The sequence below is a fragment of the Haliotis asinina genome, chromosome 4, assembly GCF_037392515.1.
Source record: "Haliotis asinina isolate JCU_RB_2024 chromosome 4, JCU_Hal_asi_v2, whole genome shotgun sequence".
NCBI lineage: Eukaryota > Metazoa > Mollusca > Gastropoda > Lepetellida > Haliotidae > Haliotis > Haliotis asinina.
In genome coordinates this window covers 8,369,336-8,441,424 of record NC_090283.1, presented here as the reverse complement: position 1 = coordinate 8,441,424, position 72,089 = coordinate 8,369,336, and the positions used below count along the sequence as shown (strand labels likewise).

Sequence of the window (72,089 nt, the reverse complement as noted above, 5' to 3'; positions counted from 1 at the left end):
CTAGAATGGACGTTTTCAGAAACGTCCATGTCTTCAAGAGATCCATACTTATTGTACAATTGAATTCTGTGACCCTTTAGGAGCTCTGCCACTTTGTTGTTTTCAAGCATCAGGCTTTGGCTTCGGTTTACTTTTCACCGTTTGTTGACTATCAGCTGGTACAGTAGCCTGCCTTTACTGTCTTAGGAGTGTTTGGAGACGAGAAGGAAAACAGATACGTGTTTGTTTGGATAGCTTCATTATTTGTCCGGGTTGAAAAAAACGCTTGACATAAAGCACACCTTGATCTTTCATTTCGCAGGCTATGTCAAGTTCTGACATGTCAGCAAACAGTCGATCACGATCTCTGACAATACCTTCACTTGTGTTCAGGGATTTGTGAGCAGAGACCGTGACCGGAATGCCCACGAAAGATTTAATACTCATCAGATTGGTCGGTTGCTGTTTTTTCCCGCACTCAACTAGCGGAGCACCCGAACGTAAGCGTCTAATGTTTTTAACATCCCCAGCAGTACCTTGAATACCCTTAGACACTGCAAAAGGGTTCAACTGTAATGGTTTCTTGTCAGGAGTTTCAATTACAAGGAGACGTGGCCAATATTCAATCGATGCAGACTGTCTGTGCTCAGTATCAACAGGATCAATATGAAGTGGACGTTTTGTTTTTTTGGTGGGATTTCATAAGCCATGGTTAGTGTAATACGGTTCATCATCCGAGCTCCCCACCCACCACGGAGTATCACAAGGACAATGCTAAAAGCAAGTGGGTCTCCAACTTGCAGCACCTAGGATACCCGGATGATATACTCCAGCAGAAGAATTATAAATAATTAATCTACCAGATTGGCCCATGTGCCACCGCCTTCTGGGCATAAGACTCGAAGCAACGTCAAAAATGCATTTCAAAATCAGAAAATATGGATGAACAGTAAAGCTGGTTGAATCGGGCCCATTCAACCACCCGTCTAGGTGACGTAACAGCCGAAGTGGTGTGTTAGGCAAACAGAACATGGTCAAAGGCCCAGTTGCCCTCAACCACCAGGATCCCGTCCTCCACCGACACGGGACGAAACCCACCGCAAACAGGTTGCCCAATTTACTCGCCTCTTACGACAAGCAATGGGGTGCTGTGGACACATTCTGCCCCGGGTCCACACTGGAGAAGAGCACTTAGCGTTACCCAGCACCCACCACGAGGAGGTGGCTCTTCATGGGTGCCTCAGAAATGAGAAAAGAAGACACTGTTGATTGTGAGTTTGCGTCAGGCTTACGGAAACTATGGCAGGTTGTGTTGAATTGAGGAAATAATTACAAAAGATGTATTAAGATTCGCAAAAATACATTTATGTGATTTGTCTTCTGCATCCAACACCAAAACGAGGGAGGACCAGGCGCCAACAAACAAAATCTGACAATAATTCAGCAATTCAGTCCAACCCCAGTCACCAGATCAAGTGGACAGAATACATAACACTGCCATTGTCGATTCACTGATGCATGTTCATGAAGCATTAAAACTTTTTGCAGAAGAAGGGGGAAAGTCAATTGTCGGAGAGATGAGAGGTATGTAGGGCAAGTTTGTTGAGACACTTAAAGACTGTACATGGAACTTTGAAGTCAGCTCGCTACTGCACAGGAAGCCAGTGCAAAGACGGTGGGTATATGATCACATATCGAACGTAAAGATAAGATTCTAGCGCCTATATTCTGCACGTTCTTCACTGTTTATGTTCGTTGGGTAGTCATGTAGGAAGGCTATAGCAGTAGTCTATGCGGGGAGACAGGTGTGACCAGGAAATATGCACTCTCTTTAGTGATGTATTTTCGAAGGTCACCAGTGGAACGACTGTGAAGGTAGCACGTATTAGACATGCTCCAGTTGTGCTGACAAGGACAGATCAGACTGTAAATGTATCCCAAGATGTTTGTCGTGATGGGGAGATACAGGCTGATGCAGTCCACTACCTCACCGTTGTCTATGGCGTGAATTAGCCTCTGTCTTCGTGAGGAAAACGTGCTTTACTTATAACGGCGGGGTTTGTAAAGCATACACGTCAAATTGAGTCATCTTCTAGTGGTACATATATTGTCTATTGGTATTTGGTATTTTTTCTTTTGTTTGTTTGTTTGTTTTTGATGATGTTTTTGTGTTTTGTTGTTTGTTTGTTGTTTCCTTAATTTCCCGAAACTGATGCATGCCCACGTTCAATCCCGGTAGGTACATGACGAATGTTACTAATGATATTGTTACCTTGTAACCGAGGTAAAGTCTTTATCATACAGAAGTTCCGCTGTGTTCATTGTATATCCTGCAATAATACCTTGATTAGCGGAACTGGTCACGTGCTGTTGCTTTCACTTAACAGAGAAAATATCCCACCAGGGCAGACCAGTTTGAGATGTGCGGGAAGAGATTCATTCTGTGTTTCAGCGAGTCAGACCATCCCGTCCCACACGCTCAGGTTGCTGAAGATGAATTCCGATCGGTTCTGCAAGGGCGTCGATGTAAATTAACGATTTTTTTCGTCCAATACTAATCCAACATAACAGATTAAATTACAGCGTTCTTGTGTTTTACAGTGTACAGTTTAAACCTTGTCTGCATGCATTGTGTACAAACTTACTATTTTTGTGAGCGGATTTGTACGGATTGTTTGAGAAATCACAAGCATGCCAATTTATTGTCAATAATGTACACTGTTTCACATATAATAAAGTAGACGTCATCGTCAGTGGTTAAAGAGTGTTTATTGCCGATCTGGTCCGGATGCTACAGCTGTGTACTCTTCAGCAACTGTCGCGTCTATTTCCTTATTAGAACTGACATTTCGTCTCTTAAACATCGGTATACACAGAGAGAGAAGGCTTCCTATCACAAGTGTGCCCCCTGAAACAATAAAACTCTTTAGACAACTTCTAATATGAAGAAAAAACATTGCATTACCTGTAGTATTAGAGGGTGAGTGAGGATGGCTTATCAGTATTTGAGCAATATCATCAGAAATGGACTTAACACAATGTAACCACATAGGGAATCCAACCTTGGTCTTCGACGTCTCAGACGAACGCTTTAACTGTTATTGTTATTATTTATTTACATACAATAACACTTAACACATTACGCTCACAAATCCCCCGTTTGTATCCGCGTTATCTAACACTAATCTAACACTATATCTAAAATATAGATATTTTACGTTCATTAATGTCAGTTGTAGAGTCGAGAATTATACCACTCTCACAAATAATACGTTATGGACGCTGTACCTCGTTATTATTTACTTAAACGAAACTACGTTAGAGTGTATTTGCTATTATATCTTAAGGTTGGCCTTAAGTATGAAACTTTAAGACAAATATATCTATGTCAATCAAATAGCGAGTGAGAAAGTTCAGTTTTACGCCGGTTTTACCAATATTTTAGCAATATCACGCGGGGACACCTGAAATGTGATGCAGATTTTGCCCATGTGAAGAATCAAACCCTGGTCTTAGTCGTGACAAGTGAACGCCTTACCCACTAGGCTATCCCACAGCTCCTCAATCAAAGAATGTATAATTTCATGTAACTGTGAGTGAGTTTGTAATTAATGTTGTCTTATTGCAGCTTAATGGACTGCATGATGCTGTTCCACCATGGTACTTACCGGAACATGCAAAGCTGACGTCGTAGCTCCCAGAGACGTCCATGATAAACCCTGCAAACAAAAACCCCTTGGTACATCCATATGATTAATCTCCTTAAAGATATTTGTCATGACTCGCCATGCCCTAGCTGCGTTACGCGGCGCTCACATACACGCACTTAGCACCCGTTACGATTATTGCGCACGTAAACTCTTGTATGAATGACGTATTTCTACATATTTTCGTAGCAGAATATCCAGAGTAACTTACGTGTACAAAAGGCCAATGTGTGCTGTTGAAATGAAATGGAATTTCAGATTCTGCATTTCGGAATTATTCATTGAACTGGTACAGGTGTGCTCTATTACGTGTATCGGGAAATTAAGGTGTTTTGAAAAATCCAATATTGTTACGAGTGTGTATTTACTGTATATTTTGTTATTCAGTAATATCTATTACTGGGTCACAACGTTTAGTGTTTTGAATGGATTACATTTCGTATAATAGATGGTCAGCATTTTTAAGATTTTGGTAACAGGTTTTCCGTTAATTATCTGCCCTTGGTTTTCTATTTGTTACTTCCGGGAGACTGCTAGAACATTTTACAGTGTTGGCGATGGTCATATATGCCCGAACGTTCGGGTAATTACTGGGTATATATACAAAGGCTAGTGTTGAGACGGGGGTCACACATATTACTGGAGTTTACATCGCCAACAAATCCGTCAACACTTGAATCTACATTAGTCGCTGTGTAACAATCTGCATGACTGTTTCTCTCTCGCACAAAGACTTTAGTGAGTTTGCTATGTTATATTTTGTGACCCATTGCCTTACATTTTGTCTCACTTGTATTGTATTTGAAATCGGTATTGTGAAATTGACTTGTGACTTCGTATACCTTGCTCTCGTTGCATAATAATACAAGATTTGACTGTTTTAGACTTTCTTACATCGTTTGTCAACCGTAATTCTTAACCGTAACAATTTTATGTTTGAATTAGAAATTTATAGAATACTCGATTTCCGCATTAAATCTGGATAATTATTTCGGATTACCGAAACGGTAATGGCCCCTAATTTGCTACATCTATGTTCACTGGTCATCTGGAATTGCCAAGATACAAACTTACTTTGTTCTTTCCAAGTGAACATTTAAAGGTGAGTTTCATCTGACATAAACTTCAGCCTGATTATAATATGTCGCTGTGGTTGAGCGGGTTGGGCGGCTGACTTTGTGTACTGGCGATTAGGTAGGTGCCTGACTCTGAGGGCCTGAGTTCGAATCCCGGATGGCATTCAACTCAAAAGAATACTAGAATTCGTACTTCACTAAGAAAGTGTAATCTCAAATATGGCATATGTTACATGTAACTGTAACATGACACGAACATAGGAACGCATAACACGCTGGATGACGGTGCATGGGAGGCAAGGCTAAACACAAACAGACGTTTAAGTTGTATTATGCCCTAGTTTATATGTTTGCAGGCAGAAATACGCCACCTTAATTGAAGTCGGACTCATTTTTAGAATTCACCTAGTCTTGTCACGAAAGGTTTATTAATAATTTGATAAGAACACTTATTATTTCTTTTAATGTGACGAGCAATGGGATGAACCTTCAAATATACCATGAATAGAGGTATTGTTGTAATTTACAAGAGATGTAAAGTATATACTAGTATTTGTAAGGTTTCAGGTTATAGCCCTTGGAAAATACACAATCATAGAAATTTCGCTTCTAATAGGTTATTCATGCACATGCACATTCCTTTCATACGTGGGACCTATTATCCGGCAACATGTAAATTATGTTCCGACTGCCTTCACTTACCTGCAAAAGGAGGTCCGAGAAGTAATCCAACACCACCAATCAGATTCACCACTCCATATCCGGTCGCCAGTTGTTTCACGCCTATTAGATCTACAATAATTGGGTTCAATAACGCCATCGGCCCACCACTGTAGATGCCGTATATGCTACAGAAGAGAAGCTGTAGTGTGTAGGAACTTGCTAAAAGTGGACACAGTATGATCAATACACCGGCTACACCTACCATACCCGTATGCAGCATGAAGACCCCTATTGCGGGATCTGTACCAGCAAACCCTGCCAACACTCGCGCTATTATGCTTGTGATTCCCATCGCTGTGAACAACATTGCTGAATTTTGTGGACTGGTTCCTTTAGACTCTGCAAAGTTAGTTAGATGCACATAGATGATTGATTCTCCAAATCCCCATAATGTATAGGACAGGACGTACAGCATAAAGCTCAAATTGGACAGGAGGGACCACGTGTCTTTAACTGTTGAACGAAAACGTTTGACATAGCTTATTCTGACTTCTGACCGTACTTCTACTTCTTGATCCACAATATTTCGGGTGACGTCTCCTGGCGTCTCCTTCGGTTTTGTTTCTATTTGCAGCTCATGCGGTGATGGTCTGAACAGCATACCACACACACATGCATTAGCTCCTATTCCACCCATTATAAGAAAGGCCCCGTTCTGTCCGAACGTGTCAATGAGGGCTCTAACTAAAGGAGCACCAATGAGCATTCCCGACCCTCCACCGGACATCTGTAGACCAGAGGCAAGAGGAAGGTATTTGTCGAAATAGTGGCCAGTGATAACAATCGCCGATGTCTCGAGGAACCCGAGTCCCAGACCTGCAAAATAATTTCTTTTAATTAATCCTCGATACAAGGATAACAATCAAAGTTCAGATACACAACCCAGGTCATTGGTCAGCTGACATTCTAATAACTCTCGGGGCTGTAGGGTTCCCCAGTGGTTAAAGACCCGGATTCAATTCCCAACATTGGTGAGTGAGTGAGTTGAAATTTGGCAATATTTCAGACATATCGTAACTAAAACAATATATAGATTGACAATAATGAAAGATAGATTATACAATCCTGGCAACGAAGGACAGTAAAATATCAAGCATAATACAGATACACGTGTGAAACTAGTAATTAAATCTAACACATTTTAGCTATAGAGGACAACACAATATACAATTAGACTATAGATCGCCAATAACTGAAGGTAGATCATCTCCAATATTGGTACAATGTGTGAAGTTCATAACTCATCTTGAGTTTCATCCACTTTTACGGTATTTTCTCTTCACGTGTACAAACCACTCTGATGAATGCAGACATGTGGTATTCATATTTTGTTTTCATTTTGTATAAATGAACATTACTGATATTTTCAACTTTTCTGCTCTGCAGTTCTTTTTCTGATATTATAGCATGCAGTGAGACGGTTACTGTAGATGTGACCCTTTACCTGCAGTAAGTCCATAGGACACAATCACCCCGTTTACCGACTTGGCGAAGAAAGCAGCAGCCATACCCACCAGAGTCAGAAGGCCCCCAAGAACGGATGCAACGCGACACCCCAAAACAGTCGTCAAAGAGCCAGTCACAGGAGCTGAAAGAACAGTAGGGTGAACAATTACAGTGACAACATGATTGCAGGTAAACTTGTCGCTGCCAGCATGAACACATTCACCACTACGACCATAACAAAAGTAAAATTAATACTAATTATAGTAAGAAGAACGCAGATAATATCAATACATGTATATTATATATATTTTAGCGTGTTCGCGTATGAGCCTTATTTGATGTCTCGGCTGCGTTTGGAGGGAACAAGGGTAGATGAGTATATGATTGGTCGACCACGTCAAACTGTGCCAGGACATTTCAACCTCTCTTTGCAACATTTTCATATATAAATTAATTTGTAATAATGAAAAAATGCATACATATAATTTTTAACAATAATAAGCATAATGTTAATAACGATGATGATGACGATGAAGATAAAAGTAAATAGAAATATAACCTTACAACTAATAAAAACAATAGGTTGCGGAGTCTCACGGTTGGGACGTAAGTGAAGCATAAAATCAGAACTTGAAATCGAACCTACAATCACGTGTGTAAGGAGCGGACGACCCCTGCCACCCCTTAGAAAATGTTAATAAACATTGTTGTTTGATATTCACAAACGCATCCCTCGTGTGCGTCAGTTCTCACCTGTAAGCATTATCGTCCCATACAGCGTGGACCCCACCCACGATGTCTTGACCACGCCCTCTTGCATATTCTCAAGGAGGACGGTGTTGACCACACCCGTTGAATAGTAGAAAATACCGGATATGACCACCTGTAGCCAGCTGAAGACCAGCACCACCCACGCATACCCTCTATCAATGTTCTTGTGGTCAGCCATCTATAGACACATCCGAATCTCCGAGAAAGAATAGGTCGATCGCTGCGTTGGATTGTGAGTATGTTGTATCGGATGGTCGGTCATAAAATCAAACACAGATTAGTCTGCTGTCCACAGATCACTTACAGACCGTTACCCACTACTCAGTGCACAGGTCATATTCACACAAATCACCAAAGCACGGCAGCCAGTTAGTTATGTGTTATCTAACGTGTGTTACATAGCTGAACTGGATGACAGGCAGGACTGACCCAAGGAAGACTCACGTCACTGGATTTTTTCATCTCTCCATTATTCTCCCAGTAATATCGTCGGCGGATGTTGTGTGAAGAGGTCAGCGTCACCGTAAACCCACTGGAAAGTATGTCAGTGCGTGAATGTACATTAACAAAATGACATTATTGTCTAGCGTGTAACAATGCATTTCACATGGATACGAGATGTGTACTTGTGCGCATGTGCGTCTTCTATGATTGGCATTTCAGAATTTGGGATGTACTATATACAACAGACTTTATGGAAAACAACATCATTTTGTTCCAGAGTGCAACATTTCAGTACAGCTTTTTGCACCGTTGTCAAGCTTAAATGGAACACGAAGCGGGGTTTATATACTGAATGTAACAATGAAACAAAGACAACAGCATAACAGTATTATGCATCCATGTGTATGAATTTGTCTCAGTCATTGCCTACGTCCACTTGTATTACTTCTGATGACCTGCGGGAAACATAACCACATAGTACCTTTGACACACAACACGGCTATTTTCATAGGGACTGACCCCACTACCAGGGTAGAGGAAGGTGTGCCGGTGAATGCAATGCATGTTTGGATGCATGACACAGTCAAAGGTTAAGTATTGCCACCATGGTTTTCTTGCTTCCCCTGGTGATACTTCAGCGAGGGAGTTTAGTTTTACGCCTCACTCAGAAATACTACAGCTCTATGACTGCAGTCTGTAAAATTAATAATCGAGTCGGGACCAGATAATTCTGGTTAGGGCATTCTGGTAACTGTACATTCTGGTAACTGTACATTCTGGTAACTGTACATTCTGGTAACTGTACATTCTGCACGCCAGTGTTGTTACGTTTGCTAACGTCAAAGTAAAGCAGTAGAGTTTAACGAAAATAAAGGAAGTCAAGTGCTGTAAAACTTAAGGGGGAGCTGGATAGAGAGAACATGACAATATGACACAAAAATTAGGATCTAGAACTGCATTTGTGTCGTTGACAGACTCCGTTAACGCCTCAAGGAACGGTTTGAGTGAAAACGGAATGCCGCTGTTCCGTTCGGCCCCATCTCTATGCTAACGCCTTCAAACTGCGATCATCAGTGCGGCTTGTAGCATTGATCTTTTAATCAGCAGATATTTAGTGTGGTGCTGATTAAAAACACATGATCAGCATTATCTGAGATCACTGCCTCCCGTGAGCCAATCAGTTTAACCAAGTTCTGTTTCACTCCAAATGGCCGGTTTGAGCAATAATATCAACTGCTAATTTCAGCAGTGGTCGGTTTCATAATGTATTCAGCCTTACTGTGTAGTTCCCCAACAGAGTATTGACTAAGCCCAAGACAGAGTCTAACATATCCACATGTAACAAACGCGATGCAAAACAGCGACAGGGTTACAGTGCGTTAACGTTAAATCACAATATGCGATACAGCACGTATATTTAAACCCTGGGTAAATATGTTTTCATACAACGAAAGCTTGCTTGTCGCCACTTCAAAGCAAAATGGTATGTGTGTGTGTGTGTGTGTGTGTGTGCGTACGTGTGTGTGTTCTTGCATGGTATGCGTGTGCTTTTGGGCGCTTGTGTGTATGTATTTCATTAGATCCTGTTGATGATCTTTTAAATTGCCCTTTCATGTCGAATACACTCACATGCACGCATGCAAGCACACACACAGATACACACACGCACACACAGACACGTACGCACACACATACTCAATGACATACATATACACTACCGTGGGCTGAATTATATGTGCTAAATGTGTTGCAAAAAATGCATATTTATTCAAATCCTAGTCAATTATGCATGCTACTATGATAATCCTTCTACTGTGACTGTAAACAAGTAAGTATAAAAATGAATATATGCTCTCATACACTATTATTATGAATAATACATCAACCTTGGCAGATGGGAAATAAACAGCAGATAAAGAGTCTTGTGTCACGTGTGATATTTAGAGTCTATCCCATCGTGTCTAAGCGGCGTATCGGTTAAATATATCGTATTTTTCTGTTTACAACAAGAGTGCTGAGTGTGTATAGAGATCCATCATGCCATCACGTTATATCGTTGTGAGAACCTACAGCGATGCCCTGGGTTTAGATTATTGAAGTTCTCTTAGCGCTAAGATAGTCGTAAGTGCCATATATTAACATTAACTTACGATTGCCTAAGCGCTAATAGAGCTTCGAAAATCTAGGCCCTGGTCAGCAAGAACACCGTCATGCTTGCGTTGTTCAGTTTAACTATATCCTCTAGGTGTCGAACAGAGCATATGTCATGTCCCTCAAGAAGTGTGATTTGACGAAAAAAGTATATATTTCCCGAGAGTCTCAACAGGATGTTGACACATGAAAAGGGGAGCTGTACAGTTTAAGCAATATTCCAGCAATCTTACACTAAAAACTAAAACACAGAAATGCAGGGATGCCCAGATAGCACAATTGAATACTACCACTACTGCTGCTGCTGCATAATGGGGATATTGGGCAATAGTTTTCTTCTCACATATACCTTACCTGGACATATGGATTTTCCATCAGCGTCTAAACGGGTTATTAAACACGGGAGTTATATAAGCTGCACGAGTCACTTTCTCTAGTGGGCGTCTCTGTTATCTCCGTTCCGCCGTCTCCGTTATACATAGAGTAGAACAACTCACCGCTCGTACTTCAGGTGGTGTAAATCATGCTGACTAGATTCAGTCGATATCAGAGCTAACCGGTCCACGTTGTGGTTGTCAGGTCAGGTATTCCGCTCACAGTGATTCTGCATGACTCTTTTTGAATATTCACCATTTGATCTGCTTCAGTTTAGTCGGTTTAACCATGATATCATGGAGACATGGAGTGTTGACACAAACAACGTGATTTCTGATTTATTTGCCTGACTGCCATTACGTCAGACGCTCATTCTGCATGGAATATTACCTCATATAATATAGAGTGGTCTTCTAACCGTGTGTATCAGTCATCATTCGTTAGCTTGCCATCCTGTTAGTTCGTTCTTAATTTTAGTAAACACTGTGAACGAAACGTGGTTGTGAGTTGCATGAGTTACCTCCCCTTATACCGGTGTTAACCCAGAATACTACTTGTGGAATTAGGGACTACGTTAATTTTGTCCATTTCCAACATATAACCCTGCCTTTAGGGATTCCGATTTCTCGTTGGTTCCGCAACGTATTAGGCATGACCGGCTCCTTTAGGGACTGACTCCACTTGGAGAGATTCTGGTGTGGTCGATCCTTCCTATCTGTTTGTTACATATTTTTGCAATCTCTGAATAAAAGTATAACCCAAAGCGTACATGTGGATTTACCTAAGTAAAGTTTATTTAAAAGTAGCCCAACCTCCTTCGTTTTTCGACTGTGTGGCGTATGTCACTGTATAACTAATATGTAATGTTTATTGTTTACATTTTTTTTCTTTAAACATGTGTAATAAATGAATATAATTAGTCTCAGATGACACTAAAAGATTTGCTTGTGCAAGTTTTGACTATTTTACATCATATGTAATGTAGATGTTTACAGTGAGTGAGTGAGTTTAGCTTTACATCGTATTAAGCAATATTCTAGCTATATGGCAGTGGTCTGGAAATAACCCAGTCTGGACCTGACAATCCAGTGATCAACAACATGAGCCAATTGTTTACGAGGTGATGCGTTTCAAAACAAATATCGTTTCAAAAAATGATTAAAAAAATAAATAAATGACACGGATGCTCTTGGAAGTAAATAATGTGCGCAGGAGCTCAATGACTACATGCATAACCGTTGTACAATTTGATCATGTTGCGACGTCCATGTTTTTACAACCTCAGTGGCTAAGTGCACGTGTGCTCGATCGCTGACTTTGAGGGGTACTTCAATCTGTCATTTACTGAGATAGTGTAATCCGAAATACAGCATATAAAAGCAACTACATTAAGGAGAGTATATATCATGTTATTAACTACTTATATAGTGCCAAGTTCCAGCTCTGCTGCTCACAGACCCGTGAAGGTCCCGGGGTAGTATGGCCTTCAGCAACCCATGCTTGCCATAAAAGGCGACTCAGCTTGTCGTAAGAGGCGACTAACGGGATCGGGTGGTCAGGCTCGCTGACTTGGTTGACACATGTCATCGGTTCCCAATTGCGCAGATCGATGCTCATGTTGTTGATCACTGGATGGTCTGGTCCAGACGCGATTATCTACAGACCGCCGCCATATAGCTGTAATATTGCTGAGTGCGGCGTAAAACTAAACTCACTCACTCACTGCTGCTCACAGGCGCTTTGTTTTCTCCTCGGTCATGGGATTTTAATCTCAAAGACACTTCGTAGTGGTTGATCTTAACTCCCGGAGGATCATGCAACTCTTGCAGCCACTAGGCGGAGTTAGTGTGGCTCTCCCAATCCTTATGAGGTACCCATTCACAGCAGGATGGACTGGGACACATAGTATCAGTAATATGTCCATGGTTACTGCACGTTGCTGTATCCGAAACTTGGTATTTGTAAGTATTCATGTGACTACCCTCTGGTCATAATTTTCTTAGTGCACAGGGTTAGGTATTGTACACGAGGGGTTCTCACACGTAAGGAATATACAAGGGTCTGAAACAGTTTCTTTCCATGTGAACGAACCCGTTGTTGTCACCAAGTGTCGTTGTTGTGTACACAGCTGATTTTACCACGTTCTGTTAAATAAGTCTCCAATGTATACGTACCTGGAGGCTATTATACCAGTATAAATTATATTATCCTGTTTATCATCGGGTGTTAACTAAATTAACAAAACAGGGCACATCACTTGCCCTAACAGCTCATACATAATGCGTGATCTGACATGCATAGAATAATATGTGAACCTAAAAATGGTATATGAGTGTAATATGCTGCTTGTTGTGATTTATATTTCTTAGACTGTAGTGAGACAATATAGTGCCCTTACCTTCAAACTATCTCGACAGGTCAACGGTAACACGCCTGTTGATAGAATAAGGATCTTATTGGTATCATGGCGTTTTTCAATTAAGTTTAGCTTCCTTTGTTACTGCAAACAACAAAATACTGCATCGTCGACAACTGAATAACTCACTTGCACAAAATAGTCTCATGATACAAGTGTAACAACAGGACATACGCAATAATGAAGACATTCAGTGGCAACAGACCTTTATCTTATTTTATAACTTTTTTGTTTGACAAATCAAAGTCATATATCACCAAACAAGAGTGAAGAACAGAACAGGCTTACATCTATGTCACAGGGACTAATTAAGACAAAAGGAAGGTATGCACCAAAAGGGATAAACATTAAAACAACAACAACAACGACTACAACAACTACAACAACTGCAGAGGTTAGTAATGCATAAACGATACAGAAAGACAGCTGTGCATGAGGCGGAGCAATATATTCACAGCAGTCTGTTCTGTGCTTGGCGCTATGTGATTACGACATTGGGTTTCCACTGTTGGTTGACAGCGGTATCATGGCGTAACGCATAATAACATACTATTAAAGCTAGCGTCCATAACGTATCATCCCATTCGTAACAAGCGTAACGGGATGTAAGCATTAATTATTTTTGTGTTTTCATTGCCTGTATTGGTGAACATGCTACTGCGGATATCTGTGTGAACTCAGTTCATTGCCTCGGATATCTGTTACTTTATCAACCCGTGCTTATATATTTGATATCAGTAGACACTTGGGTGAGATTCTCTATTTATTGAATGGTTTCCCCCGTAGCTGGGTTGTCATAACATGATCAATATTAACAATACTTGCCCTGATAACATCAATTACCACTGGCTTTTACAAAAATAACTATCAGCCACTAGTTGCCTGACACTGATGGTGTGGGGTCGAATCCCGGATGGGACTCAACTCACAAAAGTACTAGAATCTGTACTTTACTAAGAAAGTGTAATCCCAAATAGAACATATGTTGCGTATGACCACTTTCAAAATGGCACTGTGTCATCATATGTTTGGGCCCCGGGAGCCGTGTCAATTAACACTTATCAGAGGGGAACACAAAGTCCGCAGTCTGAACTACCAGTTGTCGAACCTCATTTTTGTGAAAGTCGCGGTAGATTACGCGGCTGACTTTGTATGCTGGCGATTAGTCATAAGGTTTGATTATCTATCAGAAGTACGGCAAAATGGTAAATATTGATGACTGCTGTATGACAGAAACCCCAAGACTTATATTATTCATCGTTTCAGTAGTCTAGTGTAAGAATGGAGATAGGATGTATAAGGGTTCGTCCCCGTTGGTGTTATGCCCGAATGCCTTAAACATGATCCTTGCTGTTATCGCGCCTGGGACTCTGGATCAACCAGGATACGTCAGAACAGGTCTCTTGTCGATAGGTCTAATGTATTAGATATATCATCTCATTGTGGTAGGAATATTACAACAAACATTCTCTCTCTCTCTCTCTCTCTCTCTCTCTCTCTCTCACACACACACACACACACACACACACACACACGAGCACTGTTCGGTATAAATACAATAACCTTGTACACGATGTTTATGTCAGTTTTACTTGAGTGGACAAAAGTCTGTGGAACAAGTCGAATAAGCACACACAATACTGCCACGCTGAACACAGCCAATGTGTGTTCGTTTCAGCTTTATGCACAGGTTTACAAAATTGCAACACAAACACTTCTAGGTGGTTTGTTTACAGGAGTGTGAATGTATTTTGTGCAATGATTTATGACTTTTGAAGCGTGCTTGACTTTTGAAGTGTGCTTGACTTGTTTCAGCAAACCGAACGTTTCACTATCCGAACATTTGTGATTAAGAACGGCATTATTCGGATTAACGAGGCCTGACTGTATCTTCAGCAATACGGACTTTTGCAACACCAGTAATATCTGGGGGAACTGTCAACTGTTGGATTGTCGTAACGAACATAGAGAGTTATGTATTTTGCTCGGAGGCATGGAGTTTTGCAACAGGGTGTCCATGCATTATACGTTCGTAATGCATATTACACCAATTTTTAGCCAAGCAATGTGTAAGAGTAATCGTAGCAAACGGCCATTGTGGTCTACATGTCGCCGTGTCTGTTCATTTTATCATCTGTGAAGTTATTTCCGTTTTAGTACATAATTCTTGCTATGCAGTTTTACGTCAATATACCCCAGTCAGCGTTCCGATTGCTAGTATGACATTTTGACAATATCAAATCTGAAGACATAAAAATATGGTTCACATTGTATATGGAATATGGGTTATCGACTGTCTCTTAGACACATTATTTCCCTTGTGTTACAATTTGGATTATTTAGGATTGGATTATCTCGCATATGCCAAATGATTTACTATCAAATGCTATGATTCAATGATTATTCCAACTCAATGCAGATAATCCAAAAATCATTATCTGTGTAATTTCACTATGTAATGACGCTGACTGAGGTGGTTTGGCTTAACGGCAGTCTTAAACTATATTTCAGATTTGCCAGCTTAATTTGTTGTAACGCCGCACCCGACGAATATTCCAGCTGCGTCAGAGTGTCGCAGTGTCTCCATCCAATAATCCTGTGATTGCAGTCATGCTGATGTATGCATTCGTAAGCAGGAAACACACATCTCTAACATGACAAACATGTCACTGGTGCACTGACATTCATTATGCCAATACACCCCTTGTGTTGTGACGGCTATGTCACCTGAGTCATCATCACTGTTTTTCCACAAACCATTCAAATTTCAGTTACAGAACTTAGCTGAATACTTCTGTGTGTCGATATCCCCATTCAAACATTAGTTAACTCAGATAACTGCAAGTGAAATAATTTAGAATGAACAACAACCCACACAGATATGTGTTTTCTATATTAAATTTATAGAATTAACCATACTTACAAATCAATACAAATCAGGGTAAAACAATTACAACCGCGGACCAGAGATGAGTGGCAATACATATTCAGCTACAGGACACTTACAATTGAGGTACAAACCAAATTTTTTTTAAAATGGTGAGGTAAAAAGAACAACGTCGGTGACAACAATGTTCAGCTATCAGCAACTCTAATTAGACCTTCCAGTATAGACACATGCAAGATACTCAGGCGAAAATAATGTCGCCTGTCCTCTATATGTCAAGTATAACTTGTATATTCCATTACCCCCTGGATGAAATCATTATAATATCCACATTACATTTGACTTTTTCCTTTTAATGTGACAATAGGCACATTACTGCTCTCTATGGAATTTTAAATATCAGAAAACTGAGCACAGATTAATTACAACGCAGCAATACAATAAATGTCACTGACATATCTTAAAACGGAATAAAAATACCGAACACATAATTCTGGTCTGTTCTTCAACACGTTTTGAGGTAAAACGGTGTCTGTGTTAGTCGGATTTGGGATTATGTCGGATAATGCGCCCTTCGGACATGTTTGTGATCTCCTGCCTGTCGTTCAGTAATTTACGCTGGTGTGTATTCAAGGCTTATGGCCAGTCCCGTAACGCTATTAGCTGAGGTGTTGCGGTACGTGTTCCAAACACTTTCTTCTTTCTTTTTTGCTTTGCACGCATCACCTAAAATTTCTATTTCCCTGTTTTTCACACAGATACACGAGAAAGAAAAATGCAACAAGACCTTTCGAGTGGGGAACGACTGAACACCTCCAGTGATTTTGACGCTAGTGGCCCTCTGCCTGCAGACCAGCCGGTGTTCCAGGGGGCTGCGTGAAAGGTCACATTCTCGGCATTTGTTACCAGCAGGTTATTTGTTTTATTCAGCTCTTACACCATATCACAAAAAGACCAATAACTCTACACATCCCCAAATACAATAACTGTCAAGTTATGTTTTGATACTAAATGTGCGCACGGTAAATAAGCACAGGATGTCGGTACTTTGTGTTCTGTTTGCGCCACAGTTTAAGTGGTGTTACGTCCCTGTGCAACTGATAGGTTTACTCTGTCTGTGAGAACCGCGACAAACCATACTGTTATATTTCATACATGGCCGTGTGAAAACTAGGTCGACGTCCACGTTTGCAGATACAGAAATCCTCTGTGTCCAAGAAGATATACACATGTCTTGCGCCGTCCAATGTATGAAATAAACAGCAAGAAATAAAAAAAATTATAAAAACTGCGTATTCAGTTGTTCACATGTTTGGCGAGTGAGTTGAAGCTAATGACGTCAGGGGTGAGTGGGTATTGTTCACGACGGGGAACACTAGAAAGGTTCTTTACGTATTGTAGCCATATGGGGAATCAAACCCGGGTCTTCGGTGTTACGAGCGAAGGCTTCACCCACGGGGCTATACCACCGCCCCAGTTATGTCTGAACCACTAAGTAATGCTTTCTTTACATTTCCTAAGTGAATACTTTCAGATATGTGCATGTGCATATTCACGGGAAAAGGTAACTGTGCATCATATGAATTACTTTGTGCATGTTTTTTATACCTGAAGTTTACACACCTGCAATTGAAAAGAGAAGAACGGATGATTGTTCTTTTGTTTCTGAATGTTGTGGAAAACATTGAAATTCAGCCCAAACTGCGCGTTCGTCGTGCCATGTCTTAGAGAAAATCATTGTCCCCGCCCCGTGTGTATGCTGGGAATACCACTAAATAAAGTGGCCGTATATCTTGGCGTCCATAGATCTCACACCCATGGAGATGTATTCAACACAATGGGAACATGGGAGATTTGGTGTGCACTTGTGACGTGACGTTAACCACATTCGGCTGATCTAGTGAATAAATTCCACACTGTCGTATCATTTGTGGCACCATGTAGTCAGTTCATTTGATTTGAGCTAAAATGGGACATGTGTTGGTTCAGACATGGAACAATATTCCGCATGTTCCTGGCAAATACTGTGTCGTCTATGCGTCGTCGTCAACCACACAGTTGGACGCACATGGTCGTGAATTTCTGAGCTGGCTTTCGACACCATATCTCTTAAAAAACGTTTCAAGTCATACGGATTTCGATTTTATCCAGCCAACAGTTAAACACCACAAATTAAGTTCTTATAAATTTTTGCATGAACATTGGCAAAACATCACATGATGTACAGTTACATGCAATCAACTCTTCCCAGCATTTACTGTTACATATTTCATTATATCCAGCTTGGGCGCCGAGCTCATGATTAATCCCGGGTATTGTAGTTTATTTTACTTCTATGCGTTTTGTGTAGTTGCAGCAGCATCGCGACACCTACAGAAGAGAGACTATGTAGCTCCCAGACACTGGGCCCAGTGCTTACAGCTTGAGCAGAAGGCGATAAACAACCTCACCGTTATCAGACAAATAATGCATGGGGACGGTCTCAACACTTTGGTTACTGAAAGCACCTTGAATATAGACTGCTCGTAAGTTGAAATGTTGTGACGTTGCTGTTTATTTCTTGCACCGTGGAAGTAATGAATTTGGTCGTGTGTATTCCCAAAAGGGATAAAGACTATCTTGGCTCTCTCCTAAAATTGCTACTCCTATGCGTTTTGTGTAGTTGCAGCAGCATCGCGACACCTACAGAAGAGAGACTATGTAGCTCCCAGACACTGGGCCCAGTGCTTACAGCTTGAGCAGAAGGCGATAAACAACCTCACCGTTATCAGACAAATAATGCATGGGGACGGTCTCAACACTTTGGTTACTGATGGCACCTTGAATATAGACTGCTCGTAAGTTGAAATGTTGTGACGTTGCTGTTTATTTCTTGCACCGTGGAAGTAATGAATTTGGTCGTGTGTATTCCCAAAAGGGATAAAGACTATCTTGGCTCTCTCCTAAAATTGCTACTCCTATGCGTTTTGTGTAGTTGCAGCAGCATCGCGACACCTACAGAAGAGAGACTATGTAGCTCCCAGACACTGGGCCCAGTGCTTACAGCTTGAGCAGAAGGCGATAAACAACCTCACCGTTATCAGACAAATAATGCATGGGGACGGTCTCAACACTTTGGTTACTGATGGCACCTTGAATATAGACTGCTCGTAAGTTGAAATGTTGTGACGTTGCTGTTTATTTCTTGCACCGTGGAAGTAATGAATTTGGTCGTGTGTATTCCCAAAAGGGATAAAGACTATCTTGGCTCTCTCCTAAAATTGCTACTCCTATGCGTTTTGTGTAGTTGCAGCAGCATCGCGACACCTACAGAAGAGAGACTATGTAGCTCCCAGACACTGGGCCCAGTGCTTACAGCTTGAGCAGAAGGCGATAAACAACCTCACCGTTATCAGACAAATAATGCATGGGGACGGTCTCAACACTTTGGTTACTGATGGCACCTTGAATATAGACTGCTCGTAAGTTGAAATGTTGTGACGTTGCTGTTTATTTCTTGCACCGTGGAAGTAATGAATTTGGTCGTGTGTATTCCCAAAAGGGATAGAGACTATCTTGGCTCTCTCCTAAAATTGCAATTGTTTAATTGTTTGATCTTCTGTTAATGCGGCCATTCTGCGTTTTCCACCACACAACTTACCCCCAACCGCCACCACCACTGTTATAGAATAAACCACCAATTGCAAAGAGAGTAACTTCAGCAAATACTGTTTCGTAAAGACAGATCAGTGTCTTGGTTCTATCCCATACGTATATGTTATAGAAACAATAGATATGAGACGTCTGACAGTAGCTGGCTCAGTGCAGTCTTCATCACTCAGCTTTTGATTGTGAAACGAGAATACAGGTCATAGCAAAGTGGACGGATTGCTTACTCGCAGATTCAGTTAATGTGATATATTATGTCACTGTTGCTTTGCTCTCTCACCACCAGCCCAATAACTAGGATACACCTGTCACATACTGATGACTGGCATTCTGACCGTAAAGGGTACTCAAGTTCTGAAACTTATCCATATCTGTAACTAGATTACTCCCTGCTTTTCCTACGAAAGAAAATAAAAACATTTACCAAATTAAGGTTGTTTGAAAGCCCGGTCTAAGTAAATTTAGTCTCAGTGTATTTCGTTACACTCCACCGCTGAGTCTCAGTAGTGGAGTGTAACAAAAAGTATTGAGGATAGGTTTACTTAGACTGTTTGAAAGCCCACAACACTAAGTGCTCAACAACCCTGCTGTGGCACGCTCGAGGAATTAGGCTGACTCGAAAAATGAAACACAGGACTTTCTTTACATTGCTCAGGGCTAGCCACTTCCCACCGGCGATGTTTGGTGTTTTACCAACATGTACTCATAAATTGTAAATTGGCTAGATTATGATATAATGTTCACCGTTGGCACAAACACGTTATATTAAGACACAATATGCCACTTGCCCATACACTCAGATGGTACGATTAAAAGTACTTACGTGGCCTTATTAAATAAGACAACTTTGAAATATTTCGAGATGTAATCGCATGAGCCTCAAAGAAAACGAAGAAACAGTAGTGTTAGTATTGTACATACGCTGGTAATAGTTCTTGGTGGGCACGACAATTGCGACATCAACTGCATGTGAAGTGGTCAAGAACACTGACTGGATGATGGTCCTTATCTTTCTGACTGTTCCAGGATCCCCAGAAGCCTCTGCCTCTAAGCACTCAAATTGGTACATAATAATAACGCTTTAATAAAAAAATAATATCATTTTTGTAACAATCACTATTGTCAGATCTGCAACACTGGAAGGAAACAGAGCTTTGGAAGATCGCGTTTGGTTCATGTGCGTGAGTAGAACGGACCCGGATGTGTCTATCTTCACCAGCGTCTACAGCCACATCTGCAACAACCAACAAGGTATGGAAGGTCAGGTATCACGTTACCAACGACAACAAAATACTTCCATGGATGTTCATAAATTTCAACCGACAACCCAGAAAATACAAAATATTCAATAGCACAGCAGGTTATTTTGGTAATACAAATATCTTTATGTAATCAAACGTTGTTTTCACCGATCCTTTTTAAATTTCTTACTTTTGAGTTCAGACACTCATGTGTAAATATTTGAGAAAAGGCGTCCACGGTTTGATGTCCAATACCCTTTTTGTGAATAAGGCTGTCACCACATGTGACAAGCATCCCCATACATTTTTCCTACACGTGCACTGATTCATAGTTACCGGCAGTCCCCGCACTGACACGTCATGGCACATAATCTACATGGCGATTCTTTCCTATGTTGTATTTAAGCCTTCATCCAGTCCGAGGATTGTCTCAACAGCGGTGCCGCAGTAGAGGCCAGACGCAGATGTAACATCGAGACAACAGATTATGAAAGGAGATGCCGGTAAGACGTAGTGTCACCTTGTTCTGTTCAACCCCAGACAATAAATAGTCTTGACCACCCAGCGAAACAGATATCAGATGGAATCACGCAGGCAATATGGTTTCTTGGAAGATAAACTCATTAGATGGTTTGTCTGAAAAAGGCTTTTATCTCTCCACACAGTTGTGAAAAATGATGTTTTTATGACTGTTGATCAGTTTGAGTTGGTAAGTGAGTTCGCTCGGGAAGTAAAGTGTTCCTTTTAAATTTAAAAGGAGCTCCAGTGGAATGAAAGATGCCCTGAACATGAAAACATCCAGTCTTGCTTCAAGCAGGGATTTAGAATTTTGAGGGGAGATTTCTAGGATCATAGTATCAACTACTGTGTTGTTTTAAAAAAGAAACTCGTTCACTTATCGTCCACAACTGTAAAGTTGGGATGTCATGCGACGTGAAGTAAATCAAACAATTATTCTTTTTTTCAGCGAAGAGCCTGATTGTGTTGAAAATAGTCTTCGCGGAAGAAATGGATGTTCCAAACGAATAGCGTCTGTTCTACGAGACATGGCTGCCCTCGACTTCAGCGTCACCATGGGCGAAGACTGCATTTACCGGGCGTAAGTTGCAACACTACGTCAGCAATGGGTGACGTAATTATATCTAAATCAATTAACTTGCTCAGATTGGGTTGGTCCACGTGGACAGCTGGAGACTGAAACTGCCCATCTGCGTGCGATTGGAAAGACATAGGCAATTCAAGCAATCTTACATGATGAACTGTGATGATGCGCACCACACTATAGTATCTCTGCCATATTCTACCTATGCAATCCTGAAATTTATCAATGCACAATGGAAAATGCATATTTTCACAAGTAAACCCTCTCGACTACGTAGGGTTATATTTGAATTAGAAAAGAAACTTCTGACCACGTGACTTACACAATGACAACTACATATTTTCGAACGTACATCATCCGCTCTTTGCAGAATCACACCAGAAGGAGACAAACCTAGGACACATATGTCTAGGTTTATATATGTCCAGGTTATTTTGTATGAACGTTCCTTGTTGGATGTAGTTTTTACCTCATACAGTCCAATCGTAAGACCTTGAAACTATGGAGTTGACAGAGAAACACCGATGTAATTTGTCGATAGTCTGACAATGTGTCAGTGTAATATCGAAAACGTATATTCTGCATTTATGTTGTCGTCTTTAATAATGACACCTGTTCCAAATGTACATTGTTTGGATTTGCATGTGTCATTCATGTGTTATGTGTTATTATACATGTGAAAACGTATTGCAACGTTTATCTTCATTGTAACATATTGGTCCACGAGCCAGATGAGATTTGACTGCTAAATTGAGGGGCAAACAGTCACTATGATTTTCATATAGCTTAAGGTATGTAGTTTATGAAATTACGTGATGTACACCTCCAATGTCCAGCTAACTGTGTCTGTGGTGGTCATTTTTAAAGATAGCCCCCATTTTCTTGACACGAACCAGCTGTCGATAGCTGTCGACCATTGCGTAATGCATGTGCTTTGAATGGTATGAAATGTTCCGAAGCTGGCAAGTTGTTAGACTGTTCCGATATGGTAGATTGTAATAACTGTCACAATACTGATAACGATGATGATGATGATGATGATGATGATGATGATGACAACACTGAAAATGACAACGATGATAGCCTGTACCCACCCATGACAATGAGCAAGACATCATTAAAATTAATGTGTAAGTCTCATTACATTGTAAACCTCAAGACTCATGAAGTATTTCAATACAAACATATCATCTCATTGACTGATACCACATGTTTTGATTTTGTGAATATTTGGTATTCGAGAAAGACATTTGGACGGAAGCACAATCAGTTGAACAACATGAAGATTTAAACTTGGAGACAGAATCTTGATAATGTTATTCTGATAAACTCTCTAAACATAACGTTCGAATGTAATGTACAGAAATATGTTCTAACATACATGTATGTATATAACATAACTTATTCTTATGTCTGTTAATAAACATTTATTATCAAATGCTTTACACAAATCCTTGAAGTTAGATGTATAATGTGTGAAATTCAATACTGCACGTATTTTATCCCAATATCAAAATATTTCAAGCTTACAGTTTGACATAGGTCATTGTTTTCAAAGATGATGGTCATGTTTTTGAGCGGATGGCATTTATTGAATAAACCTGATTAAATGTGTAGTTTTTTTTTAAATTTAAATTGGAATATTGCATGGAACCAACTATATATTTAGAGACGAAGGCTTTCTAAATTGTTTAAGGCCTTCTCTAAGTGGTCATTATTTTCCACAGAAAATAACAAAATATCTGCATGATTAGGGGAAAATTGTATCTTACATTTTCCCCAATTCTTCAATCACACTGAACCCTCACAAACTACATATCAAATTGTGTGAAACTGAAAATACTAAACATTTTTCAGCCCACAGATATATGTCTATTGTTTACTGTTCAGGTGTAGCAAACTTTTTGTAAACAAATTGTTGAATTCAAGAAAATGGCGCGATCTTTAAAAATGGGCGGCAAAAGCGCATTTAACTGGACATGGGAGGTGTACATCACGTGATTTCATACACTGCATAACATATGCTATATGAAAATCATAGTGACTGTTAGCCCCTCAATTTAGCAGTCAAATCTCATCTGGCTCGTGGACTAATATGTTACAATGAAGATAAACGTTGCAATGCGTTTTCACATGCATATATATAATAACACATAACACATGAATGACACATGCAAATCCGAACAATATACAGTTCGGGCAGATGTCATTATTAAAGATGACAACACAGATGCAGAATATACGTTTTCGATATTACACTGACACATTGTCAGACTACCACAAATTACATCGGTGTTCCACTTCATTTTACCCCTGATATTTTACAATGTCTATTTTATGTTTTCAGATTCTAAATTACGAGTGGTCCCTATTTTTTTCTGGAAACGTCCCGGCTGCCTTCTGTACACGCTTACCATCTCGATGAACACAGGTCAACACAGGACATTCAAAATCGGTTGCTTAACATACATTGTGACGGTATTATGTTCCTCGTTCATTAAATAAAACGATTTCATCCCCAACTATATTGATATATCCACAATGGTTGTCATTTCTCTTCATTAAGATATGACTTTTGCATTAACGCGATAGGTTTATATATATATATATATATATATATATATATATATATATATATATATATATATATATATATATATATATGTATGTATGTATGTATGTATGTATGTATGTATGTGTGTGTGTGTGTATGTATATATATATATATATATATATATATATATATATATATATATATATATATATATATATATATATATATATATATATATATAAATGAACTGGCTTTCATCATCAATCATTGGCTGTTCCTATCTTGTCGATCATTCTGAGTCCTAGTATTGCCGTTTGTGTAAATTGCATCATATGTGGTTGGGCCAGCTGTCGTGCTCAGTGCCAACAGCACGGTGATCACCATGATTATAGTGACCGTTTAAATCTGGCGTTGTGCTATGACTAGGAGGGTCCATCCCCAAATTGAGTCTTACCTGTTACTGTGTATTATTTAGACCAAACTAAACGCAGAAACACCTGCACCTTTCTGTGTAAGTGCAAGTATCGAGAAGCCAATACTATACCCTGTTTCATCAACATTCGTGTACCAACCCTTGTGGATTACCTCACATTAGTGGGTCTAATCCATTTGACGCCTCTTGTTAGTGGGCCTAATCCATTTTAACGCCTCGTGTTAGTGGGCCTAATCCATTTGACGCCTCGTGTTAGTGGGCCTAATCCATTTGACGCCTCGTGTTAGTGGGCCTAATCCATTTGACGCCTCCTGTTAGTGGGCCTAATCCATTTTGACGCCTCGTGTTAGTGGGCCTAATCTATTTGACGCCTCGTGTTAGTGGGCCTAATCCATTTGACGCCACATTAGTGGGCCTAACCGTTTATAACACTTCGCATCAGTGGGCTTATGCTTTTATGTAACTTCACACTAGTGGGTCTAACGTTTAGGAATACCTCGCATTAGGGACCAGTCCTCAAGATCTACCATATTGTCACATTAATCTACATGGTAAGCGTGGTTGCCTGGCCAGCTGTATTGCTGCGGTCTGTAAAATAATCAAATCTGGACCAGACAATACCTTGATCAACAGCAGGAGTATCGATCACGAAAGTGGGATACGATGACATGTGCCAGCCAGATCAGCAGGGTCTGATCTCTCTTACAACATGCGTATTGAAGATCAGTTATAACTCGGATTTTCACAGGTCTTTCTGTCAACTATTTGATATTTGAATAGTTTCGAGTGCTACATACATTCCACAGATGCACTTGTCTTAAACAAGGATTCGACACCAATAAAGTGAGTGAATGAGTGAGTGAGTGAGTGAGTTAATATTTAACGCTACCCCGATAAAATAAACCTTTGAAATGTGTTAAATAATAGTTTTCTTTTACATAATATCAACTTTTATGCACGCTTCAATAATGGACACCATAATCCTTTTGTTAAAAACTCGTTGGAGATAATAGTAACATGATTTGTATGAACACGAAGAGTGCACCTAAAGCTCCGTATACTATATTACTGATCCAGTTATGTTTAAGAGGGTCATAACGAAGGGCCATTATGTCAGTTGGTATATTATCTTATTATCATATAAATCCGATTTTAGTACATAATTCTTGCTGTATAATGTTAATGTCATATTAAAAGTCAACGTTCAGATTACCAGCACGATATGTTTTACATCGGAGAAGAATTATGACGAAAAAAATAGCATGGATCCCATTATACGTTTGGTACGTTTTATCGAAGGTCGAATAGCAGCTATATTATTTCCCTTGAGCCACAATCTGAACAATATATATTCCCAAAATAGGTAAAGGCATTATATTCTGAGTGAAACTAATGGTTAAATTTATGCCACGTATCATTTGAAATAAATTCAGAAAATAAATTAGCTGGAAAATTAACGATATGCTGGACGAGATTGTGCTAAATAGGTCAAGACTGTCCTAGGAATTTACATACCGCATTTGACTCCTCGCCTAAATATGGGCTGGTGGGGTGGTCAAGTGGTTAAAGCGTTCGCTCATCACGCCGAAGGCCCGGGTTCGATTCCCGATATGGTTACCACGTGTGAAACTCACTTCTGGTGTCCCCCACCGTGATGTTGCTAGAACATTGCTAAATGCGATGTAAATCCTAACTCAGACAGTCTGTCGCTTAACTATGACGGCAAGGACATCACTGCCTTGTACTTGGTTTGAACAGCAACACTGTATAGCAAAAACAAACTGTTTTGCAATGAATACGATGAATCAAGACACTGAGTGGAGTGTTGCGGTGTGTCATAACACAGTCTACATTTCTTTGCTGGTACCCACGCCTCAGCTATAATTCAAAATTAATGATTTTCACATTATGTAAAAGGCCACAGGTGACCTTTCATCCCAGCTAAATGTCATCCGACCCCGCTCCAGCTTGTGTTTCAGGACGTGTCATTACATGTCATGTCATCGGGTTTGTAACCAGCAGGGTATGTTTTATCCTGCTCCTAATTTCCAATAGGGTAATTGACACGTAGAAGTCCCACGGATACGATAACTGTTAGATTATGCTTTAATATTGACTAAAATGTGTTCATGGTACATAAATACAAGATGTCGGTACTTTGTTAACATACACGAGCGGTGTTACGTTCCTGTGTGACTGTTTTCTCTGTCTGTGAGAGCTCCGACTAACCATATTGTCATATTTCAGGCCGGGAACAAGAAGTGCTTCTGTACCAGCCATGACTCTTCCACGAGTCCTCATCCTGCTGTCTATCACGGGTAGGTTCGTTTCACTTTCTTTAGCTTTTAACATGCAGGCAAAGTCAAATCTTATGTGACTTGCTCGAGCCTTGCTATTTTTACGTGTCCATGTGAAAATCTTCGGCTAAACTGTGCAGTTTTGACAATAGTGGTAAACCATGTTCCACGCAGACAAAGACTTAAAAAAAAACACCGTTATGAATGTATATGCCCATATTTAATGGCCACTAATAAAATTTCAACCAGACATGGTTAGTATCAAATAAGGGCATCGTTATTGTGTTTTCAGTTTTTCATAGTTTGAGTCCTGCTAACGTTAGCAATGTTTTCTTCAGCTCCAATTTCCAAATGTAAGGTTACATAAAATAAAAAAATATATATTAAATGTTTCAAAAGGGTGGGACTTTTTGTAACTATTCATAGGAAAAAGAGCGACGCGGGAGGAACTCATTTTCTTTTCTCTCTCAGAAATACAGCTTGGAATTCAAAGTTTAGCACATGTTAATAAGTTGTAGATTCAGTGACACTCTTACAAACACTCATTCTTGTAGTGGATAAATGGATGATAGGGACGCGGCCAAGTCAAAAGTATTTTTTTTCAAATGGCAATACAAAAATTGCCACGCGCACACATAAAGCTGTCGCGCCGATGCTCGAAAAACATTTCACTTATTTTTGTTTAGCCTAAACGGTCAAATGTGTATATAAGTATGTACAAGCAGATCGTGCAGATCGTTTTGTACATCGTTCTCTATATTTCGTCAAGCGTGTTTCTGTGATATATACAAATATGAATGCTTTTCCCGTTTCAGGCAGTCTAGTTAATAGTATCAAAACACAACACCATTACCATAGGCTATGCATCTGAATCACACAATACAACTTCTTTGAATAGTAAATAGCGTCATTCTTCCCGGTTATCGTAGTTGTGATATGGACTTTCGAGGGTTTATAACTCCGAAGGTTGCATCACTGTAAGTCTTCCAACCACACTGAGCTGACACGCCGTGATTTGCATGTCAAACATGTTCACGTCGCTTCTCACTATTCAGGACCGTCCAGGAATATTACCCAAAGCGGTATACAACCACACAATATCTCATCCTTCAAATGTTGATCCGATGGAATTGACGCCAGTTGTTTCACTTTACAAAGTGTTGACGTATGAATGCCAACTGGCCATGTTTGCTGTGAAATGTGTAGAGTGAAGTATGTTGTTGACACCTAAGCTTGGTGTGTAGTTGCAGTAACATCGCGACACCTACAGAAAAGAGACTGGGTTCCTCCTAGAGACTGGGCTCGGTGTGCGGATCTGGAGCGGCAGGCCCTGGGCAACCTCACCGTTATGAGGGAAATTATGCGAGGCGACGGTCTCAACTCTTTGGTTACCAACGGCGCCTTGAATCTTGACTGCTCGTAAGCTGAAGTGTTGTCATGTTGCTGATAGTTTCTCTTTCCATGACGTGAATAATATTGTCACAAGAGAGAGTTCCATAGTGTTTGAAATAATCCACCATTTTGACATCACATGATCCTGGGATCGTAATTGCTGCTTTGGTTATTTGTTTGATCTTGTATTCGTTATACAGCATGTCCTGCTCCGCTATCCCAACTCAGTGTTTCACAAAATGAAACTAGTCACCAAAATGTTACCTACTGATACAACGAAATGAACCTTCATACAATACTGTTCCTTAAGGTCATGTCATTTTGTCGGGTTTTATGCAGTAATTATGGTTTGTGAAAGGCGTATTTGAAAAGTCAAGCTGGTTAAATGCAATTTCAAGAGCATTGTGATGTGGTTTGATAAAAGTAGAGTCTAGTTCTGACCTTTGTACTTATGTGTACAACCATCCCTTTGCAAACTATGGTATCGATGTTCCATATGTTTTATACACAAGCCAATCGTGATTATACTTGACCATCCAAGAATGTTAATGTTGATTTTCTGGATTGATCTGTGCTGTGGGACGGTCCAAAAATGTGCTACAAGCAAAATGTGTCATGTGAAATCAGCGGAGACTCAGGTTGCAAGTGAAGGTCCTCTGAACGTCCAAAGCAGTGTGCAAAGTTGAACTGCTGTGTCGAATTTCATCTGAAAAGTGAAAAAGAGGGCTTTCCGTTTGATGCCCAGGGCAAGTCACATAGAGATAGATAGATAGATAGATAGATAGATAGGTAGATAGATAGGTAGATTATACATCCCACGGGTGTCCCTCAAGTGTTATTTGGTCTCATATTGTAAATATGAAATGTTGATTATGTTATGATGTTGATGATGTTGATGCGACAACACATGAATAAGACAAGGGTAGTTAGTTAGCAATGATCCTGAGAACAGTTCTTGGTGGGATCGACAACGTTTCCAACTGCAGTCCCAGCTGCATGTTATGGGGACAGCGACCCTGATGTGAAGAGGAGCATCACATGTTGACCCGTCTGGGTCACAGGAAGACTTATGTGTAATATTAGAATCTGTATACAGCAATAAATAAAGACTCATTTTTTCAGATCTGCGACACTTGAAAGGAACAGACAATTGAGTATCGAGGCGTCGGACATGTGCGTCAGTAGCACGGACACTGATATCACGGTCTTTGCCAGCGCTTACAGCCGTATCTGCACCAATAAAGAAGGTAGGGTTCATAGACACATATCATTAAAACTGACCCATGTATCATGTCATCAACAAATAATCATGCAAGAGGCATTTTCACATAAACAATATTGCCAAATACATTTAAAGAAAGACACACTAATTTAGCAAGTAAGAACGTATAATATTTTTAGATTTTGTTTCGGTCCTATTTTGGAGTGAGTGAGTGAATGAGTTGATTAAGATTCAGTAATTAAGCCTACTGTCACTCTGTGCGTTGAAAGACAGGTGAACTTTGGGATGGATGTAAAATATATCAGGATGATCGACATAGGAAACAGCTGGACATTTTTAGGCTACAAAATTATGCCAGCATGTACCAAAATCGAAAGCTTTTTTGCAACAAAAAAAAACAAAACAAAAACAAACAAACAATCAAACAAACAAAAAAAAACATGTAAGAATCCAATGAGAAATCGGGACATCATAGACTGAAACCTTTAGATACTGATATCTTTCCTATCTGACGTAAAGTATGGAAAGCGATACAAGTAAGAGTAAGGCAACGGTTAATTCAACAGACTATTCCAAACATATTTGTAAATCCAAGTTATCAAAAGACAATCTGGAAAATGTGAAAATGTTGGTTTTTTTTAATTTAACGGGACATTCGCACATAAATCGTAAATCGGTAGCGCACAATTGTCAAGAAACCATGAAAAGCACATAATGTGTATTGTTGAAATTAGACAGAAACAGAAATATGGCTTAGAAATATGTCACCATAAAGTCTCAGATATACCAATTAGTTGGCACTTCGATAATGAGTTGACATGGGAATCTACCAGCACAGAAAATGCTTTTTTTTCAAATATCTACAACAAATAGATGTTCGTAACTTTCGCAAATGTCCGTTTGCATGGTCCCCGTGTTGTTGATATTGTTAATGTAATGTGACACAAAGAGATTAACATCCAGTGTTCAAAGGAACATTGCACTCCTTGCTTGGATATGTGCGCTATGTAAAGAATAATAATAATAAGAAGAATACTCATAATAACTTATATTGTTCCCACTGTTCCTTTGTCTTTCCAGTTACAATTATTTTCACCTCCACCTATATTTGTGTCCTCAGTTTGCTATTGTTCTTTGTGAATAAGTCTTCCTTACGTATGACTAACAGCACCGTTCCTACTACGGGTGTGTTGGTTAGTTTTATCAGAATTTGGATGGACACACCATGGTATGTAATCTACATTGCGATTCTTTTCCTGCATTATGTTTTAAGCCTTCATCCAGTCGGAAACCTGTCTCAGCAGCGGTGCCCCAGTGGAGGCCAGACGTAATTGTCACGTGGATACCACAGATTATGAAAGGAGATGTCGGTGAGACGGATTGTCACTTTGTTCTATTCAACCCTTAAAGATAGCTCGACTTGATCATGCAGAAAAACAAATATTAGATGGAACCAGGCAGGCGACTCACGATGTCGTTTGCTAAGGATAACATCCGCGGTAGATTTACGTTTATTCTACCTCTGTATATAATTTTGATAGGTTTAAAAGGTGTTCAAACAAGACAGAAGATTTTCTGAATGACAAAATATACGCTTGCCCCATTTAGGTCTTTAGCATTGCAGGCAATGGAATGACAGCCTTCACTTCAGGGAATGTGAGCCAGATATCCTCCACAAAAACAATGACATGACTGTGATGCGTTACTGGAGTCCCATTAAGAAGTACCTCGGCGGGTTTGTGTGGATATTTTATAACGTTGAGCACTTGAAACGTTCAATACGAAAACATTCACTTGCCATTCACTAGCCTAACCGATCATCTGGAAATGAAGAATACCTAAAACTAATTACGACAAGTGGCGAGTGAATAACTTGAAATTGAAACAAGATGACGTTAGTAGCTCGGTGGGGCTACGTCAAGTGAGAACTATCAAGGGCAGAACGAGAGTCACTGTACTTGTTGGGGTGATGGTGTAGTCCAGTGGCAAAGCTTTCACTCGTCACGTCGAAGTCCCGGGCTTGGATTCCACTCACTATTGTTCTTATCAGAAAAATGTTTGGTTTTTTTGTTGTTCTTTTTATTTGTTTGTTTGTGTGTTGTAGTTTGGGTTTGTTTGGGTTTTTTTGTTTGGTTGTTTATGTGTGCTTTTTGGCTTTTGCCAATAGGGTTTTGAATAAGATATACGCACGGTGGCGTATGCGTCACAGCATCGACTTTGATAGAGCAGAGCCCATACAGTAGTTCTTAGCAAAGGGAGCACCGGCTAGGGAATGTTCCTTGTTCGTGGAGTGAGTAAATCGAGAGTGACAACGTCTGTTAATAATCTCGTTTTCGTTATTTTCGTGCATGCTTTCATATGATTTGCTCACATCAAGGAGAAATGCGTGCATAGCCGGGTCAGAAGTGATGCATGTGATTGTAGTATAGAAGTGGATTAATACGAAATTATCTCCTTTTCAGTGAAGAACCTGTTTGTATTGAAAACAACCTCCGAGAAGGAAGTGAGTGTTCCGCCCGAATAGCATCTATTCTACGGGGCCTGGCTGCCATTGAGTTCGAACCCTTAATGGGAGACAACTGTATTTACTACGTGTAAGTTGCACGACGGCACTGGAAGTAGTCAAGTGTACAAAAGTTTGCTTCACAGGACAGAAATGACAAACTTGGGCACGTTACTTTGACAATAAGAGTCACTGTGTGGGTTCATACGTAACGTCACATCGGCAGTATTGCAGCTATGTCGTGAAGAGAACATACTTGACGCAGAAAAGGAAATGTATGCATATTAAAAACAAAAAAAACCCAAAAAACATGTCGACGACGGACAGTAAAACAACTAGAATATCAAAGTTAGAATTTAAAACTAGCATTGAAAGTTAAAACTAGTAGCACTAATTGGACAGTACAATGTACAAGTCTGGCTATAAATCGCCATCAACTGAAGGTAGATCACCATACTAGGGACACTTGGACAATAGGAAATACAGGTACATGTTTTCACTAGACTAGCAAACTCTAATTTTTTGTTGCATCGTCATGTGTTCGTTTCAAGCCGTGGTATGTGTACCTTATTCAGGCCTAATTCTGTTGGTTTGTGTGCTATGAGACGCTGAAATGAATTTCATTGACATGCTTCTCGAAGTTGGGAAGTGCAATATTTTTCTTGACAAAACTACAAGAACGTGAATTCAGACGTCGTTTTTTAAAAGACGGGTCACTAAGAGACGATCCACTTGATTTTGAATGGCATCAGTGTTCCATTTTAATGTTCATTTACGCCTGATATTTCAGTGAGTGTTTTTGTTTGTTTTTTTCAGATTCTGAATCATGAATGGTTCCTGCTCCACAAAACGTCCCGGTTGTCTTGACAGATTTGTGTAGACACGTCCACTGACACGAATAACACAAGTCAACCCAGAACATTTGGCAATGGTAGAGTACCATATAGGCACCTGTCTCTTTGCAAAATAAAACCTTCCCCAAAATCTACGAAAGTTTCTTGTGAGTGGAAAATATCCTTTCCTGTTTGATTGTCAATTTTCTTCTTGAACAAATGACTCTTGTACTGACTGGACACGTATATACTTTGATGGTGGACAGTTATGTTGAACGATATGCAGAGATGCCGATGGTACGTCGACGTAATGAAGTTCGCGATCGATGTCCTGCATTTTCATGCCATGAAATTCCTATCCACTTTCTAATTGGTTATTATAATACGATTCTAGCGACACAATGGATCCTTAATGAACACGTGATGCGTAATGTAGGCCATACCGAATGCCCGGAGGTTGGTGAAACATCAAACACAGTTAGTAAGTTTAGTTGTACGCCACAGCAATGTTCCGGAATAACGGTTTCTCTGTAATTTATCGAATATAGACAAGACAGTCTAACTATCAACAGCTTGAACATGCATTATGACATTTAGCAACGAAGGCAAGTGACCGAGCCTTACCATTCGATTCCTATAGTCGTCTCTAACGACAAACTTGTGTTACTGAACACCAGCTCTTACCTGGATCTTCACGGGTCAAATACACCTAGAGTTACGATGGTTGAAGCACCGTGTGTGATGAAGATCGTACTCCACCGCACATAGGTCTCATCAAGCATTTATGAGTGACAGTGGACTCACTTGTGTGGCCCATGTAAGGTAACCTTGCCCGTGGGAGGTTCGAAACACGCCCATATTACCATTACCTTCATACTTTGATCAAAATAATCCAAATTCCTGAAATTGGTTGACGTTTTGTGACTGCCTGGGTAACATTGATACATATGTATAGCCATGATAATGGCATGATCGGTGCGACATTCAGATACGTATGTGCATTATAGGGATTATGTATTCCTTTGTGAAATTTTAGGGTGTACTTTTGAGATATTACGTGCGCTTCCGGCCATATTGAGGTTACGGAATAATAAGGCAATCGGTTTAGGCAGCCTCCGCTGTTGCCTATTCATAGACAATAATCCCATGTGCTATCGTTAAACTGTATTTTGAAAGGCACAGTTGGAAACAAAAGTGAACAACTGTTTATAAGTACTAATAATTTTCCAAAAGTAAATATATTGATTGTAGCACCTATGAGTGAGTGAGTGAGTTAATATTTATCTTCACATCGACAATTTTGCAGCCATACCAGGAAGAGAAAAGTAAAAATTACATTGTAGATCAAGAAAATTAGAAACGAAAACCCCATTGAAGAAGAAAAGTAAAGGCATTTGTATATCAAAGATATCCATTTAGGACTAGTAATGAAATCTAAAACAGTTTAACTACAGAGGACAATACAATATGGGCTAAATGGGCTGTGGATTGCCACCAACTGAAGGTAGATCACCACAGTAGGGACTATGGACACTTACATTACTTTTGCTATGTGCATGGACCCATTCTACCCACCACCTATGGACAGAGTTATTGGTCCCTACGCCAATATGAAACCCAGATTGTACTGGGTTCGTCTCGGAATACCAGGAGGTGGCCATGAATGATTTGCAACATTCCAGTTGCCCACAGGTAATGAGCGAACCGCAGAAACGCATCCGATGCATATTTGGGGTTGTGAATGCCCGCGACGCTCACACACCATCAGGTCCAGTGTTACGCGTACAGACACCACTGTACCTACACAGAACTTTTGTAGTCAACACCTATGCTTGATCTAGTACTTGGTGTTGGCATTAAAGCTGATGGTCCCCTACCTTAAGTACATTAGTAGACACTTTCGAATCTAACAATATACGTCTAAAACTAATTCACTGAATACTATTTCTTCTTGCTGTCAATATATTAATCTACCAGGACTCAGGATTCTCGCCTGGAACCAAGACCCGTAAAGAAGTAGAATTGGTTGGAATTGGTTTTCAGCAACCCATACTTGTTGTAGGCGGCAACTTAACCGGATCGTATGGTCGGGCTCGATGACATGGTGAGATTCTTAGGAAACTAATATTCTCATTGATACATGTTCTATTATCTTGTCCCCACCTTCCCTTCACATTTTATTGAGCGTCAACGTGGATATGGAAAGTGTGAGGGTTCAAAGACAAAGGTCATTGTGGATTATTTAGACAAAGATGCTGTCACGTATTATTACGATAGAGAATGTGTATTTTTAAGACGAAGGCTATTGCGGAATAGTAAGACAGAGTATTATTCAGATAAAGGCTATTGTAACATATGTCATATTTAGAATTTCACTTTCTCAGTAAAGTACAAATTCTAGTACTGTTTTTTGGTTGAGTTCCTTCCGGGTTTCGAACCCGCACCCTCAGAGTCAGGCACCTAATCGCCAGCACACAAAGACAGCCGCCTAACCCGCTCAGCCACCGCGACGTCCACAAAAAAAGGAAAGTCGGACAACTGGTAGTCTAGACTGCGTATTTTGTGTACCCCTCTGATAAGTGTGAAGGCACGGCTCCCACGGCCGAAAGCTATGATTACACGATACCATTTAGAAAGTGGTCAAATGCAACATATGTCATATTTAGGATTTCACTTTCTCAGTAAATAATGTCTTCTAGATTACCAGACAACAGTTCTATTTTTACAGCTGAAGCTAACGCCATACTAACGGCTCTTAAATATATTCCAAGACACCCTGAACATATACAGTATATAATCTATTCCGACTCTCTTTCTTGCCTTCAGGCTATTAAAAATATTTCTTGTAAACATCCACTTTTAATTGCAATTATTGAATTGTATAATAATCTTGCTACTGGCCAATACGACATCGTCTTTTGGTGGTTTCCCAGCCACTTAGGCACTTCTGGTAACGCAATGGCCGATCTCGCTGCTAAGGCAGCACTCAACAAATCTGTGACACCACTTCTTATTCCCTACACTGATTATAAAGCTACCATTAGATCGTATATCCGTGATCTGATGCAGAAGAAGTGGGACACCCAAGTGGGTGTAAATAACTTACATGCAATGAAACCTTATATTGGTTATACCCACTTGGGTTGTCAGTCTAGATTTGAAGAGGTCATTTTGCGGCGATGTCGTATTGGCCATACACGATATACACATGAATACCTTTTGAAAGGTGAGGATCCTCCGTTCTGCATCTCTTGTGATGCAAGAATGAGTATGCCATCACAAGGGATCAGTATTTTAATTCACGAACCATGAAGAATCTGTTTACTAATACCAGCTCTCATTTAACTATTGCATTTTTAAAAGAATTGGATTTGTTATCAGAATTGTAAATAGATAAATATTTTATTATTGGTAGTCTAGATTAATAACTGAGATTGTTAGTGGCTGTGCCCTTGAGGGGGGTTGAAATATTGTAAAATTATTGTCCTCCTGAGAGGGTACGTAAGTCCAAAACATTCTATGTAAATTTAGTACGACCAAACTTTTAATCGTAATATATTTGTTGTTTGCAATAATGGTTAACGTTCAGTATAATCGCCAATGGCTGAGGGGATGGTGTAAATCCATCTGGGGTCCATGCAGGTAGCAAAGGTATTCTAAGTTCCCATGGTGCCTTGTATGGTGATCTACCTTCAGTTGTTGGCGATCTACAGCCCGTATTTTATATTGTATTGTCCAAATAGTGGTATTTGTTTTAACTCTCCACATTAGTTTTAATTGCAACTGTGATATTCTAGTTGTTTTACTGTCCTTTGACGACAGGTGTTTATAGTGTATACATATTTCATTTCAATATCGAAATGTTCTCGTCACGATATGGCTGAAATATTGCCGATGTGACGTTAAATATTAACTCACTCACTCGCTTTCTCAGTAAAGTACGAATTCTAGTACTTTTTTGGTTGAGTCTGCTGGCGATTAGGTGCCTGACTCTGATGGTGTGGGTTCGAATCCCGGATGGGACTCAACCAAAAAAGTACTAGAATTTGTACTTTACTGAGAGAGTGAAATCCTAAATATGACATATGTTGCATTTCACCACTTTCTAAATGGCATCGTGTAATCAAATGCTATTGCGCACTGAGGCAACTGTTATTAAGATCACACAAACGGACAAACACCTACACACTTTTGTATAAGTGCAATTACCGTGTCTTAGTCTGTTTCACCATTTGTGAACCAGCGCATGTGGAACACCTCATAATACTCACCCCAATCCTTTATAGCACCTCGCGTCAGTGGGCCTAACTCTTTATAACAACTAACACTGGTGGGTCAAACCCTTAGGAATACCTCACATTTGGGGACCTAACTTTCTTGAACCGGTCTATCCTCAGGATCTACCATATTGTCTCAGTTTTCTACATGGTAAACGTGGTTGTTTGGCCAGCCGTGTTGCGGTGGACTGTAAATAATCAAATCTGAACAAGGCAATCTCATGATGAACAGCAAGAGTGTTGATCTAAGCACAAGGGATATAATGACAACCAGGTCAGCAGAGTCTGATCCCTCATACAACAGGCATGGGTTACTGAAGATCAATAATTATAACCTCGTATTTTTACAGGTCTATATGTGTAACAGCTGCAGAGTATTTTTGTCAACTGTTTGACATTGTGAATACTTTCGAGTGCAGCATACATTCCACAAATGAACCGAGCTTAGAAAACCGATTTGACCATAAAATGAACTTTTGAAATGGGTAAAAATAATACTGTCAATTGCAATGTATGAGCTTTGAAACGCGCGTTTCGCCTTTAATAATACGAGCTTTTGGACACCACGATTTCTCGTTAAAAACATGTTGGACATAATTGTAGCATGATTTCTATGACTGCTAAGCGTGCACCTAAGCTCCGTATAATATATTATTAGTCCATCTTTGTTCAGGAGCATCATGATGAAAGGCATCTGTGTCAGCTGGTATTATTACCTTATTATTGTGTTGATCCAATTTTAGTACATAATTATTGTTATGGAATGTTAGGGTCCTATTAAAAGTCAACGTTCAGATTACCAGCATGACATGCCTTACATTGGATAATATTTATATCAGAAAAGAGCATGGATCCCATTATACGTTTGGTACTTTCCATCGACGGTCTAGTGGCTATGTTATTTCCATTGTGCTATGATTTGGACAACGTCTGTTCCCAAGTAGGCACAGACCTTATATTATGATGTGAATCATTACAGTCTAGCTCGAAACTAATAAACATAACATACTCAATGAAACGCCGATCATACTCATAACATAACATCTCTGTGAGAAGAGGGTAAGATTCTTTATGGATAACAACTTCTTTATTGCATATGATGCGACGTTTCGGTATGGATCCTTATACCGTTGTCAAGTCACTCTTGCTTGACAAAGGTATAAGGATCCATACCGAAACGTCGCATCATATGCAATAAAGAAGTTGTTATCCATAAAGAATCTTACCCTCTTATCACTTACCAGCTTCTAGTAATGCCAATTAAACAAATCATCTCTGTAAGAGTTTTGCAGAATATTTGTCCTTAAAATATAAACGTTGTTTCACAAACTATCATTAACATATTGACAAATTTCTCTATTTGGTGTGAGGGAAGAGTGCAGAGAAATAGACAGCCAGGTGTACGAGAAAGCATGGAGACAGCACAGGTTAATGAATACATATTTTTCCTCGGCACTGGCTGGCCGTGCTTTTCTCTGCAATCCTCCCTCGTAATAAACAGTGAACTGTGTCAATATTGTAATGTCAGCTTGTTAAACAACTTTTTTTCATTTTTAAGACAAAAAATCTGCAAAAACCTTAGAGAGTTGTCCCGAAATTTTGATTGTGATCAGCGTTTCATTGAGTAAGTTATGCTTATGAGTTTTCGCGTTACATTGCAATTCATCTGTCCGCTTTTGAGCCAAACTGAATATAACTGTTATTTTCATTATTTTCACACAAGGAGGAAAAAGTACATGTGACCTTTCAGGTCAGAAACGACTAACACACCAGCTAGAGATCATCAGCTCTTAGGATAGCTCGCAATTCATCTGTCCGCTTTTGAGCCAAACTGAATATAACTGTTATTTTCATTATTTTCAAACAAGGAGGAAAAAGTACATGTGACCTTTCAGGTCAGAAACGACTAACACACCAGCTAGAGATCATCGGCTCTCAGGATAGCTCGAGTTTCAGGATGCGTCACTATATATGTTAACGGATTTGTAAATAAATCAATAGTTTATGATCAGAAGTTTAAATAACTCTGATGGTTGGTGGTTGTACCCGCAAGGGAGGTTAAAGTATTGTAAAGTTATTATCGTTCTGAGGAAGCCCACCACTCTCAAAGAAAATGTCAAACTTACCAGGATTTGAAGCGTGGGATTTTTTTAGATTTTATTTATGGCTAACGTTGCCTACAACCGCCGGCCGCTGAAGGAATGATGTAAAAGTTAATCCAAATAGGGTCCATACAGGTAGAAAAGGTATTGTAAGTCCCCTTGCTCCCTAGTATGGTGATGTAGTTGTTGGCGATCTATAGCGCTTGTTTTATATTGTATTGTCTTCTTTAATTGCACTGTTTACGGTTTGTATGCAGGTTTCGTGTTCATATGTGTGATCCTCTTGTCTTTTTACTGTCCATCGTCCACATGTTTAACGCTTCACGATGTTTTCATTTCGTATTGTGTAAACTGTTTTCGTCACGATCTGGCTGAGATATTGCCGGTGTGACGTTAAATATTAACGCACTCGCTCACTGCTAAAGCGGTCATGTTTGTCAAGCAAGTCACGGTGTGTCAGCTTAATGTGTGTGGAAGGCTTACAGTGACGATGCAGCCTTCGGAGTTGTACAGCTGCTTGCGCTTGTGTAAACATATATCCCAAGGGGTAATTAACCCGTACTAGTCCCACGCACGTAATAACTGACAGATTATGCAATGATGATGGCTAAAAATGTGTTCACGGCAGATAAATACAGGACGTCGGTACTTTGTGTTCAGTTTGCGCCACGGTCGACTGTCCGACTGACAGGTTTTCTCTGTCTGTGAGAACCGTGACTAACCATATGTCATATTTCGGTAGGGAACAAGAAGTACTTTTGTAATAGCCATGCCTCTTCCACGTGTCCTCATCCTGCTGTCTATCACGGGTAGGTTCATTTGACTTTCTTCAGCCTTTGTCATGCAGGCAAAGAAAAATCTGTTTGAATGACATGCATAACTTACTCGGACCTTGCTCCTTAAAGGTGTGCGTGTGAAAATCTTCGGATAAAATGTGCAGTTTTAGGACTAATGGTAAGTCATGGCCCACGCTGGTAAACACAAAAATGCTTTCTTCAAGAGCTTATATGGCCATATTCAATGCCAATTAATACGTTTACAAACGCAATACATGGCTAGAATCATATAAGGACACAACAATGTTTTGTTCAACTACAATTTCCAAGTGTAACCGTTTAGATGTTTATATGTTTTCATTAGTGCAAGCAGCCCTACAACTCAGAAGGCTGCATCGCCAATGTAAACCTTCCAAAAATACTACGCTGACACACCGTGATTTACCTGACAAAAATGATTGCTTTAGTGATTGAGTGAGTAAATATTTAATGTCACATCGGCAATATCTCAGCCAGATAATATTTTAGGCAATTAGAAGTGAAAACATTTGGAAGATTAAAACAATTCTGCGCATTTATCAGGGCAGTGCGGGAATATTGCTCAGAGCGGTGTAAAACCACACGATCTCTCATCCTTCAAATGTTGATCCATTGGACGTGACGTCAGCTGTTTCAATTTACAACTTGTTGACATATGTATGCCAAGTGACTATGTTTGGTGTGATGTATATTGTAGAGACCTATGCTTTGGGTGTAGTTGCAGCAACATCGCGACACCTACAGAAGAGAGACTGGGTTCCTCCTAGAGACTGGCTTCGGTGTGCGGAGCTTGAGCGGCAGGCCCTGGGCAACCTCACCGTTATGAGGGAAATTATGCGAGGCGACGGTCTCAACTCTTTGGTTACCAACGGCGCCTTGAATCTTGACTGCTCGTAAGTTGAAGTATTGTCATGTTGATGATAGTTTCTCCTTCCATGACGTGAATAATATTGTCACAAGGGGTAGTTCCAAAGTGTTTGAAATAATCCAACATTTTGACATCACATGATCCTGGGACCGTAATTGTTACTTTGGTAATGGGTTTGATCTTGTATTCGTTATACATGTCCTACTCCGCTACCACCAACCCGAACATACTGGAAACCCCTTCCCGTTGTCACTAAATGAAACAAATCACCAAAATATGACCTCTAGAAGCTGTGTAGATGAAGGAAAACCAAGTTCTAGGATACTCAACTTCGTTATTGCAATAGGTGTGACGTTTCGATGTGGGTACTAACACCGTTATCAAACAAGTGATATACAGGGTTGTAATATGGAAAATATATACATAGCTGCAAGTGTGTATATACAATTGACAAGGCTGATGTCCTGGTACAGCAACAGGAAAACCACTGTCCACAGGAAACCCATTTATACCGACCAATACCTTCACTTCAACTCCAGTCATCCCCTGCAGATTAAGAACGGGTATAATTTACACCCATAGCCGAAGAGCCAACAACATCTGCTTGACAACAGAAACCCTTGAAATCTAACTAAACCACCTCAGTCATGTCTTCCCTCATTATAGTCGTTATCCCCAGGAGTTAGTTGACGACGTCATCACGTGTATCTTTAACTCAAGAGATAAATCACTCCATCGGCAATCAGCACCCTTCGTAATATGAGTCCCATATGTCCCAGCTGTCAGCCGCCAGATAAAACGATCTGCAGCAAGCAGGTACAGACGTTCTGTTCCAGAAAGGCAAGCCCACCCAAAACCTCCGAGCCACAAGCAAACCCCAATCAACAACTAAAGAAGATCCCAGAGGAGTAGTCTACCAGATCAAACCCAATGTGGAGATTGGTGAAATGTCCCGCCCTCTCCCACTACGAATTAAAGAACGCAAAACTTCAGTCCAGAAAAAAACTCCAAACCCGCCAAAGTCGACCACACCCAGGCCAAGCCTGACCTATTGGACAACATCCAAAACCTGGAAACCAACTGCTCAGATTAGGTAACTAAGTAATAAAAATCCAAAGCTTCAACCCCACCATGAACCGGGATCAAGGTAACTTTGTCTCATCAGCCACCTAATAAAAGATCACCAGTAATCCACCCGTTCCTACTCCACTGGCTTCTGTGCTCCCTTTGCTGTATTGCAATCACAACCAATCAATATGTACACCAACCTACTCTCTTCATCATAACTCTTCTCAGTGTTCATAAACTTATCTACTGTATAAACATATTGTTTTAATCACTATCACTCTGTAAATCAACCTACTCTGCGTCGAAACATCACAACCACTGCAATAAAGAAGTAGACTGTCCATAGAACTTGGTCTCTTTCAAAATATGACCTACTGATACAACGAAGTGATCCTACAAAGAATACTGTTCCTTAAGGTTTCTAGCGTTTCCAGTTGCAATCCCAGCTGAATGTAACGCGCACAGCGACCCTCACTCGCTCACATAAACTCGACCCTGATGAGCATCGCATGTTTGACCCGTCTGGATCGCATGACACTATGTGCATATTTGAATCTGTATACTGTCGGACTCATTTCTTTCAGATCTGCGACACTTGAAAGGAACAGACAATTGAGTGAGGAGGCTTGGGACATGTGCGTCAGTAGCACGGACACTGATATTACGGTCTTTACCAGCGCTTATAGCCGTATCTGCACCAATAAAGAAGGTACTGCTAGACACATATTAGATGATCTTGCGCACTAAACGCTTTTGTGACAAGAGAGGCGGTACAACGAATTGGGCGAGTACACTTGGCTGCTACAGGTAGCTTGACGATTATGCACGTGCAATACATGCTAACCGTGACATGAAATTCAGGCATAAGATACTGATATTCCGCGCTATCCTTTAGTTAAGACGAAGACAAATAGATGATTGGGGCACTGACAAGCATTTTCGATATTCAACAATTTTGTTAAAAAAATACAGAAAAATGTCATTTGCTTCGTGAATTGGATCGGTGGCCCTAAACATATTTGCTCAGTATATTGTGTTGATTCAATTCGTTGGGATTGTACCTGTTCCCAAATGGAGTGTGCTATAACAATTCATGCGTGAAACGCACTGGGAAAATGAACTTCTCGATATTTATCAGACAACCTCTCTCCCTCTTGTTTCAAGTGAATCGTTCTGTGGGGCGTTCCCAAGTATGCAAATTGGGGTCATTTGTCAGGTCGTGGATCATCCTATATGTGTTTACCAGTTGGGTTTCATAGGCATACATCATCTAAAACTTACCCATGTATCACGTCATCAACAAGAAAACATGCAAGAAGCATTTGCAAAAATACGATATTGACAAATACATTAAAGAAAGTCATACTAATTTAGCAAATAAGAACGTATGGAATTTGCAGATTTTTGCTCGGTCCTATTTCGGAGTGAGTGAATGAGTTGATTAAAATTCAGTAATTAATCCTATTGTGACTCCCTGTGTTGGAAGGCAGGTGACCTTTGGGATGGATGTACAATATATCAGAATGATCGACATAGATATTCGGCTGGAAGCAGCTTAAATTTTTTAGGTTGCGAGAATACACTAACATGCACCAAACTCGAAAGCTTCATTGCATTTCGAAACAGGAGAAAGAAACGTCTCACTGTCATTTTGATAATATATAATGTGTCATAAAGCGATGCATCTCACTTAAAATATTTTTAACTAAATTTGGCTGTTTTAAAACTATGTATACAATAAAACTCCGGACATTATGTTCTGAACCCTTCACGTGATTCTGTCTTTCCTGTCTGATGTAAACTGTGGAAAGCGATACTAATTAGAGTAAGGTAACGATTAATTCAACAGATCATTCTCAAATAGTTGTAAATCAAAATCATCCCAAGATCCATCATTCTTGTTTATTGGTGGGGCATAGAGTTCATCAGATCAGACAGTGAATTATGGAAACTTGCAATTAAAACACGTCTGAATGTTTGTGAGGTAGCAAATGTGGAAATGCAGTAACTGTTGCTATTCTACAGGTCATATCAAAAAGCTTGTGAATCGAAATCACACAAGGAAGTCATGAAAACATTAAAAGCATGTAGTTATTGTCAGTGTTAAAAGTAGACAGAGACACTTCACTTGGACAGATGTCACCACATAATCCAGGTTACGCCAAGTAGTTCGATATGAGACTTAAAATGGGGAGGTACCAGCACAGGAAAATATTTTTTTTCGAATATGTACATTCTTATACATGTAATACAAATAGATGTTTGTAACTTATGTTGTCTAAAGTGTACCCCTGTCTTTTCGTTTCATGTCTTTAGTTTCCTAGTATCGTGATCTGTTGTTGGTAATATGTAGCCTGCTTTAATTTGTGGTGTCTCCTATTTCTATAATTGGAAGTCGCGGTGGCTGAGCGTACTAGGCGGCTGGTTTTGTGTGCTGGCAATTAGGTGCCTGACTATGAGGGTGCCGGTTCGAATCCCGGATGGGACGCAACTCAAAAATGTACTAGAATGTGTACTTTGTTAAGAAAGTGAAATCCCAAATATGACATATGTTCTGTGATAATATACTTATTAAACTGTCCTTTCTCCTACACGGTTTATAGTTACGTTCAGTCTCCGCATAGACACGTCATGGCACATAATCTACATGGCGATTCTTTTGTATGTTGTATTTTAAGCCTTCATCCAGTCAGAGGCCTGTCTCAGCAGTGGTGCCGCAGTAGAGGCCAGACGCAGATGTCACATCGAGACAACAGATTATGAAAGGAGATGCCGGTAAGACGTAGTGTCGCCTTGTTCTGTTCAACCCTTGATGATAATCGGTCTTGATAATCCAAAGAAACAAATATTAGATGGAATCATGCTGGTGAAATATTATGTTTATTGTTGTTTGCCAACATAACAGACCAACTGACAACATTCGTCTATCTACAACAGACAGACGTACTCAGTTATGAAAGAGAGGTCTTTGTATGACTTTCCTTACATACAATGACATAACTGTTATACCCCATTAATTCCCCTTTAAGATGTAACTCGTTGGTTTTGTGTGGATATGTTATAACGTTGAGCATCAGAAACAAAATAAGTTCAAGAGGAAGAGATTTAATTTCTATTTATTAACACATGCAACCAATCTAACACATGCAACCAAGCTAACACAACCAATCAACTGGTGCTGTAGGACACTATGCAAATAAAAAGGACGACTATTTGAGAGTGAATAACTTGAAATGAAAGACACATATTTATTGTAGCAAAGGGATGTTTGTAACTAGGAGAGGGTAAACCATTAATGGCTACAATTGAGAACCTTCACGGGCAGAACGAGAGTTAATGTTCTTGTGCAGCGGTGTTGAAGACCAGTGAAGATCCGGGTCAAAAGTGACTATTGCAGTACAGAAGTGGATTGATGAGAAAATATCTCCTTTTCAGCGAAGAACCTGTTTGTATTGAAAACACCCTCCGCCTAAGAAGTGAGTGTTCCGTCCAGATAGTATCTATTCTGCGAGGCCTGGCTGCCATTGAGTTCGAACCCCTCATGGGCGACAACTGTATTTACTACGTGTAAGTTTTAAGGCTGGTCTGGAAGTAGTGTACATCAATTACAACTTACTTGTCAAGATGTCGAGTATAAAAAATGTCAAACCATGTTGCTTGCATTAGGAAATATATTTCACCAGTAAAACCTCATTGGTCATTACATCATGGCATAAATGCCCACCACCTGCATGGGTAAACTTCGGATGTCATTTGATTTCATGTGAGGATGAAGATGCTGGGCAGAAAAGTGATGGGAAACACCTATCTTTATGGTACCATGATAACGCATGTCATGTGTTCGTTTCACGCCTTTTTCTGGCATTATTCTATTAGTGCTAGGACATTGAGATGCTTCTCTAAGATGGGAAGTACAATATTCTTTTTGACAACACCACACGAATCTGCATTGAAGAAGAGAGAAACCGACAGACTATCAGTTCCATTTTGAAATACATCAGTTTTCTATTTTATTTTTCATTACTCCTAATATTTCAGTGTGACTTCTTTTTCAGATTCTGAATTATGTCCCGAATGTATTGATATAATTGTCTGGACGCGTCCACCAACACGAATAACACAAGCCAACCCTAAACTGGTTGTGTAGCAAACACACACAGTTCTCTTTGCAGAATAAAATCATGTTCACCAAAGTGTTTGGTTGTTCCTCTTTTGGGGAAAATATCCATTCCTGTTTCACCATGTTTGTCAAGTTTCTTCGTGAACACGTGGCTTTTGTAAAATCTTGATATGTTTATACACTGATGGTAGACAATGTACACCTGCCAAGTATTCTCAGGTCTTAACATCATGAAATTGGAGGTCAGTTCCCTGAATTTTCATGATATGCATTTCGTATTCACTTTGTGATAAGTTTTCAAAATGTGGCGATTACCGTACAATGGGTCCTTCGCAAACACGTAATGCTTGATCTTGTATGTCTTACCTACCGCCACCAAACAGCTGCATAATAATCAAATACACCAAGTGAGTGAATCAATTTGACGCTACATTTAGCAGTGTTCCAGCAATATGGCGGACGTATGTACATAACCGAAACAGGACTAGGCAATCCAGTGATCAACAGCATGTGCATTGATATAAGCAACCGGGACACGATGGCATGTGTCAACCAAGTCAGCAAGTCTCACCTTCTGATCCCATTAGTCGGCTCTTCCCCAAACGTGAGTTGCTGAACACCAATGACAACTAGTTCATCAGTGCTTGATCTTGCAAGTCATGGGGAATGCTGATGAATAAGAACTGATGAATAATCTAATACATGTGGAGCCGCTTTAAGAGATGAGCATTGTTTGATCCTGAACATTCTTTGAGTGATCCATGTTTGCATGGATCCAACACAATGGCGTCGCACTCGACAACACGTGTACATATTACGATCATGACAAGTTAACATGGCAATCCATATAGGTGAATGTCCCACTACTTGTGACACAAGAAGCAAACTTTACAAAAGAGGACGCAGTCACACACAATGTATATTTATTTATTTATGACGATGCATTAAATACAAGTGGCAATAGTGGGGACTATAAGATATAAAAAACGACATGATTCTGGCAAGATGCTTTATAAGAAGGAGCAGACATTGTGAGAACAGTCATCCGATTCACAATAATGAAGACGTATGAAATGTGCATACGACTTATAGATAGTAAAACCTGTATAATATCTGTATACGGTAATAACTAACATGCTAACTGTTACAGTGCAAAGTTGGAAACTACTTGAGTTACATTTGGAAATAGTTAATTTTGGCTTATTGTTCCGTCGATTTCGTTCTGCCATCAAGTGTATCGGTATTCTGTGTTATGAGCCCCCAGTGACGTCCTGCGCAGTATTCACATATCCAAACTCCCAGTATCTTGTATTCCATACACAAAGTCGTGAATGTTCTTTGTATATACAATTTTCATACCCCTTCGTCTCCTTAGTCAACACATATGCGGCTCTTTGCAAGGTTGACATGAATCTAATTTCAAGTCGTGGACTTGAGATTTCGATGTGACCTTATGGAGTCAATGTCTCTCTGGGCAAAACTTGTCGTCCTTGACATGCGCAGTTCAGGGCAGAGGTCTAAGTCACTAAAGCGGCCCCATCTACATCTGCGTGGTGACGAGATCACGCGGAACACCGTTTTTGGTTGGGTAAGGATGATTGGTTGTCTTGATCCTGGTGTTATTCATCACCTCCACTTCCGGCGAGTCGAAGCCGATTGCATGATTTTCGTCATTCTTGTACCCCTCGTTGTCAATACCAGGAACAACTGAATATAAAAATTAAAATACACTGAATGAAACATATTAACACGAATTTTCCGATTTTAAACTAAGACCGATGGAACAAAATGCCTTCTATATAGCTCATATCGTTAAACATCCACTATGTATATGAAGACATGTCGAGATTTGCAACTCAATTTATTTTATGTAATACGAAGGAAAACTTTGATTATTGGACACGCCAAATTACAGGAACCAAAAACATACTGAACAGCAAAGGAAACGCAATCTTAGAAAATTTGAAATAAGCGTTGACGATTATGTCTTCTGTTTGAAAACTTGACAAAAACCGACTTTTAGGTTTCTTTTGTTGTTCAGTATATGTGTAATCCGGATGTGAGGTATCAGTTACAGTGGGGTTCACTATATCTCAAACTCAGTTGGATTCCATTTTGACCAATGTCAGTATATACAGTTACTGGACATGGGCCAGAGTTTGATGAGTCTTACGTTAAATATGAGTTAATAAGTTAATGAGGTGAGCAAACACATAGGGACAGAAATGATGTTCAACAGAGAGAGGGTTTGTAAGTTAAACATATTTGTGAGTCACCATTGTTTTACGCTGCAATGACGAGTGTGAGATGTGAAATAAATTGCAGTGTTTGATGAAACCAAAGAGCTGTAAACCTACAAGTAACAAAATAGCTCATTGTATTATGTCATTAGAAATATCTGATTTGAAATACGTCCATAGACTTAGAAACGCTGATGATTATAGACTGGCTAAAAGAAGCCAACAGTAGGTGAATATTTGTACAAACGCGGATATAATATCGTGCACGTCACCAGGTGTTAGTGTAGGAATCGGACTGAACGCAAGAAACTGTCACACTCACCAAATGGGTCACATTCTTAAGCAGGTAAAATAAACTGGTGCTTCATCGCGAATGTGTGCGTGTGTGCCCTATTGTATGATTGAGGACTTGGGCAGATTTAGCTGCTATAACTAGTCACAGTTATAATTAAGCCTACTGAAATACCAGATCGTAGTATGACGGGAGATACACACACAGACTCCAAGTCGACGAATGTTTGCCGACCTCGAGGAGAGGAGTATCATCGCGCATGAGGTCATTTTATCCCCTGCAACGTGTTTTGTGGGGGTATTAAAATGCACCCGTTCGTGCACATTTATTTTTTCCGGAACAGAACCATTCAATATTTCTTCTCAAAACTTGGCACCTAGATTGCTGTGGTGGTGTATTAGTGCCTTTTGGTAGTTTGGGTATTATTAATAAAATATTTTTCGCGTTTCCATGGCAACAAGTGTGACTTAGACTGAATTTGGAGTTAATGCAGGGCATAGTGATGTCTGTGTCGTCTTGTTTTCTTTCGTCTAGCAGATTGTTGAAGCGGCCGAACCCACTAAACCACTGATGTGGCAGGGGCAGATCCAGACTGTCAAATGATTACCACCTTAAACTATATGTCACCTTATATCTATCCGGGGCATGAACTCACGATGAGGTTGAAATACTGCCGATATGATTTGTAAGACTAGGTTATCTCACCTTCTTTGATAGTGATACATTAGTAGTTGAACGTTTACCAAACAAATGTACACAATGACGGTTTTAGTACAAATGGAGGTTTTAGTATGTGTTTTGTAGGTAAATATGTTGGTAAGAATTAATGACGTATAGTATATTTGATGCTATGTGAGTACATTAATGTGATTAATCCTTTCAGCTGCTTGGACAATCTTACCTCTTCCAATCTCTGCGATCTCTGCACGAATAAATAGACTTGAGTGAGTGAGAAACTTACAAAATACATGTCAGGCGGTCAATGGCATTGCCGTGAATAATCTGAGATTAGAACCCGCGACCAAGACATGTATCATAATACAGAGAGGAATCCGCACTGCACTGTTATCCAATAATGAAAAAAGTAATAAATAAGTATATACACTAAACAATTGAAATCAGTCCATGCGTATCCAGCATTTCGTGTGAAAGAATATGTGAAGGCATTCCATCACGCCGGTTCTCGGTGATCTCATATCTGAAAACCCCGACTACCCATGGAAACATAACAACCTTTGACTTGATGCTGCACTATCACAATGTGTTCGTTCTGCCATGCTCTTTGTGATCTTCTAGAATGACGAATGTTTACATCACAATAATTAGTCGAGTTTATTTGGTGTTGGATGTGGATAATTTGTCCTCCAACTACACAACCTTAAATATTGAGCAATGTCATACATGAAATGTGTTAACGTACGGGACACAAATAAATAAAAATTTCCATGTTTCCATCTTGAACTCTCACCTAATCTACTATTGTTACTGATCTTGTCTTCTGCATATAGTCACCAGTGGGTATGCACAGAGCTGTTTAAATAGGAGCAAATATGAACTATCACTATTGAAATAACATACATTTCGCAGCTGTCTCAGATAATAGTTATCGTTCTTCCTGCCACAAAATGATTTTCATCAAACACTGGTCACTGATTTGTCAGAAAGGCATCATGAACCGTAGAACCTTGTTTGGTTACGTGAGAGTTACTGTCAGAAAACTGCATCTGATATCCCGAATCTATTTGAATGTAGGTGTTCATTACTTTTGACAACAAATTGAAAGATTATACATAATACCACACCATTCCTGTGTGACGAACGAATGTGTCAAAAATTATAAGAGCAAGACTAGATATTCGATACAATCGTGTACTGCCATTATGCTTTCGTGATGGTTAAAATACGACTTTCTTCAAAGTCCACGAACACATTATGATATTATGAACGGTGAATTATGTTGAAAGAACAAGTTACCCTGCTTTATCTCCGACAGTCTACCGTCCTCCAGGACCTTCAGGATTCGCTCCACCCAGCCATGGCCGTACGACTCCATGGGATACGCGGGCTCACCGTGCTTTGGGATGTCAAGTCCTGTTCACGAATTATGAAAGATATAATCACTGAAACCTCGTACCCTCATGATGAAAACACTCTGACGTGTGCACATATTGTTAGTCATTATTTTAATGGCAGGTGACACCATATTGCCCCATATATGGAAAGGAATCCGGGGTTTTGAGTGTACACGCTTTGTCACTGACATCGCCTGAACGTATCTTAGGCACCATTGACTATATCACTGACACAGACACACACACACACTTGCATGAAATGGACATAACTGATACAGATTTCATTTCTGGTTAAAATTGATCAGCCGTCACGGTATGAGGTGATATGAAAGAGCTATGAGCTGATGGTGCGGCCGTATACATTCACTCACAATCTTGTTTCCGAATCAGTACAAAAGAATACTGTTTATTATATGCAGGCAATACAAACCTTTCCGTTCCAAAGCCTCGTCCACCCGAAGTTTACCGAGCAGTCGAAGAATGCCGAACATGACTACGCACAGTATTGCTGTCCATGCAGTAATGGCGGCGACGCCTGCGAGCTGCCACGCCAAATTCTGAAGAAGTCGGTGAGTCTAGTTACAACCTTGTAGCTACAACAATATCACTGCAGGGGGACAGCACACACATATCACACATTGCGCACCACGAAGGGAATTGAACCCGGGTATCCCACGTGACGAGGGAACACTTTAGTCACCAGGCTTCCCTCCCGCCCCAAATTCTGAAGAATCATCTTTATACATGTATGAAGTACTTTTCATTTGTTGTAAAAATGGAACTTTGGCTCTTTGATGATACCATATGTACTTTAACCCCACATTCAAATTTTCATCATACGGTTTAATACTATGTTCGAGAAGAATGTGACGGTTGACTGAGTAGATCATTTATTGTCCGGTGGAAAAGATTCTTCTTGCAACATTCCAGCAATATCAAGGGAGGGAACACCAGAAATTGGCTTCACATATTTTCCCCTATGTAGGTCATAGAAACCAGCAGGTTGACGATCGAATGCATCAAACTCCTAATGTACCCCCAACCCTTACAGATAAACGACAGCCCGCGACTGAGCGGTAGAATGACACTCATTGCCAGACCATCACATAGCGTAGCTTGTAGACTCCGCCATTTTCAGTTGTTTCACATTCGGCACGCAATGTGGACTAGACGCTGAAACTTATGCAACAAGCACGAGTTGGGTGCTGACAAATATCACAACAGCATCACCGCGGATCGGCGATCGGAAGAAACAATCACATAATTCTGCTACACCAAGGAACACAAATGAGAGCTAAGTCGCCGAATTTAACTTGTTCCACTGTGCCACCTTTCCCGAATTCCCAGTACTCAAAGGTAGGGAATGGCTGATGAATGAAGTGTTTATGGTCAAATGAATATCTAGACACTTCAATGAATGAAATAGGTACCATCTTTGATGCCGAACAGCTTTACGCAACTTAATCTTTTATCCGTTTCGTTGACACGAAGACACTACTATGAATTTCGTTTTCTTTCTCAATTAATTTGTACAGGCTTGCACTATGAAAATCATTCTAAAATCTAATTCGTAGGCAGTCTACACAAAATGTATGCTTTTAAAGTTTTGAAACGCTTTGACAGCAGGACTGATCAGTTTTTGTTTCTTCCACAGAAAGATCGAAGTGATCGAAGAAAATATGTAACCATCCCAATTGAAATTAAGGGTGGGTCCCCGAAACATGAGGTATGTCAGTGCCGTGAAGACTGAACTGGCCTGAACAACGATAGTCGAGGTTGACACACGTTTCGGAATTCGTCCGCCTTACCAAACCCGATTTCTTGTCCCAGGCAAAAACTATGCCCTCCTCTCTTTTCAGAAACGCCACAGAAAGGACACCCCACAAACCGCCACCGAAATGAACTGAAACATAAGAAAAGAAGTTCACGAATTCGTACGAAGATTCTGCGTAGATGAAATTATTTCATAAGAAGTTCCTTACAGAAATTGTGAATAAACATTAGCCTTCATTGTTCAAGAACAGGTGACCAGCTGGTTGGTTCGTACCTTTGCACAAAAGAAATCCCACAAGTCACGATGTTTCTGCGAGGATGAAATGTTTTTAACAAGACTTTAATGGGAAAACTGTTGAAAACATTAGCCTAACATTTTATAAATAAATAGTTGGTGTCTGTTCGGTAAACGTCGTGAATGAGTGAGTTTCATAGTTTTGTCAGAGTATGTCCTATTTTTTATGGGTGGAGATCCGTAAGGGACATAAAGCGTGTCTAAGGAACGCAACTCTTTACTGCAAATAATGGCGCTTAGACTACCATGCGCCACTCTTTAAACCGTCCCTTAATACATTAGACATGAGGGCGTGCGATTTTTCCTTCCAGCTCACCTGCCACTGCGTCCAAAGGATCATCAACTTTCAATCTGTGCATGAGACTGGACCATATTTTGTACGAGATACCTGCAAAGAAACCGACGATGAGGGCACCCCAAGGGTAAAGGACGTTGCACCCAGCGCAGGCTGCCACCTGTTGAAGGAATTCAACATGACTCGTTCAGACACTGAAGACATTCAAACGTCGATGTCAAGAAACCAACCTATCCTCCCACTAAATTTTTACACCAGTTGTCTGGACCTGTGTAATATTTTCTGAAGTATGAAGGAACTCAAAATCTGCCTATGACTCTTACGACAAGCATGGGTTCTTGAAGACCAATTCTAACTTGGATCTTCACATGAAGCAGACTGACAATACACCATTAGTTGTGGACAAGGTGGTAAGTAACACCTGATATTCTTTGGTATGGTCTACTGCATTAACCTTTCTGTGGTAAGTGTGGCGCAGCTTTAAAAACAGCTTTAAACAGATACTCAGCCATTCAAGTGTTCATGTTTGCCAAGTTCACTTGTGAATGACCTGTTGATGGTACTGATCCAAATTTGCTGCGTGTCTACGATATGTACAACGAATAGAACGTAGAACGCACGAAAACATCTGCTAGTGACTTGGTGAATTGAGTATTGCTTACGGCACTATTAGAATTTTTCTAGTAGTGTAACGACGGGGAACGCCAGAAATTAGTCTTGGAGATGCGAGAATGCTGTTAGACACATTCGAATTTAGAGAGGACACTGAACGGAGTGGCGCAGAGATTGCAAACAACACACAAAGACTGATGAAAGCTTGTCACGCTGCACAATCGCGGATAGTTTTCATCCCTTCGATACAAATCGATACAGATAAATGTAATTTGCTTTAAAAAGTTGGTATTTTATATTCATCCTGACTCATGTGGCGCATGCTTATTATGCATATCTCCTATCTCAATGTGAAAACAGTGGAACACTTGAAATTCCTTGAAGTTCTCATCTAATTAAAGTGGACGTACAATTCACTCACCCACCGGAAGCCTTCCTCTCACATCCAGTCGAAACTGGTCCTCTCTTGAAGCATCGCTGACTGGAACCTGATTATGTAGAATGCAGCTAACGCCCTTCTAGTGTCTACAGCAACCGTACGTCAAGATTTGTATCAAGACCAGTCGCGACCCTTCTTCGTGTACAAGTATATTCATTACGAGTACAGAGGCACACTCAGTTGTGTTAGCCTGTTCAAGACGTGACCATGGCCTCTCTATCATTACATACTCCGCAGTGCGTCAACAAGACAAGAGTGAGTGAGTGAGTGAGTTTGGTTTAACGCCGCTTTTAGCAATATTCCAGCAATATCACGGCGGGGGACACAAAATGGGCTTCACACATTGTACCCATATGGGGAATCGAACCCGGGTTTTCGGCGTGACGAGCGAACGCTTTAACCATTAGGCTACCCCACCGCCCCCAACAAGACAAGACAAAAAGACAAGACAACAAGTGGCCCAAACTGGTGAATGCCAGTGACGTATTCCGTGGCAATGTCCCGTCGATCGACTTTGTTATCATTAGTTCCGTGGAGTCCCGAGTGACGGATTTAGCGACGTCCTCAATTCTGCCGTGGATGGTGACCAGGGAGCTCGATACAAGGGTTTAGTGAGGCCGTCGCCTCATGATGACACTGACAGTAGACCTAGCAGACGGAGTTCCTCCCGCAGACGTCGAGTCTAGATGCTCAGTAATGAATTGTTGATACTGGAACGATTACCATTCCATGAGTGCCTTCACTCCCTCCTGAATCTGTATGCGATGAAAACTATGAACGGGGGGATGTAGACTGTGAACGTTTGGGGTTGATCTACGATTGCAGACACTCGGCGAGTCCATGGAAGGAACATGATCCATATTGCAACGTGCGGATACAGCCGACGGCTCCTCATGTGACCGTGATAGGGGAAGTGAAACTTCAATTAGAAGGGAACTTCGAGGAATTTCAAGCATTCCAGTACCTTTGCATAGAGGGAGGAGATAAGCATAATAAGCAAAATAATCATGATAAGGAAAAATATGACTGTTACTAACCTTCACAAACAATGCCTGCTGAGTACTTACCATGCCTGTGAGGGCGCCATTCATGGTGTTGAGGAGGCTCCAATGACGTGTTCCAAAGTACCCGGTCTTGTGGATGAAGAGGGAGACAAAGGCTGACATGGAACCAGAGATGATAGTGTTGACAACAGAGACACTGATGCTAGCGCCGCTACCTTCACCGGATATCATCAGAGCAGAACCGCCATTGAAGGCCAGAAAACCAAACAGCAATATGAATCCACCAAGGGCGGCCAGCTGGAACAAATGGAGACAAATGTGATCCAGAGCACATTCATCACAGACAGAAACCAAATCTGTGAAACCAGCTTTCCTCATTCAGGTTAAAACCTGAAACGACATATTACTAGACCATCAATCGAGTTTCTTTCATGGCAGCAAAGGTAAACATATTGTATAATGGTGGCTCATCCAATATGTCCAATGGACTTGCCTGTTTGGATTGTACCATGTTTCCGTTTGTTTGCCTCTCCGTCATGTGAACTTGCATCTGCTTGTGGGGGGACTTATATAACAGGTCTCGTCCGAGAGTCATAACCGCACGACAGAATCTGCTTTTAGTGGGGATTTATTGTCATTTTCATTTTATATACCTCCATCAGACATGCATTTGACAAAATATATGTTTCTTGTCGTATACTGGCAGACAGAGTAGCACCCTATACAGAGGTCGTTCAACATCGTGTGAAGATATGATTCAGTAGAGTTTGATATTACCATTGCCTTTGGTTAAGGTCTGGATGTTAGTTCTACAGAAGAATGGACAGTGACCAGAGTTTTTTAAAACATTAGGGAGTATCCAGATACGCATATGATCGCCTCAAATATCTGAGCGGTCCCTCATGCCCTATAGATATACACATGCGCGTCTTTGCGTGCATGAATACGATCTCTGTATACAATCGAGAATGTTTCCATTATTCGTTCTGTGACTGTTACAGGAACTATTCTAGCTCACTGTCCTTCAATAACAGGTGTTTACATTTTAAATTTATTGATTCACATTGATATGAATTAAATGGTCCTCGTCACGATGTACCTGAAATATTGCTGATGTGACGCTAAATATTAACTCTCTCTCTCTCTCTCTCTCTCTCACTCACTCACTCACTCACGCACTCTCACTCACGGGAACTGAGTGGCCGCGGAGGTCGATCGGCCCTCGCTGGTCGGGGTGAAAACGGCCAAGTCTTGGTCCAAGCATGACAGCCCCACAGAACGCAGCAGTTCCCCCGAGGATGTGTACCACACCACTGCCAGCAAAGTCCTGGAGAAAAATTATTTTTGCAGGATTAGGATCAGAGGTATTGTTGTTCATGCCATGTCGTGTCGTTGGATTCTACGAGAATTTCAGCCAAGGTTCTAACAACTTTCTTTCATACGGAGTCAAATATGTTTTCCTGTGAATGTTTAAGTCCAGATCACAAGAATATGTGTCTTATAATAATAAAAGAATTACACCAAAATATTTTTTGGTCCTTATGCACTTGTTGGTGCATGTTTTTGATGCGTGTATTTTGACATCATCCACTGTCATTGCAGTAAAGTTATTTTCGCCGTTAACATTTAACATCTAGCCATTTTGAAACAGTATTAAAGCTTTTCGAGTCACGTTTTGTCAGTATTTCCAAATAATACTTGATTTTTACAACCACCAACACCAAGTATCATGGTAACATTTGGCAAATAAACTTGCTGTGGAAACGCGTGTGTGCTCGAGACTGATGCCCATGTGTAAAATTAAGAAGTAATGTTTAACTATATATGTCAGCTTCTGCAAATTCGAGAGAGACTCATTGTCAGACATTAGCTGGATAGGTTTTAAACAGGTATGAGAATACTGTCCGGGCATGAGTTGGGGAATTGTAGTCGTATTCGGTCACGCTTTAAGTGGGAACGTCGATGGAAGCGCTGTCATGCGTCAGCATCAATGCGAAGGTTTGTAATTGAAACCACGTAATACCTACCTATACTGGCTTTTACAGTTTCAGCTGAATACATATTCCACCACTTTAATTCAGTGGCTTGTGACAATGTATTCCTTAGTGACAATGACAAGAGTAACCACTGTTTGAGTCATCTGATGTTTACTGACCTGATAAACGGCCGTGATTGTTCCATTGTCATATGTCCCGCCTGCGGCCAACCATCCATCGGATGTCCACACCCAGTGAGTCACGACCGGGTACACAAAGGCTAGAGCACGAATCATGGGTATTATTGACCATAATCAATCAGGATAGAGGGACCCTAATGTAGACGTGTATTTGTGCCAGGTCATTATTGGGAATCCAGGAACTGTTAGAATAGTGAAATGTTTCATTTGATTGGAGAAATGAAGATGCTGATAATCAAACGCATAAAACGTGTTTTTGAAAATAATTATTGTGTTTGGCTTTTAGAGATTTTTATCTCATGTAATGCACATACTAAGTCTGAAAACATGAAGTTTCGGGTTAGAATACATCTTCAGAAACCTGTGTTTGTCGTTAAATGCCGCTATCGAAATCGTGAGGTCAGGCTCGCTGACATGACTGACACATGCTATCTTGTCAAATTACGAAGATCGATGTTCATGACGTCGATCACTGGACTGACTGGTATATGCTTGATTATTTATAGACAGCCGCCACATCGCTGGAATATTACTGAGAGACCAACTCACTCTCTCACTAAGTTGATATCTTGTATGATGTCAACCCATACGATGATGACATGAAGCCAAGACAATGACTACTTGTAGGCGTTGAATGTACAGAGGCGAGTGTCTGGATTGGTGTAGATGTCTAGATCAGTGTTTCACGCACCTGTTATGACGAAGCTGTAGACAAAGTAGGCAATGAACTCGCACCTCTCGGCCATGGCGCCGGACACTATGGTGGCAGCTGTGGCGGCGAAGACATACTGGAAGAAGAAGCTGGCAAACTCCGTGTCCGGAAGACCTTCAGACGCCCAGTAGGAGAAGCCGATAAAACTGTTACCCGATCCGTACGCCAGGGGATAGCCTATTGTCCAGTAGGCTATGCCAGCCACAACTAGAACGATGAAGGTACTGACATTATGTGTGGTAGTAAACCCGCATGCTAAAATGCAGCAAAAACACAGCTAAAAACTGACATTAGTGAGTGACTGTGTGTGTGTGTGTGTGTGTGTGTGTGTGTGTGTGTGTGTGTGTGAGAGAGAGAGAGAGAGAGAGAGAGAAAATAATCATATACTTAATTCAAATCGGCAATATTTCAGCCATATCGTGACTAAAACTAGTTATATATTAATATCACGTGCCAATATCATACAAAGGACAGTAAAATCGAAGGACAGTAAAATTACTCGATTGTCAGAAAATGAGTTAGAACTAGCAAACATGCACCTCTGAAAATAAAAAAACTATCGTTGGACGATACAAGGTAAAAATTGGATATTGACCACCAACAACTAACGTAAGATCACCATGAAAGCGATTTTGACATTAGTAGAAAGAAGCAAACAGTTCTTTATGTAAGAAAAGGAAACAATGTGGATTTTCCAAACGAGCGATGATCTGCTTGGAAGTTGTCGAGTACATAATTATTTATTTCAGAATTCAGTTCGCTCTACCCCCATGTTCGGTATAGTAAAGTACAGCTTTGCACTGATCTATTGTAGTCAAAGTTCATGGACGTTCCATCAAACTATATATTTTTTTCTTAGATGCCAAATTTACGTCCGATTATTCTGGACAGAAAATAATTATAAAATTGACCGTGTCGGTGAGCTAAGGTAACTCTCCTCCTTCAGGGCTAACTGAGGTGCTGTTCTGTTGATGTGTTTCACATGTATCGTGACTTCCTTTACACAGCGTACGTTTGATTACGAGAAACAGATACAGACGCAATGCGGAGAGCTATGATTACACGATGCCATTTAGAAAGTGGTCAAATGCAACATATGTCATATTTGGGATTTCACTTTCTTAGTAAAGTACAAATTCTAGTACTTTTTTCGGTTGAGTCCCATCCGGGATTCGAACCCGCACCCTCAGAGTCAGGCACCTAATCGCCAGCACACAAAGTCAGCCGCCTAGCCTGCTCAGCCTGGAAGTCGCGGTGGCTGAGCAGGCTAGGCGGCTGACTTTGTGTGCTGGCGATTAGGTGCCTGACTCTGAGGGTGCGGGTTCGAATCCCGGATGGGACTCAACCGAAAAAAGTACTAGAATTTGTACTTTACTAAGAAAGTGAAATCCCAAATATGACATATGTTGCAATGCGGAGAGTTTATTTTATCTTATTAACTCCTTTAATCTCTATGCAAACCATCTTTACAAAATTAAAGTTAAACTCAACGTGCGAGTAAAGTACATGACAGTCACTTTCCCTGGGCGTGCATTCTCTTCTATAGCCTTGGAAGTTATACTTCAATATGTCACGGTACATTAAGCACAGTCTGCTTGATACCCGAGTGTATGTGCATGCATGCGTTCACTCCGCCATGACGGTGACGCGTACTTGTGTTTATGTGTGGTGTATGTGGTGTGTATATGTCATGTATATGAGTGCACTATGAATAATTATTGCAATAACGCCCGTACGTACGTACGTTTGTATGTAATAACGCCCGTCCAGTTTTTGTCGTAGATTTCTGTTTGATTCATGTATCGTAAGTGTGTAACTTGGAAAAATCTAGCCTGGTAGGGACAAATATGACAATCGATAACAGTATTTCACACTTAGCGCAGGTAGGATTCAGGACTAGATTACATCAAACTTCAATAAAGCTTTATCGTTAATTATACTGTGCTTAGTTAATCATTGATTATCTTCAGTTGCATGAAACCCTTAATAAAGGAATTTCTTCATTAAGCTAATGAAGGTTTGGGGGTATCATTAACTCATCATTATCCGCATCAACATGGCAGACAGCATAATGTTCCATCAAGTACCTATCCGAAATATCTTTTTTTAGCATTTGGAAACATATTGTCCCATTTTGTCTTGGTTTGTTTGGACGTTCTTCCTTACCCTTAAGCTATTGATCTCGGTCGGTATTTTGTCACCTATCGGCTTCTTTTCGTCATTAGGAATGGAGTTGATCAGTCTGTTGTTGATCGATATGATCTTCACCTAGGTCTGTTAGAAGTTATATTTCACTTTCAAAAGGTTTACTGCGATTTCTGATGACAGCCATCGTGCAGACGATAGATTAGTGTTTACCCTCAATGCATCATGGATACTAATTAGGGGATTCCCCTAAGTTAATGATGTTTTCATGACGAGACCTTCGTTAGAGGCATACTTAGTTAATGGGCGTTTAAAAAACTGTTTATACAACCGTATTTAAACACTTCATTAACTAATCAAAACATTAAATCATTGATTAGTGTTGAATTGATGATTATATAATTACGAGTTGATACAGCCGGGTCCAGATGACTGAAGTAGCATAGATTTGGTTCGCAGATGATCGCAGATGTCACCGAAAGGACAAATGGATTCTATGAAAGTACGTCTTGTACCTGAAGTCAGCATGTATCAATGTGTCACATGCAAGACGCATTGTGTATATCAACAATATAGAATTAAACAGAACAGGAAATTCGAGAATCTAGCAATATGATCTTTAGAATATCTGTAAGTTTCTGATTATATGGTAATCTATTTCTAAAGTAATCTTCATGCTTAATCTGCTAATCTCCGTCTTCTATGCGATTCTGGAACATTTGAATTCCTTGTAGTTCTTACGTAAAAAATATTCACTCGTATTTTTTTTATTATTTTTCTTTTTTGTAAGAAACATTTCCTTCTTGTGCACATAGGAAGACTCGGGCCTGTGTACATGCTGTTGTCACTGCTGCTGCTACTACTACTACTACTACTACTACTACTACTACTACTACTACTACTACTACTATTATTACTAATACTAATACTACATCGGCGCCCTTAAAGGTTCAGACATCTGGTTACCTGTCTCAAAACCCTCTATAGTTTTGTCTTTGAACTGCGAAATGGTGTGAAAGATATATGATAGACTTACAGGAGTCCATAAGATTCTTGATCAATATGTTTGTGGAGTTCTTGCTCCGTACGGCACCAGCTTCCAGGAAGGCAAAACCACACTGCATCACTGAAACACAAACACATACCTTATAAAACTTGGTATTTTAGATTTTCCAGTAATGCGATATTCCAGTGCACAATTACCTCGCGCTGAATCTTTAGCACAATACACCTACAGCGGACTGAAAATCGAATCTGGGCCTTGCAATCACGGGACAGACATTGTAAACGACGGGTACGAGATCACACTACTTGTTCAAACTTAAGTAAATGGGTTTATATTCAAATCCGACATATTCCGTAGAGAATGAGTGAGAGAGTTCTTTATCAATATTCCAACAATTTGGAGCACCAGGCATGGACTTCACACGCTGTACCCATATCCGTGGAGAGACAAACACGGGGCTATTAAAGTTAGTATTGAGAGTAAGTTTGTGAGAGTAGGTTTACCTTCCTTTTTAGTAAATTTACTCACAACGTCAGGTGGTACATAATGGGCTAATCGTAAACGGAAAATTATCTACACGATAAGGTTAGAGTTAAAGAGACTTTTAAGGTTACGGTTAAGGGGAATGCGGGCGGAAGACATTCCCAGATGGAAAGATTTCCGCCCGAGCCTGCCTCTTTTTATATAGTATATTTCCACCTACCCTGGTGTAATATTTCAACAAAGAAATAAGTTCATTGATTGTTTTTATACTTGTTCTAGTTGAGTGACTGTAGGGTGGGTACGGTGTAGAGGATGAAGTCTCTTCTAGCGGTACAAATGGCGCAGAACACATAAAACAAGGGTTTCACTAACTGCGCCCATGTTACATATCTGTTCCGGGTGACTGCCGTGGCACGTGGACGCTTGCAACACTGGACTCACCCATCAGACCGATATGGAAACATCAAATCATCAAACTGGTTGTCATCTTCCAAACCTGTTTGACAGTAATCTGGCTGATTATTTATAGCTGGGAAAGAGTTCCTTTCGTTCCCCCATATTCTTTCTTCCGCCAATTAACACAGGTAACACTAGGTGGTTCAACCCTATATATTGTACATAATTTGAGGGCATTTACTCGTGTGTGTGAGTCCCCGAGTAGCTTTGCATGTTTTGTTAGGTTTGGTTGATAAGTCTAGTATATATTAATTTATATATATTATTTTGGATAGGGGAACTGGGGCAACTCTTACCTTTAGGCGTTTGAATATACATCGCACATGTAAAGCATAAATACATGTAGTATAAATACCTGTAGAGTAAACAAAACACGTACTCACAGTATACCACCATGCCCATCACTATGAGGAAAAATTGATCCAGGTTCACTTTGAGGTCTTCCAGACTCTTCTGTAGATTCGTGTACTGCTCCCATGTCACGTTTACCGTCGCCATGTTGCTGATATATCTGATGTATCACTAGGTTTTGCTAACAGGACAAATTTACAAAATGATCGAAAAGTCTAGTACACCTGCTATCTACACCAAGCGCACAAACATTGATCGTAGGCGATTGGTTGTTTGTCACCACCCAGTGAAAAACCCGGTAGTCACGCTCTGATGCGCTTTGTTCCACGCGTTCAACCCGTGGTCTATCAATGCGTAAACGAAGCATGCCTGTCTCTCTGTTGTGAGCAGCAGTTGACCTCACACTGACCCAGACAACCCCTTTCTGACAATAATAGTTATTGCTGATCTTGAATCGCTTGAGTTCGTTCCTTGTTGCATGAAGTATTCCTTTTCTGTGTGTGTAAAGACAACAAGTCTTGAATGCGATTCGTTATCCACTATACTTTCAAATTATGAGCATCAATATCGCTGTTTTTGGTCGTTTCAAAGTGTCGAGATATTACCTTACCCGTACATGCCCGCGTCAATGCCCCCGTCCTAGGTCGTTTCGACATGTTGCGTTTTCTTAATATAGTCTTCTTTTCAACGTGCAGCTTTCAAATGTTTTCCCTGGATAACCGAGAAATACCACTAAAAGTAGTTGATATTCTCTGTGTGAGTGTGTGTGTGTCATAGGTGGAGCGGTTGAGACAAAGATTACACAATCCACAAATGAGACAGTCTGGTGCAGCGGAGTGAGTGTGTGATTGATAGGGAGCTTCATGACCGCTGGTCTACGTACAACTCACTCACGGCTGTAACCTGAGATCAGTTATATTATTCATAAACTCAAGGAAGGAGTGCAGGTGACGTTCACATACATAATTAAATAATACTGACAAAAGTGAGAAGCTACTAATGAACTCAAAAACACTTTGACAATGTGTGATAATACAACGTGAAAACAGGGTATAGCTTGCCAACAGCTGAAGGTATGTCACCTAACCTTTAAGCTTATATTGAAACTGGTAAATTTAGTTCGTACGTAAGTCGCGTAATTGCTAGCCACCTGTTTCCAATATGGAACGGTATGGCGGGGGTATGTTATCATTTATTGATAATAATGGGATGACTTTACTGTGGGGAATTGTTGTAGAAAGTTTAAGAATAACAAGTAATAGTATGCAACGGTCTTTTTTATTCAATAATAGAAAATCAAGCTATGTACTATCAATGTCATTTTTTTGTGAATCCATCATGTTTTCTGACGAAAACCGCCAGTCCGAGAAACATTAAACCATTTTGTTAACATTCAATATTTTATGATGGTGTCGTCCACGAATGACTCTTGAAACCAGTTTCCTATAATTGTTGGTCATATTGGTTGTGTTTGACTGTTTGTTGTCCGATACTGTTGGGTCAGAATAATAAATCATCGTACGACATGCTATAGTGGCACTATTATGTCATACAGTTCCTGAAACAAACACGCCCAGGTCCAGATTACCACCGTTTGAGGAAACAAACAAAATCTATGTGCTCGTTGTTATCGTATTTAATCAAAATATTTCATGAACAGTGTTTTCGGGGACTACATCTGACCTGCTATATTTCTTAAATTTGCCGACCCGTGAAGGTCCGGGTAGAATAGGCCTTCAGCAACCCATGCTTGCCATAAAAGGCACCTACATATGCCTGTCGTAACAGGCGAATAACGGGATCTTGTGGTCAAGCTCGCTAACTTGTTTGGCACATGTCATCGCTTCCCAGTTGCGCAGATGGATGTCCATGCTGTTGATCACTGGATTGTCTGGTCCAGACTCGATCATTTACACACCGCCGCTATGTAGCTGGACTATTGCTGAGTGCGGTGTGAACATAAAATCACTCACTCACTCTTAAATTTGCCGAGCTAATGGTAACTACAACGTTCCCTGTCTAATGGATAAGCGCACTTCTAGTTTCAGCTGGCTGTAGACAGGTTCGACATGTAACGATGTGATTGATTATTGCTCTGTTGCGCAGAAGGGATGTGTCAATTGCAACCGAGCTGATTACACAGACGGTGAATGTTGTATTGCGTTGAAATGTGTTGAGGATGTATGAATTAGGAATTCAGCATATCACAACACTGAAATCAACCTGAACGTCGCTTGATATTTCTTCCATGGTTAATATCAGATCACAGATTCTTGGATATGCGTAGGATTGGTGAACATCTCCCAGCAATAGAGTAAAGTAAACAGCACGATTCTGTTCCATACGGCAACAGATTTATGAAAACAAATGCATATAACGTGAAAAAGAACCACAACAAAAATTATTTCAATCAGAGAGCTACATTTAAGTAGTATTCACATAATGGAGCAATATCTCTTTCCTCTGCACCTGAAAAAGAAACGTATTCGATGTTGTGTGTCACTTAAAAATATGGTATTGTAATATTTAGGTGTTGATATATGTATTTCCATTGACAAGTGCCAAATTTACACGCTGCCCACGCGCTTCAAACTTGGCCTAGATTTTCGAAGCGCTCTTATAGTTTGGCAGGAAATGCATGTGGACCAGGGTTTTTTTGTAACTGACTCTTTATCCAATGATCCAATTGATCTCAAACTTTGCTAGTGGATGGTTTGTCAGACAACCTAATCACATTGTAAATCATCGATTTTATGCGTTTGTATGAAAGAATCTGTCTATGTAACTGTCAACAAATAAACACCTGAACCCAGACAGCTTGCAGGGGACCAATGACATGTAACAGCAGCAGCGTTGGGCCGGAAAGGTAAATGCACGTGCAGTTCATGACAGTTACCTGTTCACTGCACAGTGATAGACCGTTTGAATCATTCTCATGGAAAGCCATGAAAGCTTATTCAGATGATGTTAAACGTTTAATAAGAAACGTGTTTAATTTGTTTTTAAAAACCAGAGCAGCAAGCGATTTATAAGGTGTCGGATTACACGAAACGTACTACTTTTGCTCTTGGTATGAAAAAGAACATCGTGCTAAAAAGTCATAAATATCTGTGGGTTTTGTTACCATTTGTGTTGCCATTTATTCAAAACCAATGACGAGGCATTTTCTACCTACACGAAAGCGCAAAACGTCATATGGCAAGACTTACAAACAAGTTTCTTCATAACGCTAACATCGTTGTTTTGCCGTGGCCAGCATGTTCAGAAAACTACCGCCTCCCCCTATGTACGCTCAACAACTGGAAGAATGTCTCCTTCAGGAATGGTAAAGGACCAGGTTATGATATTATGTCATTGTTAACTAATTGGTGTTGACCAGGACTCGGTTGTATGAACGAATAATTATGTAATCACGGTTGTATAAATCCTTATCTAAACACCCAATAACTAAATATGCCTCTAACGAAGGTCTCGTCATTAAACCATAATTAACTTAGGGGAATCCCCTAATTATTATCCATGATGCATTGCGGGTAAACACTAATCTGTCGTCTGCATGATGGAAATCGTAGTAAACATTTTGAAAGTTGTGACATACAACTTCTAACCGACCCAGTTGAAGATCACGCCGGTGTTAAACAGCAAACCGACTAACTCAATTCCTAACGACTAAAAGAAGCAGATATGGTACAAAATAAAGGCCAAGATCAATAGCCTAGGGGCTAGGGGTAAGCAATAGAACATCAAACAAATCAAGACAAAATGGGACAATATTTTTCAAAAAGCCCCCGCTACCCTTTCGGATAGGTAGGTGATGGAACGTTATGCTGTCTGTCATGTTGATGGGGCTAATGATGAGTTAATATCACCTCCAAACCTCCATTAGCTTAATGGTGGATTAATGAAGGGATTCCTTTGTTAAGGGCTTCAAACAACTGAAGATAATCAATCATTAACTAATCATAGTATTATTGACGATTAAAGCTTTATTGAAGTTTGACACAACTGGGTCCTGGCAGACTTAGACTTTATACAGTCGATGTGGGAAATGCGAGGCGTCCCCGCTCTCTGTATCCCGCGAGCATTAACAGGTTTCAGGACGCTAATCCTCAGTCAAAACCTTTGTTATCGTTAATGTCTTGACATTAGCTGCCCCCTCGTCGGGGACACCACCTAGTGGATTGATCCTTCACTAACACTTTCAATTCTCCTTTCACTGATAGGTGAGTCGGCTGTAACTGTCCAATGCTGGACGTATCTTGTCTGTCCCGAGCAGTAATTGTCGCAAATGTTGGTTGGCCATACAAAGTATTGACATTGACGCCATCTTGTTGGATCAAGTAAACAGAAAACCAACAATACAACGTCATTTTGGCATTATCGTTCACAGCAAGAATCACATAAGGAAGTTGGTATGTTTTTGGTTTCACATTCCAAAAGTACCACGGTGTGGGAAACCTCAAATGGACTTAACACGTTGTATCCATGTGGAGAATCGAACTTGGAGTTCCGTCGTGACAGATAAATGCTACACCCTTAAGGTCACCATATCTCTTCTGCACTGCGTGATATCTGTGAGTCATCTACTCGTGAGCCGTGACTCCCCGGTGACTGAATGAAGTATTTTGTACAGGTGGGACAGCAAACAGTCCAGTTACGCTAAAGAACAAACAGTAGTCGCCATACCTTTTAAAGGCTTTTGGGCAGATTCAAAGATTCAAAGATACATCTAGATAAGGTCAGGCTCAAGGGTTACATCTGGTGGTTGTAGCCAACGCATTATTGCCAATTCTCTTTTCAGAAAAGCCTTTGAAAACGATGTATTTGGGCTTTACGCTATTTTGAGTGTTGACCCAGATATATAACAGTGAGCTTGAATTAACATTTAAAGTAGACAATAAAAAAAGCCTGTCAACGAAGGATAGTAAAACCACGCAGAATATCAAAGAATATGAAAAGAAATATGTAACTCTAACATTTTAATTACAGATTCAATGCAATGCAAAAATAGGCTTTATATTGCCAACTTGTGACGGTAGATCACCACACCAGGGAACATGGGATTTACAGTATTAACTTCCTCCGTGGAAATAGCTGGGCTTACACTATCCGTTCAGCTATTAGCTCGTTTTGACAATCTAGCCATAAACTACAATGATATACATACTACAGATAAAGTGTAGTAAATGTGTAAGTCTCAAGCCAAAGACGTTGAAGTATATGTGCATCACAAAAAAACTGGGGGTGTTTCAAGCACATAATCAACAAACTTAAATAACACAAGGCGAAGATTGCACATATATTTGATATGAGACATGATATGAATGCAATTGACAAGTTAAAAAAAACAACCCAAAATACAGTATGCATGATAACTTTAACACCCCTTTCCGTCAACTCAAATAATGCTCCAGTCATCGCTGGGTTTGAGATACGACTTGACTTTGTGAAAAACATACCTTCTGTGTATTAAAAAGGTTGCGCTTAATCGGCTGCACTCTTAAACACCTAAAGTACCAACAGCGACTTCACAATACCAGACAGCGATAACTTTGCAGCAGCACTTCACAGGTGTCGTTTTGTGTGAATACCTCGTCGTGAACATTGCATGCCTAACTGTGAATACGCGCGTCGAAATACCGGAATAGCACAGAGAATGGGGACAGACACTTTGCACTTGACTGAGAACGTTCGGTTACTGGCGGACTATCCGCACATGTATTATTATTTATAAAATATTTATTTTTATATTTATTATCTATTGAAACAGTTGATCACTACTGCGAAAGGGCAAGGCGAATACTTCAAGGGTGTCCTTATCAGATTTACGAGATGCATTAGGTCTGTAAAAATATATATACATTTATTAACCCTTCCGCGAGTATTAACCACATATAAACCATGCAGAAACGTGCAAGAGTAATATAAACTCATATGTTTGTAGCTTTTAAGTGTTCCTACTTGATTCGAGCTAAATAAAAGTAATTTTCTGACAATTGCACCACAATATTAATGCGTTTTCTGTGATAGTTCATAGTCTGTTTGTTGGCGATTAGAAGCTTATAGGGTGTGTGGTTTCTAATCCCGGATGGGACTCAACCCCCTAAAAGTCCTAGGATCTTTACTTCATTAAAAAGTGTAATCCGAAATATAGCATATGTTACATTGTCTGTTGATCTATGAAGGCTTTCAGCCGTGGGAAAAGTATAGTTTGTACTTATACGCGTGCAAACTTTCGAACAAGAACTCTAGTCGGTCAAACAGGGGAAAAAATGGGGGGTTGCTTATGTTACACTTCAGTCTGGTACCGTTGTTTTAAGGGTTTCTCTAATAAAGCATGACAAACATACAGAGCATATAGACAGTGGGTATATAACCAACGCATTAAGTAATAAAATATTTTCAATCCAATATCAAATAGTTCTTAAACGTATACAGTAAGCATACACACACGTAAAGACAGAGCACGAACATCCTTACGGGCACTAACAAGCTCAACTCTCTGGATGTGTTCCCAAGCAACGAACGATCCATCATTTCCTCAAAAATGCAACACGTGGTAAGATACACCCAAAAGACTATACCCTGTCGCATCTTCAGAGATGAATTACAAATCCCCAAAATATACCCACAGCTCTCCCGTAAAATCAGCACATACCACTAACTAAAAAATAGTGTGCATCCCGTGGGTCACTTACGTGGAACCCGTGATTCACAAGTGTCAGGCCCATGTGACACGCGTGGTACACGGGTGTGAGTCTTGTTGATAAGACTTTGACAAAAGTAAGACCCATCTTAACCTCGCAATAGAAAGATAGGTTTTATAGTTATACATTATATCTCTGATGAAGTCTTTTTACATTTGAGCTTGCTGGAAAATAACAGTGATGTGATCAATCACAGAAACAAACAGCTCTGAGGACCACCACAGCGGACCCCACCTCCAGACAACCACACCACTAAGTACACCCACATCGATGCTCCGTGTACACAGCCGATTTCTTTATCCTGAGTCCAAAGGCCTGCTCCTACTTTCTGTAAATATTCTCGCCCATCTTTGAGGACCCATACTAAATGTTTCCTTGATTCCATCATCATGACGACCTTATGTGACAAATCTGACCTTGACCAGACAGTCCGGTAACTGACACAACGACAACGAGCCTGAACATCCGGTCTTTCTATTTCTCTTTCACGATAGGCTTGTTTTGAACATTGGATTGATTGGATCGGACTCGACTGTTTAAGAAATGCCTTCCTTTATATGGAATATGGCTGGATGTTATGACTACACCTCAACTAAGAGATAATTTAGACTAGTACACCTATGTCTGAAACGAAACAGCGTTCAGATACAAGACAAGAAAAGAATTAGAAAGGCATTCTGATATTGGTACTTTAAGTCAGTTCGCAAAATGGGGCGGCGAAATCATGTTGTTAAAGAAATAGTGCTGGATGACAAACGTGCAAAGAGAGACTTGTCAGTGAGTTTAGTTTTACGCCCTTTTCAGCAAAATTCCATCAATATTGCGAATTTATGGGTGAGTATTGTTCTGATCTATGGAAGCCCGTCTGTTCATCATCATTTGACAGCAACTTCAAAGCATCAGCTGAGAGAAACAAATTACACATACGTCTGGAACACTTTTAATTTGATGAATGTGTTATTTTTTTCTTTCTTGGGAATGAATTGAAACAAATGAATTAAAGGGACACATCAATGATTCCATTAAAATATATATCCTAGACCGGATTATAAATTCAAACTCCAATCTATGGCAGTGGTAACATCATTAATGTTGTACGCACCCCTTTTAATTCTATTCTAAAATCTGTATGTGTCTCAAAGATATTTAGAAAGGGCGTTGTTATTCCAATATACAAGGGCGAAAAGGCAAAACATGATCCTAAAACAATACAGAGGAAGAACGTTTACATCTTGCATTGGAAAAAAATTGAGAAAATAATTCTCGCTAGATTAGAAACCTTGATGCGACAGGTGTCGGACAAGGCGGAGTCTTGTCCAGTTATGTATATATTTCAATAAGTGCTAGAGTCAAATGAGGTACCATACTTCAATCTGATTTATCCTCTAAATCTAGACTGAATTGTGGACTTCTAGTCCTTGGCAGACTATGCAATAGCCGAAGCAACTCCTTCTTTAAGGATTTAATACGTGCCCAAACAGTCACATTTCAAAACAGCACAACAGCGTCGGTTTGTATATGCGACATCCACAAGCCTTCCTAAAGTAAATCCTTTTTATATATGTGAATGAGTCTAGAATTGGGAGGTTTCTAATGCGAAAAGCGGCGTAAACCATACACAATCAATCAAGATTTTATGTTAGAGACAGTGGAGCAGCGCACATGTAATTACATCAGTGTGCACGCCAAAACACCTTGCAGTGGCTTTTCCCTTGGCTTACAAATGTGACCCTCATTAATACATTTTACGGGAGCTTGCTGTAATGTTCTGTAAAAGTGTGATGTACTGTGGTACCTACAGATGATTACTTCAGTCTCGCATGAATTGCAGGCACATGTAACTACTGTTGATGCTTGTAGGTACGATCTCGGGATTGGTATGTGCAGGAATTCAGATTCATCTATTGAAACGTAACTGAACAATGAGCGTTGCATTTAGTGGATATATTGTATTGCCGTGCAGCAAGCTATGTTTACCTATTAACTGGTCTGCGTACTGGCTAAATAGAAACACATTCATGGGAAATCTCTGAAAAAAGTAGAGTGGACAGTACAATTGTCAATATATCACGAGAAGCATATATTTCGTCAGTATTACAGCTTTATTATGTTGGAAACATGTAGAGTCTGAACCAGACAGTCCAGTGATTGTCATAAAGTGATACTACGACAGAGCTCATAATGAAATAGTGATGATACCAGGTGTTCGCAAAAAGTTCCCCACCGGTGGCGCCCGTCATAAACACACGCTAAGTCTCGTCAGTTATACCATGCGTTCCCGAATTATTTCCGAATTTCCAGATAGGAAACATGATCCCGGTATCTTGCCCTACCGGTTGCGCCCTAAGCCAGTAATTACTTGTTTGTTTGTTGTTCTTTTTTATAAAATATATACTGTTGTAAAGTTTAAGTACTTATATTTGCATTATTTCTACTTTAAAATGTCATGTTGTACTTTTCGTGCGCTTAGCATATTTGAATCGGGGAGAGTCGACACAAATATATGCTTTCTTCAAATAAGCATCCACATGTTTTAAACTTCATGTGCTCCTTTTTTAAATTCCAGAATTCAGAATGTGGA

The 72,089-nt window shown here is 40.1% G+C and overlaps 5 protein-coding genes across 7 annotated transcripts; 3 read left to right on the top strand and 2 right to left on the bottom strand.

Moving 5' to 3' along the window:
* Nucleotides 1-2,729: 2,729 nt before the first annotated feature.
* On the bottom strand, nt 2,730-10,746 carry LOC137282183 (monocarboxylate transporter 14-like). The gene is made up of 7 exons (XM_067813913.1): nt 10,652-10,746; nt 8,147-8,234; nt 7,685-7,898; nt 6,930-7,073; nt 5,465-6,301; nt 3,648-3,698; nt 2,730-2,887 (listed from the first exon to the last, which is right to left on the bottom strand). Exons 3-7 carry the CDS (start codon nt 7,878-7,880, stop codon nt 2,748-2,750), a joined length of 1,368 nt encoding a protein of 455 aa, XP_067670014.1. The 5' UTR covers nt 7,881-7,898; nt 8,147-8,234; nt 10,652-10,746; the 3' UTR covers nt 2,730-2,747.
* Nucleotides 10,747-19,307: 8,561 nt separating this feature from the next.
* Nucleotides 19,308-24,481, top strand: LOC137282514 (uncharacterized). Its single transcript, XM_067814268.1, has 5 exons — nt 19,308-19,436; nt 20,750-20,874; nt 21,271-21,367; nt 21,832-21,963; nt 24,314-24,481. The coding sequence occupies exons 1-5, from the start codon at nt 19,378-19,380 to the stop codon at nt 24,318-24,320; spliced, it is 420 nt and encodes a 139-aa protein (XP_067670369.1). The 5' UTR covers nt 19,308-19,377; the 3' UTR covers nt 24,321-24,481.
* Nucleotides 24,482-26,931: 2,450 nt separating this feature from the next.
* On the top strand, nt 26,932-33,355 carry LOC137282180 (uncharacterized). 3 transcript variants are annotated; one of them, XM_067813910.1, is made up of 7 exons: nt 26,932-26,976; nt 27,201-27,271; nt 28,495-28,669; nt 29,765-29,889; nt 31,138-31,234; nt 32,327-32,458; nt 33,184-33,355. In XM_067813910.1, exons 2-7 carry the CDS (start codon nt 27,232-27,234, stop codon nt 33,188-33,190), a joined length of 576 nt encoding a protein of 191 aa, XP_067670011.1. In that variant the 5' UTR covers nt 26,932-26,976; nt 27,201-27,231; the 3' UTR covers nt 33,191-33,355. The 3 variants fall into 3 exon arrangements, with proteins under 3 accessions (XP_067670011.1, XP_067670012.1, XP_067670013.1); XM_067813911.1 differs by lacking the exon at nt 26,932-26,976 and adding an exon at nt 26,991-27,009; XM_067813912.1 differs by lacking the exon at nt 26,932-26,976 and adding an exon at nt 27,028-27,046.
* A 6,882-nt stretch (nt 33,356-40,237) lies between these two features.
* LOC137282185 (uncharacterized) lies at nt 40,238-46,523 on the top strand. The gene is made up of 6 exons (XM_067813915.1): nt 40,238-40,388; nt 41,113-41,287; nt 42,915-43,039; nt 45,009-45,105; nt 45,766-45,897; nt 46,386-46,523. Exons 1-6 carry the CDS (start codon nt 40,349-40,351, stop codon nt 46,390-46,392), a joined length of 576 nt encoding a protein of 191 aa, XP_067670016.1. The 5' UTR covers nt 40,238-40,348; the 3' UTR covers nt 46,393-46,523.
* Nucleotides 46,524-47,421: 898 nt separating this feature from the next.
* LOC137282184 (putative ammonium transporter 1) lies at nt 47,422-63,023 on the bottom strand. Its single transcript, XM_067813914.1, has 11 exons — nt 62,834-63,023; nt 61,542-61,631; nt 58,340-58,567; nt 57,628-57,728; nt 56,662-56,799; nt 55,536-55,769; nt 53,439-53,577; nt 52,863-52,957; nt 51,485-51,611; nt 50,957-51,073; nt 47,422-48,157 (listed from the first exon to the last, which is right to left on the bottom strand). The coding sequence occupies exons 1-11, from the start codon at nt 62,946-62,948 to the stop codon at nt 47,991-47,993; spliced, it is 1,551 nt and encodes a 516-aa protein (XP_067670015.1). The 5' UTR covers nt 62,949-63,023; the 3' UTR covers nt 47,422-47,990.
* Between the last annotated feature and the right edge of the window lie 9,066 nt (nt 63,024-72,089).

Coding starts and splice junctions, on each gene's coding strand:
- LOC137282183 (XM_067813913.1), bottom strand. CDS start 7,880: ATGGCTGACCACAAGAACATTGATAGAGGGTATGCGTGGGTGGTGCTG. Junction 6,302..6,929: donor GTCCTATGGACTTACTGCAG/GTAAAGGGTCAC, acceptor ATTATTTTGCAG/GTCTGGGACTCGGGTTCCTC. Junction 2,888..3,647: donor CGTCAGCTTTGCATGTTCCG/GTAAGTACCATG, acceptor TTATTGTTTCAG/GGGGCACACTTGTGATAGGA.
- LOC137282184 (XM_067813914.1), bottom strand. CDS start 62,948: ATGGCGACGGTAAACGTGACATGGGAGCAGTACACGAATCTACAGAAG. Junction 51,074..51,484: donor CGAGGCTTTGGAACGGAAAG/GTTTGTATTGCC, acceptor ATTCGTGAACAG/GACTTGACATCCCAAAGCAC. Junction 48,158..50,956: donor ACTGTCGGAGATAAAGCAGG/GTAACTTGTTCT, acceptor TTTTATATTCAG/TTGTTCCTGGTATTGACAAC.
- LOC137282180 (XM_067813910.1), top strand. CDS start 27,232: ATGACTCTTCCACGAGTCCTCATCCTGCTGTCTATCACGG. Junction 27,272..28,494: donor CATCCTGCTGTCTATCACGG/GTAGGTTCGTTT, acceptor CTTGGTGTGTAG/TTGCAGTAACATCGCGACAC. Junction 31,235..32,326: donor GATTATGAAAGGAGATGTCG/GTGAGACGGATT, acceptor TCTCCTTTTCAG/TGAAGAACCTGTTTGTATTG.
- LOC137282514 (XM_067814268.1), top strand. CDS start 19,378: ATGCATGGGGACGGTCTCAACACTTTGGTTACTGATGGCACCTTGAAT. Junction 19,437..20,749: donor ACCTTGAATATAGACTGCTC/GTAAGTTGAAAT, acceptor CACTATTGTCAG/ATCTGCAACACTGGAAGGAA. Junction 20,875..21,270: donor CATCTGCAACAACCAACAAG/GTATGGAAGGTC, acceptor GTTGTATTTAAG/CCTTCATCCAGTCCGAGGAT.
- LOC137282185 (XM_067813915.1), top strand. CDS start 40,349: ATGCCTCTTCCACGTGTCCTCATCCTGCTGTCTATCACGG. Junction 41,288..42,914: donor GCCTTGAATCTTGACTGCTC/GTAAGTTGAAGT, acceptor CATTTCTTTCAG/ATCTGCGACACTTGAAAGGA. Junction 45,106..45,765: donor GATTATGAAAGGAGATGCCG/GTAAGACGTAGT, acceptor TCTCCTTTTCAG/CGAAGAACCTGTTTGTATTG.